Raw genomic sequence first — 72,089 nt, 5'->3', positions numbered from 1 at the left:
TTTTTGGAGTAAGGTGGGGAGGATATAATATAATAGTTTGTTTTATCCCTTCAATCTCCTTAAAAACTTGATCCTTGACCTTGAATGAATTATTTGGTCAACGGTTTTGTGATATGTTTGGGTAAAATTGAGCGACACAAAAAGCATTTATTACTCGCAATAATAATAGGATATCGCTGTATTGGAAATATTAAAAAAATAATACGATTACATCATCAATAATAATAAAATCAAAAGTTAATTTTTTTGTTTACCTTTCTATAATAATAAAACAAATTAGAATATTTTACAAACATTGGAATGACATGTCATTTAGTGTAAAAAAAAAATCGGAGATGGCGCCAAATTAGCGATGGATAACAGTGTAATAATTTATTATGCATTCGAGGAGAGGAGCAATATCGGCTTGGCACCGAAACAATGCGGAAGAGAGGGACGGAAAACACTTTCTCCCGGAGACGGATCTCGCCAAGTTCTTTGGCCCGAACAAAATGGCTTCATCGGTAGAGTTCCTTTTTTAAAAAAATGTACAGTTCCGAATCTTACTTAATAATAAACAACTCAATGCAATATCATAATAATAATATGTCTTTCGCTTCAACATTGAAGTGTTTTTATGTTTAATTCTTATATAAAGTTATGCAATTTAATTTAAAATCATTCGTATCAGTTACCGTCTATATATAATGTCAAACTTCACATGATTATTTATTCAATTTTTATTAAACTTAAAAATAACAAAATACTGAATATTTAAAGATATAAATTCACCAGTGAATGTGCATAATAGAATTTTAATAAAAAAAATAATTGAATGAAAGTATTTCGTCGCCACAATACTACAACTAGATAACTTTTTACTGTTTTTTGAGATAGCTATTGAATAATGATTTTACATTTCCTTTTCTAGAAAATGATACAACTAGGTAAGTCAGAAGTTAATGGGAACTGTATTAACTTTGTGTTTGAAAATATTAGATAACTTAAAAACCATAAATCCATTAAATAAATACAATAATAAATCTACAATATTTTTTAATACAGTTGAACATTATTCAATTGTCCCCAATTAGACAAACACAATATTCCGTGTTTATTTTAAATAATTATTATAGCCTAGATTTATGTTATCAAGTAAAGTTTAAATTTCACTTTCCAAACAATGACTAAATCAGAGTTATCTAGTTGTAGTGTTGAGGTGACGATTCATTGATTGTAACGTTATAATATTGCATTCTTCGCATAGATGTTTTATTGTCACACGTTTCTATTATATAATTAAAATCGCTATGAGAAAATAAATTTACCGTTAAGCTACTTTTAATAATGATGAAATTATACAAATAAAACTACTTGGAATTCATTAATACAAATTAAAAATGAATATTATTCCAAAGGAATTTCAAAGCATATACAGTGATTCATTTTATGGCAATTTATTAAGCATAAAAAATGTATTACCAGAACTATTTTTAAATAGGCCTATATAAAAAAAAAACACTAGACAAATACTTTCTCTCCAGCATTTGCCGGCCACGTATCTGTAAAGTTTTTGATGTATACTACAGCGTAACGAACGGGAAGCACACTGAAAATCGTCTTGACCGGGATATAGTTATATGTAAATCAAAATCGGGTGAAATGTTGCAACTGTCTTCCATTCGCACAAGCGAGGACATTCCAGGACAGTGACATTACGCAGCTAGCCGAAACGAATGAAAAGGTAGATTTTGCACACAGTTCAAATATCGCATTTGCACATTAAGTTACATGTGTATTGTGAAAACCAACAAAATCACATCGACATATTCGACGTGTTGCAGTCGAAACGAGTTTAGGTGTGCGACCCCGCATTAGTTGTGGTGGACGTCTAAGTCTATACATAATTTATACAAACCAATGAGTACACAAATAATATGAATTGGGTTGACTTCTGGGTGAAGCTGTAATAAGGTTTAAATCTCGAGTGGGGAGAAATGTGGAATACACTTAAACATGTGTTGAAGAATAATATATTATTTTAATAGTTACGTGCATTACATTTTATCACGTAAACGAAACGCGCATTTAATATTGGTAATATTTCAGGACAGTTTTATGGTCTGACCATCATAGAGTAATAAACCGAATCCAGCTTCAGAGCCTTGATTGTTGGCGACTCGTTTTGATATTTCTAGTAATTAAATTAAAAACCATTCCTACTCGTATTACAGACATCCGTATGTCTAGAAACAAACGAGTCACGTGAGGTGTCTACAGTTTTAGATGTAGACTGTGTCAGAAGCAAACTTATCTGTGTATCTAAAATTAATTATTATTATGTTTACGAGAAAATATCAGCTACGCGAGAAAAATAAGCCAATGATATTAACCTAATGCAAGGTTTCCTAAACTGTGTTCCGCGGAACGTAAATGTTCCTCGAAAACCTAGAATGAATGCTGCAACGGCTACAACAAATTCAAAGATGTTTGGTTTCATATTGACAGGCGAGTGAAAACTAGTAGATAAAGACGATTCTCGCGTTCGGAATCCATTCTCCATTATAGTTAGGGATGTAGGCTTAGTGCAAGTGATTATGAAAATCTAATTGAATTAATCAGTGACTCTAATTACAAATATCAGCCATTAAATTTCTGGATGAATTTGTCAGTAGCCCAGTATGTCAATGTCAAATAAGATTATTATTGTTTTACTTCCGTTTACTATGGGTATATATTTTCATGCGTAAATAAATTCAATTTTCTAATAGTGTGTCAAGTCTGTGTGTTTAATAGTGTGTGATGTCAAGAAGATTTATGCAATTCAAGACACATAATCATTGAAGTCATTAAAAAATTCATTCACTTCTATTTTTATGTTCTTTAAAAAAAAAGTACTAAATAAATAATTATTGTGTATGTGTAATTATCTCGTATATAATACTCCTCGACATTTGTCGAGGTACGCTACAAAGTAAACAAGGTGTTCCGTGAAAATGACAGGATTTGTTGGAAGTGTTCCATCGCAGAAAAAGTTTTGGAAACCCTTACCTAATACACATTTTTGTTATGAATATGTTTTGTGACAACATATTTTCAATACATAAATTATGGAAAAATAAATTTTCTCTACACATTTACAATGGAATAATTTTTTTTGTAAGTTTTTCGCGACCAAAGAATTATTTTACTTAACAAATTATGGCTGTATGTATACTGTAGTATTGAGTATATAATGTACAGTGATTATTTATTTTGATCTCTCACACAACAATGTGTGTATCTAGTATAAAATAATTATGTGATTGTTAATTGCACTAATCAATAATTTTCTTACGAAAATTCGTACTTTTCACAAAATTTATTGTTTTATCGTACATATTCACTACTGAACATCTACTAAAATTTACAGGCGAAATATATATGTAAAATTACAAAGTACTATGTGGTATATATGGGAAAATATATTAATAGACATTTTATGAACAACGGTTGTCAGTCATTTGTATAATGTATAAATAATTATTAGACCCTTGCTATATATCAAACAAATATTGAAAAATAAAGTGTAAAAATATAAAAAAAAGGCTTCAGAGGTTGTAAAGGTTTTGTAATGAGTGTGTGTCGTGTGATATATCTACATTGGTCATTTTCTTTGATATTGTCAATGGATACTATATTGTATCCATCATCATCATCATCAGGGGCGCCACAACCCGGTGTGGGTCTTGGCCTCCTCCAACAGCTCCCTTCATCTGTCTCTATCCAGCGTGGCCGCTTTCCAATTCGGTACCCCTAGAACACGGCAGTCACTGGCAGCTCCATCCAATCAGCGAATCTTTGGCGTGCCTCTTCATCTATTGTCTATTGTCGGACATCACTCTCTTTGCCGGTTCATTGTCATTCATACGGTGCACATGACCTAGCCATTGCAGTCTCCCTATCTTAATTGATTGAACTGCGCTGCAATCTTCGTACAGCCTGTAGAGCTCAGCATCTTCTCCTCCAATTGGTGCCGTCCCTGATCGGTCTATATATACGGTGGAAAATTTTTCTTTCAAAAATGTTCAAGGTTCGTTCATTTCGCAGAGTTAATGTCCAGGTTTCCGATGCGTATGTGAGCAATGGCTTTACAAGACGTGTCTTGTAGAGAGTGCTTTTAGTTCGACGAGATAGTATGCGGGACTTAAAATGTTTTAACAGGCCAAAGTAGCATTTATTCGCAGACATGATTCTCTTGTTGATGTCTTCTGTATCTATCCAGCTTTGTATATTTTGAAGAAATCGACTTTGAAAGATACAAGACGATATAAATTCGAAGGCAAAATAAACATTATTGTTATTATGTATTTCGTCTGCCCTATTTAGAGCTATGTACAATATTTTTATTGCACAAAGCCATTTATTATGCAGACGGGTGTTTAATTTCAATAAATACATCAACATAATATAAAATGTGCAGTAATCAATTGAATTATATTCCTTATTTCTGCCCTGTACACGTAGGTAATGAAATCGTAACATCGGTCACCCACCGCCCCACGCATTACGGAATAGCGAATCGTTACATTGGCATAACGATTTTTTAAACGTCTGTTGTGATGATTCGTTTCAATGTTGTATGTCATACGACATATATATATGAGTCACCACCTTTTCTACTGCGAGGCATTGTTATCGAATATTTTGCCAAGAGAAATTTTAGTGAAAATTAAAGAATAATAGTAATCTACATAATTATATTATTACGATTATTAGTGATGATATCAAATTTGATGCAAATTTTTCGCCACGAAATTTACATAATTTTAATAGCAACTTTTTTTATTGATACAATTTCTTAACGAAAAATGTTACACAGGAACACCGTGAAAATATATATTTTGAAGTATAAAGTAATGAACGGGGAGAAGATTTAATGAGTATAAAGGCTAGATTTATAACTAAATTATTACTTATGGATAGCTTTGTTATCGTCATGTACAGATTTATACGTGAGAAATGAGTTATACCTACGTGTAACTACATTGTTTATAAGTTAGAAACATAGGTAAAAGTGTCTTTTAGGAAAACTGCACAGAGAACACTAACGTTGAAGGCGATTTACTCAATGTGGTCACCTTTGCACTTGCATCCTTTTAAACCTCAGCTCCTCAATGTATGCTTTAAGAAATTATTTGTATGTATTAATTATTGAATTCAAAATATTTCATTTTATGTTATTAGTATGTTATAGGATTTTTCCAATCTCATTAAAAATATATATATGTACATAACGTTCCAGGACGTGTTGGAAAAATAAAATTTATTTACTCACTGTAATAGGTATTGAAGCAAATTAACATTACAAAGTAAAAAATCTGAGTTGATCACTTTGTTTACCTACTATACGTCTAATATTATAGATTGGAGTGGCTCCTTTACAGTTTTGAATATTTTTAGAAATTACATCCAATTTGATGAGTGATATCTGTGAATTTTTATTATTTTATATTTTCCTGAATAATGCGGTAACTGTAAAGTAACCATAACAACAAAAGAGTAAAAAATATCCTGGAATTAAAATTTATGCGGTTGTTAGTAACATATTCGGGTTAAATATGTAACTAATAAAAAATATGGCAGGTATGAAGCAAATTTAAAATAGTTATATCATTATCAATACGAATAAGTACATTATTTTCAATTAAAAATCATATCACGTTTGTTTTGGACAAGTTTCTAAGCTCCTATGTATACATGTTTCTTGAAATCCGCGTATTTTACATAAATTATAAATATTTTTCAAATTGGATCCCTATTGTCGAGAATCATGACCATCTTAAAATGCGATCAAGCTTTACCCTCACAGACCACTTGTATGGTCGATTGGGGTAAAAAAAATCAGAAAAACATGACCACTGGCAGCAGACTGTTATATACATACAATTCTCTATTTGGAAATATATATAGTTTAGTTTTCCTGGTTTATATCGACGACGTTTTGCGACTTCTATTATAGCCTGACTCTTACTAGGCTTAATTATTGCAATGTGGGCGGTAGTATAAATCACCACATTCAACTTCCACTAAAAGCTAATGAAATAGAAATTTTACTAAGTAATATAACTATTTTGTATAATTCGGTAAATACGAATACTGCAAAATATCACAGTTACAGAAGGTATATTTTATGAAACTTTGTTAATATTAATTGTTATATAATGTTACACATTTAAATTACAATTATTTATGATGACTTCACTTAGATAGGTACTATGCATATAAAATAATACTCATAGATATTTCATTAGACAGACCTTCTTTGTATTTATTTCAGTAATAAGTACACTAATGCTATTAATTATCGGCTCGGAGAATAATATATGCAATTTTATAATAGTGATAATAAGCCATTGTGATTATACTTAGAAAAAAATGTTCGGTGCACAAGTCAAGACTCATGGCTACAATTTGAAACAGTGACGTTTCTGGTAGGTAATTCAGTACAATCGAATATCGTTTCATTAATAATTTATTGATGAAAAGAATTACATGCTTACAGATATTTAGAGGATTATATTGTTATGATAGTTTGTAGCGAGAAAAACAGATTTAATGACTCATCGCCCTGGCATCTACTCTACGGTTCTACGTATTTAGTGGTGATCATCTAGAATCTAGATCATGTAAAATTGTCATGTAGTTTTCTCTAATCAATATTTTGTGCCTATTTCTTTTTCTTCTTCTATCTCAATCTATCCGTGAAAGTACAGTGGATGATCAACAGCAAATCTTCGTAAAAAGATTGAAAAGATTTATCTACTTAAGAAGTCCGTATATTCAATATTCGAGTGGAAATTGCTAATTTGCTGTTATTTTTCTGTTTTCTGATTGCAGTGGTGACCGAGATGGGACAAAAAATAGATTATTGTAACAAAACAATATTTTAATATATTTATGCCCGTGTTGCATGAATTTACAAAATCGCGCAGTAGCTCCTTCTTATAATTAATTGTTCAGTATGAAATTGAGGAAATTTCTTAATATTGTGTATTTTTCTTAATCACTAAAATCCACTAAATTCTTCCAAAACTCCACAAAATTCTTCCATTCCAAAACAAACTTCGAGAATTTCGTCAAAATTCGGAGTTGGCTGCGACTTAGACAAATATTAATATTTTGTTGTATTTAAGTAGTTTTGTAAATGTCCATAACTAGGCATACGGTGGTATCTAATTTTGTACCTGCTTGTTCTGCCAGTGAGCCATTTCCATCGGGAGGGGATGGTAATTAGATAGTATGGTGACTTGCTATTACTTGCGGGCCACTCCATTTTAATTCTCTAAAGTCTAAACCATAGAATAATTATTATAATTAGTACTTTAAAATATAAACCGTTTTCTTCAGAAATATTTGTTTATTAGACATTTAAATAAGAAAAATTATATTCTTAATACATATTACACAACTATTGCTCTTGAATTTCAAGGGTCCAAGTATTTTAAATTTTGTGATTTCAGGGTTTAGAAATCGAACAATATTTCAAAATTGCAAATTCTTATAACCCATACATAATGATACATATCTATAGCGTTATTACTATTATATTAATTAATACTACTATATATGTATTTGATTTTTAGTTGGTGTGGGTAATGATACATTTAATTTTTTTTTATAAATACTCTTAAGAAATATAATATTTGATGACTTAAATCTAAATTAGGAATATTAGTATTATTTAATAACATTATGGCGACTGACCAATAAAGGCTTATAAATATAATACTTATTTTAAAATCCGAAATCAAATACTATGATCAGGCACTTCACTGACATCTTCAATAATTTAGGTTAAGGTCCTTCGCGAGTTGTCATATGTAATTTTGAAATCGCTTGGGGAAACACCACGGTCATCTTTCGGAGAATGAAATAAGTTTGAAAAAATCCAAAGGACTATGTCATATATTTATATACACCTACCTTTTTTAAAACCGTATCGTTACATACATATTTGGGTGGAACGTACTTGGATTTAATTGTTATTCAACTGCGCTTTCAAAAAAGGTCAAACGGAAAAATGATAAATGCTTTTATATCATCATCAGTTGTGATGGTGGAAAATCTCCCCTAATCTTCTTACACTCATATTGGTACCCAAAACTCCTCTGGCACGTAGTTCCGTTTAATTTGATGAGTTCGTCAATCCATTAAGTTCAAGGTGACCTTATCGTCGTTTAGTGGTCATTGGGTGTCACCGTTAGACTGCATTTGTTCCCGGAGCGTACCGGAGCGCCGTTCCGGTTCATAAAATTCCCAAAATTATCGCTCCGTCTTGTGGAAAAATTAACTTGCCCGTCTTAGGTAGTAATATAACAAAGAATCTAAGCTCTTATTTTTATAAAATACAAATAAAATTAAATAACCGTGTATGTACATGTTCATAATATGAATATATAAAAATATTTTCGTAAAATTATCGTGTTCTTCGGTTTGTACAATTTTCCAGTTCGAGCGCTGATTTTTTCACTGACTGAGCGACATTTCCGGGTTATTGCCATTTCTACTACTCGGCGATATCTATCACTTCGCGTACTCTCATATTCTTCAGTGGTCATTCCGCGTTATGCCCAACATACACCTTTTCATATCACGCGGGGCTACTCTTTATTTTTGTGTTTTAGGGTAAATATTTCATACTTTTGTATAAATCTTATGCGAATATATCTATATCTAAATACATTTGATATTATCGACTGGTGATGTACCTATTTTGAATTTAAATAAGTAATTGGGTTACAGGATAATACACAACCATTAAGTATAATGAGAGTAAAAGAGAAGAAAGACAATAAATACTTTATTATGTCAGGCAAAGCATACTCATACAAAAACATATAAGTAATGTTGGTACAAATATTTACGAATATTATTTGAAATGTACCATAAGATATATTTTTTAGTTTTACTTTCATATATTTAATCCTACATGGACATATAACATACATAGACCAAAATACAATTGAAGATCTTGGCATAAAAACATCAAATGTCCACTTTTTTCCATTTTCATTTTATTGCATTTCTATATTCCCTATGTATGGTTACATACAACTGTGCAAAGATATATTTTTAAAAAAAATCATAAGTCCCTCAAATCCGCTCTCAAAAATATGCCACTTTTCTAAAAACAGCAATAGTCCAAGGAATTTTGTTTGAAAACAACAAAGGTCCAGTAGTTCCACACTTTTATCACCAGGCGGCGTTAGGCGTTAGTATACATTCCATACTTGTTAGTGCCTGACCTGTCAAAATTATCTTTCATTCGTTCAGTCATTGGCATTGCCATTTTATGAAGTTCCTTAACGATTGTTTGTATATTTTATCATGGAATGTAATAGGATACAGACATCCAAAACGCCTCGTAAGAGAAAAGTTAATAAAACCAAGCAAACATTAATAAAAACCGCCAAAATAAAGGGAAGTGATCATGTCAATCATGTTGGGAAACGACTCTCAAAAAAAGTTATCGGTGAAGATTGCAGGTAGGAATAATTATGTATTCATAACATATATTCAATTAAAAACTTATACATTATTAATACGTACTAAAATATTTACTATGCTGAATAGTTTGTGTGATTAAATTTAGTTCACAATGGCTGTGATTACTTTGAAGTTATGACTTCTTTCGAATGCAAAGCATTGTATTTACTATGTTGTTTTATGTAAATGTATGTATGATTGTAATAAAGTATATTATGTAGGATTGTATTTAATTGATTATTATGTTTCCAGGTGTAAGAGGTTTCATTGTTTTACAAAAATAAATGAAGATTTACGGAAAGAAATATTTGAGAATTTTTATGAAATGGATTCTAAAAATCAACAAGATGGCTATATATCTGGATGTATAGAAGTAGTACCGATCAAGAGAAGACGTCCCAGAAAAAATACTCCGATAATAATAAATGATGTCAATGATCATGGTATATTCAAGCATTCAGCATCATATAAATATAAAGTGAGTATTCATTGAATTAATAAAAAATGTACATTCAAATTAGGCATTACACCTATTATACCTAATGATAATGTGTTTGAAAAATTAATTATTTTTTCTCTTTATTTACTTTAGATACGATCTACATCTGATGGTATTAACGAAGAAGTCTGTATGAAGGCATTTGTGGCAATACATGGTATTACGCATTCCCGGCTGCGACGTATTCAAGACAACATCACATTTTCGGGTTCGGCTCCTATGGACAAACGAGGAAAGCATCCAAATCGCCCAAGAGCAGTGCCTGAATCAGTGATTCAGTTGATTCACATTCATATACAATCATTTAAGGCACGTCAAAGTCATTATTCTTTCGCGAAAAATAAGAATGTTAGGTATCTTCCGGAAAATTTGACTATTATGATAATGCACGAGATGTTTTTAAGTAAATACAGGCTTCAACTAAACTATGACACATACTACAGAGTATTTACAACTAGATATAATTTGTCATTTGGAGCTCCTCGAAGCGATACGTGTTCATACTGTGATTCAGTTACAACCAAACTGAAATTACCCGATCTCTCTGAAGATGAAAAACGTAAGATTGAGATAGATTATCAACTTCACCTGGCTAAAGCACAACAGTTTACTACAACGAAGCGAAGATTAAAAGAACTCGCAAGTGGTTAAAGTGATACCACAGTCATATCGTTTGATTTTATGCAAAATTTGCCTTTACCGAATATGGTAACAAATGCGGTATTTTATTCCAGACAGCTATGGTATTACATTTTTGGGATACATGACTTGGCCAGAAATGATGTATATATGTACACGTATCATGAAGGATTCGCCAAACGAGGTCAAAATGATGTAACATCTTTGTTACTACATTACATAAACCACCATCTGCCAGCAGGCACGAAAACATTGTATATTTTGAGTGACGGATGTGCTGGACAAAACAAAAATTTTGTTATGATTTGGTTTTGGTATATGGTGGTACATGTATTAAAAAAAATTGAACGAGTCATCCATATATTTCCTATCAGAGGGCACACATTTTTACCAAATGACGCTGACTTTCATTTGTTCAGCAGTGCAAGGAAAACAATCCTTGCAGACGTGCCAGAGGATTGGGATAAAGTTGTATTGGATGCCAGAAAAACTCCTGGGCCCTTTATTCTGGAGAAACCGGAGCAAAAAGATTTTTTAAATATTAAAGATACGTTAAAGCCTTACTTTAAGTCATCCTTCGGCAGAGATTTTCATCTTAGGCAAGTTAGAATGTACAAAATAGACAAGGATTGTAAGGGAGAAGTGCTTTGCAAACATCTCAGTTTCTCTGGACTGTGGGATAGATTCAATATAGTGAAAAGACATCAAATGCCAGTCACGATTGCGTTTAAGCCAGCATATGATGGCTTAATTCCATTGAAAGGCGCAAAGAAAAAAGATATTTTAAAATTAACTAAGTATTTACAAAATCCAATAAATGCATCATTTTATGAAAATTTGCCGTGTGACAATGATACAAATGATAACGTTGAAGAAGACAGTGAAGGTGTGAGTGATCAAGACTAATCAGTAGTAATATGCACATGATTGATTTATTTTAAATATTTAATTGAAGATTTTTTTAAAACATGTAAGTACGTAGCTTAATAATTGGTTATGATGTGTCAAAACCTTCTTAAATGTAGTATTATGATTAAAAAATAACAGAAATATATATTTTTTGTTTTATTTAATAAAATTATAATTTTATTCATACTATTTGCTTTTCCATGTTTTCAATTTTGTTATAAAAACGACAAAGGTCCAAAAATTGTGTAAAAACAGCAAATGTCACATTCATTTCTTTTTAAATATCTATTTAACAAACATCAATTTGATATTTTATTTACATACATGCAGTGCATATAAGGCTCCTCCATGAATCTTCATTGTCAAATTATTAAAAATGTGTTTGACAACCAAGATATTATGTTTTTACCCTCTCCTGAAAAAAATGACCTTTGTGACATTTGCTGTTTTTATGCCAAGATCTTCAATTACAGTGTTGCTAAACTCTTAATTAGTGAGTCACGTCACGTTCCCTGATCATTATTGTTGCTATTATTAAAATTTTAATTCCACGATATCTATTCATATTTTTTAAAATGGTAAAAGTATACAAACGTTACAATTTAAATTAAATAAATATGAACTTTAAATAATTTAAAATTTTATACTCCTGTGAATTATTCGTTAAATAAGTTTTTAAAATAATTTAATGGTTACTTTCTCAATTAACACATTGCGGGTCTCTGCACCGTTATACATAGTAAGATCCATATTTTTTTTTAAATTTAAGAAGGCAATACAATTCCTATATTTTTAAATGTCATCTTTTGTATGCTGCAGATGTCATAATGAAAAAAAATATATTACGTATTCAAAATATACTGCCAGTGTTTCGTATTTGCGTATTTTTTGGTTATCGGATATAAGTAAGCGATGTTCTAAATTATTTATTTAATTTCTGGCACAAAATGGCAGACGTCAGATCATTCAGGTCATCAGGGATGCCAACGTTACTAATCTAATGCGCGAACGATTTGCCTACATTTTCCCGCCTTTCGATAAACAACTGATATATGGCTTAATAGCTAATAACGATTTGTGACATCCAATACATCGGGCTCATAGGATTTATCTCTATAGAAGAAGGTTTTCTTCTATGTCTTTGAAATATATTAATTTTTACAGAGTTAACGAGCTTTTATTGAATGTATCCACCGGAAACGGAAGACTGCTGTCACAGTTCATTTTTGAAACGTAACAGGACTAAACCATTAGTGAAGCGACTGTGTTTTCACTTTCTTTGCAACATCCATAGACAACAATCGTCCGTATATTGATTAATAGCACATTGAATAATTATTGTGCATACAAGTATTATAAGATTGAGGTCTATTTGTGATTATGTGGGGGGCGCAACATACAGGGTTTCATCAGCCCTCCCGTATGATGTCAGTTGAGATGCTTTCACCCTGGTGCATGCTGGACTCTACAGTTTGAGTGTTATTAAGCTGCATGTAAACTAGATTAACCCAAATGAGACGGGAATACTTAGATGTTCACATTAACTGTGAATATGACGCTGAGGAAACTACGGACCATGTGATGATCCGCTTGTTGAGTTCATCAACGACATGTGGAAATCCAATGATACAGCCCAGGGAACACAACATTACTAGGAACCGGTTTACCCTATTGGGTGTGGTATAACAGGGTATAGATCTTGGGTGTGGAAAAATATGGGGTAAACTGAAACGAGTGTTAAAGAATATATTGTTATTTTCAATTGTTACGTATGTCTTATAATATGCATTAAAGTTTGTCACGTAAAATGAGCATTCAATTTTTGAGGACAGTCAGCTCGCTTTGTGTACCGTGGTTTTGTAGTCTACAATAATTAAGCGGACCCTGTGTTAAAACTGCTACCACTTCACGTAGGGTAAGCCAGTTTCAATTATTTTTGTGTTCCCTGACGCAGCTATATCTCTCGCTCATGTATATAGTGCAGAATTCACCACAGGGCTAAAGGGGTTGTAGCCTAGAGCCCTCAAATTGGTGGAGCACCGAGCCATAGAAAAATATGAAAAATTCCATGAAGTATAAGGGGTTTTTTGTCCAATTTCAGGAGTTAATTCAAGAAGACGTCAAAAAATACGAAATTTTGTGAATTTATAGAAAACGAAAATATATTGGCCCAGGGCCCCGTGAAGCATACATCTGGCCATGTTTCCAGAAAATTAAGATAGAATGGAAGGTATAATTGCCAAATATTTAAGAATCTTTTCTTTACCTACATAAAAGATGATGTATATATGTAATTATAATATTATTATGCAAGTATTTTAATACTGTAACAATTGCTCACAAATTATTTGTTTACAATTACTTCTCTGCAGGACAATGGAAATGCGCAACAAGCGTGCGTCAAGAATTTGTCTTCGTAGATTTGAGAAGCATTTTCTGCCGAGTATTCGATTGCATAACCAAGCGACAGTAATTGAATGCTAATAGCTTGTATAGTAATGTGCATACATTTACATTTTACAATGTGAAGAAACAATATTGCTGACAAATAAACGAAAGTGATGTTGGGAGAATTTTCAATTTGAGACTATTGTTTCTGGTGAACGTGAATGTTTATAGCGTAAAATAAGCATTAGTTATCTATTTGAATATTATTATAGTGTAAATCAGTGGTATTCAAAGAGTGTTCCATGAATATGCTATAGGGGTGCAGCAGGTTCTTTGTTAAACTAATAATTTGAGATATTCTTAATACACTGTGTTGTAACAATGATAAATTCGTATAATTCGGTGACTGTTTTCTAAAAAAAAAACCAAAATATAAACTGTAACCGTTAGTCCATTATTTTATGAAATAATCGTTTATTTTAGCGCTACCTTGCCGACTTTTTATTCTGATAGAAACGCTTTCGATTGGCAGCTCAAGAAAGACGAAAAAAAAGGTTTCAAATCCTGTTCTGAACGGACAATAATTATCAATTTGTAGCCAAGAAAAGCCAAAAAAAAACTTCCTAATGTCATTCCGAGCCGAATATTTTTAATTGGCTATTTAGAATATACATTATTATTTTGGAAAGTCGCAAAAAACATTATAAATACTAAACCGACTAAACAAACAAAAAGGATTGATAACCACTGGATTTTTTTTATATTGATGTAGAATTCGACCAACTATAGCTATAAAATAAAGTATTTCTATTTCGAATAATTCACAAAATTCGAGAATGTAACATTCTATACAGGTACATATTGAACATACATAGTTTGAAAACATCTCATGATTCTCATGTATATTCTACTACACTAGAAATAATCTTTTTTTAAACGAAATACGACGCACGACGGGACTTGACCCTATATGTATATTCAATATATAAAAAAATGTTCCATTCTCAAATCATTCGTTGAGTAAAAGAAAATAATAGTTATTATCAAGCAAAAGTACAAAAAAATTGGAGTGATCCGGATGTCAGTTAGTAATAAAGGCATTTAATTGATACATACCTTGATTTAATATAGAAAAACCGATAGCCAACATTATTAACAAAATTTAAGTAGATATATCATATAAGAACTACTAGTTAAATTCGTCGTGATTAAGAGCATACTTCAGTGAAACGGCAAATAATTTTCAACTATAGGTGCGACGAAATTTCGGACTGTCTGGCATTTGGAGAGCGAAAGTCGAGCTGTGAACACGTCAATTTGTTTTGTGATGGCGTCGGGGGAATTAATTCTTAAATCGTGTAAAGACGACTAAAAAACGTTTACCCATTTACTTGTCAAAAAAACGTCTGTAAAAGAAAACATGTCAATGAATATATTATTATTATTAGCAATAGAACAATAAACATAACATTAAATGGACGCATGATGACTTTTTATGACAAATTATGTTTTTTTCTGCACGCGTCATTTGCACAATCTTCGCGTCGCGTAGTCACGATCGTTTTAGACCTTGCCCCAGCTAAAGTATAGCCTTAAGTAGGATGCCTGTAGCTTAATTATATACATGAGATGTTTTCAAATTATGTATTTTCAACTACAGCTATATTAAAATTACATCATGGGATAGCTACTAGATTGCTATGTACTATACGTGTAGTATAATATTTAGCTATACTACAGTAGCGAAGACTAATTTTAGACAGAGGTATGTAAACGATTAGTAAATAAAATGTATGTAAGTATACCAATATACTTAGACAGTGCGTCACTATGTTATGTCAGTAGACACTAAAACCGGATAACTTACGAACATTTTTGAGCTTATTCGGGTTAACTGATTTTCATTATTTTTTTATTTATTTAGTTACTATTATTAGGCCAATAATATTAAATTATAGATCTCGTTTTTATAATTTAAAAGTTGTATGTAATTTCAATAGGTACTGATAGAAGAAGTAATCGGTATGCATTTTAAAATGGTAGGTATAATTTTATTTTAATTATGTACAAACAAGGAATACTAATAATAAACTAAAGCACAACGATTTTTTTTCTCATTTTGATATAGGTAGCTGGTAGGTATATTTATAACAGTTCTATCTTACTGTAAAAGCTAAAGCCTGGTGTAGAAACAAGATAAGGCTATTTAAGTGCCTATTCAAAAATATTTTATCTGGTTACAGAAAACCAAGAGTGGTGACACCGTACTAACGTTGAGCTTTTTAAGCAATTTATGTCCAATATTTTGAGGTATGAATACTCAGATGGACTGGTTAATTTATTAGATTCGATGCATCTAAAGCTATCCATAAGGTTTACGCCATCTTCGTTGGGTGAAGTGCGGCTCCCAAAATATCTTGATAAAAATATAGGTATTTTCTTTCCCCATTATACTTGTATTTTCGCGAGTTTTCCTTTCTAAATGTTGTAAGTGACAAGATGTGCGTACTAAATTTGAATTTATGTATTTAATACTAGGTGAGAACGTAACAATATGTGGCTCTTTATATATATGAAAATCCAGAATGTTGACCTCATGTATGCCCATCCCTGGTTTATGCATTCGACCCCTGTGACGTCTTCGGGAGAGATGGGCGGACTAATACAGAGAGGTTGAGTGTGATTGCCTGATTAGAAAGAGCTTGGTATGGAGATTCCTGGAAGATGGTTGTACAATCGGTCATGGATCTGAACTATAGTACACGCTTAAGTAGATTGGTAACGTAAGTATTTATATACTATAGGTATTAATAGTATTTTCTCTATTCAGAGCTAGTGTGTCTTATGTATGATTTTTGTACTAAAAGTATCATAATTTATTTCATAGTCAATTTATCTTTTGAGTCGGTACCTATATTCATAAAATAAATTCAATTGCTAAAATCAAAACAGCTGAAAGTCCATATACATCAAGCGGTTGATAAATTTAAAATTGCACGTCATGAATGTTTTTTTTTAAATAAAATACTCGATGAGTGACATCTCTTGCCCACAATGATAAACTAAATACGTAAAATAGAGCCTTATATTAATAAAAAAGAAAATCGACATCTGTTGAAGAAAACCAAATACTATTATTTTTCATTGCAAGTTATTTTACAATATTGTTGAATAGTTGAAAAACTTTCATAATTGCTCGAGAGATTGTAGTCAAATTCGATTCAAAAAATAATTTGATAGTACTGAAAGTTATCCGGATATTAATACTTATAAGATTTTTAAATTAAAATAAAACGAAATAGTAGGAACCTTTTTCAGATTATGTAATAATTATTATCCGGACCGGTTTCGTCCGCTTCAAGCGGGTAGGTAGTTCTGTTGACGACGTCCAGTCTTCATGATTATTGAATATTGTATAAGTACCAAGAATTAAAAGTAATGAAAACGTATGATTTTTTTCTCATCAAAATTCTCTTTATAAAAAAGTTCTCGACTTCCATTCTGGACGCGATCCCTTAAATAGGAGTCGGCAAACTACGGCTCACGAGCCAAATCCGGCTAACCGCCTGTTTTTAATCTGACCCACAGGATTACAGTGAAAAAACAGTGTTCATATGTGAAATATATTCTATCGTAAAGTTATATCGCCGAAAATTTACATTGTTTGAACATTTTCCATGCTGTACAAAATTTCAAATATTAGCGAAATTCCCATTCCCAAAAAAAAAAAATGCGGCGAATACATTTTCTGAACTTAAACTACATTAATTTTACAACAGCGTTTTTTGGATCTTGATGCAAGTGAAAAGATATTTCCATATTTGAAATCCATCTGGATAGACAATTGAGGAGCTTCAGAGAGAGCTTCAGTTGGAAGTGATTGATCTGCAAAATGATAATGTGCTAAAAATGATGTTTAAATAAACGAATCTAACCCAATTCTATAAATATCTTTCGGAAGATAAATTCGGTCAATTAGAATCATATGCACGGGGATTTATATCTATATTTGGGAGTACTTAACAATGTGAAACTACGGGTCATGTAGCGCGACTACAAGATGAGAGATGGACAAAAATAATTACTTCATGGAACGGCCCAAAAGGGAAACGCTATAGAGGAAGACCCCATGCGAGATGGCAAGACGACATCATAAAGACAGCGGGCCCAAATTGGGTACAAATAGCCAAAAATAGACTCTTTGGAGGAGGTCTTCACCCGAAGAGTGGTTCTTACAAACCAAACAAACTAATTACATATCACTGTTTAATTTATAAACATTATCTAATAGTATTTATTATATACAAAATAAAAAATCGTAATATATATATATATATGTATTATACAAATATATAAAAAAAAATAATAATAATTAACATTATATAAACTAGAAAATAAGTAGATAATACAGTCAGTTAATTGACTATATCTAATAAATATATATTTATCTTTTGTTTTTATTATATATTATATTTACTTTTGTTTGTAAGAAATAAAAAGGCTTTTTTATTTTTATTTATTTATTATAATAATGAGAAAGAACATTTTTGAAAGTGAAGTATGTTAAATCGCAATATACTAGATCATTATTAACAGATGACCATTTATTAGCAAACAACTTTAACCATAGATAGAACTTACTTCGAGCTCCAGTATGATGAAATATTATCTCAGAAAAAACAATTACATTCATCGCATTAGTACAAAATTTAACCAGTTCTATACCTAATACGTTTATTAATACATGGAAATATATTTTTTTGAAAGCGTCAGCATGTGTATAAAATATTATGTAAAAATATCACTTCCTAATAAAAAAAAATTGAATTTGTTTTTTTGTTGCTCTATGAGTAGAATTTTCATTGTTGTCAATTATCCAGGTATGGTCGTGGATATTTTCATATGTTTTCGACTTCTTCTCTTCCTATTCGGCCATATCCGTTCGTTAGCTGGAGCATATGGACATCGCGCGACGCCTCCAAGAATCTCTAGCCAGGCTTCTTGCGTCGTTCCACTTTATACCAGCATCCCGTAGCTCTGCCATGTACACTTCATATACCTACAGTATTTAACGGCCTTCCAGGACACCGGAGTCGACTATTAAACTAAAATCTATTTATAAATTTCAATAATTAATTGTGTAATTACTTTATTAAACTTTTAGATTGCTGAAAATTACTGTTATCAATTCCATTGACATCCTCAGGCTGAAATCAATAATAATAATTTTGTTTATATATTTGGGAAGACACGTATGGCAATCCCAATCGCAATACATTAAAAAATATTTAAGAAATACATACAAATGATTGATGGTATAAAATAAGGCAACCGCACGATATACAGCATCAAGTAAATCGAAACAATATGTCCTGCGTCGGACTTTTTACGGCGTTTGGAGACTACATAAAGAGATCATGAAAGTTAATACTAATTTGTAGTATTGTTGTAGTACTCGAAATGGCCCGGTGCGCACCGGAACATAGTTCCAGTTAGTAGAATTCTTGATACTATCGTTTTACAGAAATTTTATAAATTAAATTCTGGTTCGTCAATCATTACTAAGTAAATGTTAAATTCATTTGTATTACATTTTTATTCTTAAAGTTTTACGCATGGCAAGTACTTATATACTTATCTAACAGAAAACTCGAACACATTTTAATATTTTAGAAAAAAAATATCGAGCACTCAGGTTGTTAAAATTTCCCATTCGAGCACTGAATACAACCAAGTGGCAGCAAAGAGCTTGGGACCGAGTAGAGTGGAAAGAGCTGGGGGAGACCTTCATCCAGCAGTGGATCGACCCCGGCTGATGATGAAATAAAACCAAGAAATATACATGATAACTTGTATAATTTAAACAAATAATGCAGAACAATATTTATGATCATATTACAATGTATTTGTTTTGTTATGTTTTAAGTTAACGTATAACAGCTATAAACTATTATGCAGAAGAAAAATATATTTTTATATTTCATAAAAATGGTATTTAGTATTACAATTTATATTCACATTATAATGATTTATAATCATGAAAAGTAATAGTGATCCGGTAATAAATAAAATAACAATGATCATCATATTATTATTTGGATATAATAAATATTATTATAATCATTGTTTAATAGTCATTATAACATAACAAAAACATTTATATTTATATTACGAGTAGGCTGTTAATGATGTTACATAAAACATTTTTTAAATTGTGTATAATAATGAAATACATACTATAGGTAAAATATATTATATCTTTTTTTTAATTATTTACATTTTCGGTGTGTAGATTTAGATGATCATAAACCCGTCACAAGAAGCAATCGCGGTACTTTACCAGATAATAAATTAAATAAATAACCTCAACATACAACTTGAATATGAAATGGTTTCTGATATTTTATGATTTTTGCGGCGGTGGACGAATCAATGTCAAACGAGTCGGTTAAATAAATTCGATCGATTGGGAGTGATTAAAACAAGTTTTATAAACTGGTCCAATTTTTTTTTAAGATAATTTTGAATCACGCTGCGACAAATGTATTGTCTGTGAAATATTGCACACGTATTTTTTAAGTGGTATTTGAAATACTTAAATAATTTATGAGTTAAATTTGATTATATTTGTTTTGCGTGTGAATGAAAAAATATTGTAAGAATAAAACAGAACAATCTTAATAGGGCAGGGTTCATAAAATCCACAAAAGTATCGCTTCGTTTCATGGAAATATTAATTTGACTGTCTGAGCTAGATAGTATGTCATAAATAATAAAAAAATAACAAACTAATTTTTATAAAATACAGATATTAAAATAGTATAATATATAGTTAATATTTTCGTAAAATTATCGAGTGCTCCGGTTTGTAACATTTTCCATTTCGAGCGCTGTTAACTATTGCGTCAAAATCCTTAATATTTGCCTGCGGTACAACTACAAACAAAAAATCACATAACCATTTTCTTAATAATTAACAGAAAATAGATCAATAGTCAAGGGAGCGAAATGCAATTGATGCCTTCGAAATGTGATGCTGGCACAGGATGCTTCGTATTTATCAGAGCACAGGTGAACCATTCCAGAGACGAATTATTCTGATCATTTCTCCGAGATAAATGACATTATTACAAAGACTGGTAATTCAGCTAATTGTATATTATTGATGGTTTATGAGTGGACGCTAGAGGGACTCATTATTATATTGAAAATTACTTTACTGATAAAAGATAGTCTTAATAATTTAAAATAAACTATTTGGTAGAAGTATGTACTATTTAATTACTACGGCCTCCCACCAAGGTTTATCACAAAAGAAAATTATGTAGACATATCTGTTGAATTAATTTAAAAAAAATTGTTCCGTAGGCTGTTTTTTTTAAACAGAAATTATAACACAGACCATTTAATTCCATTCAATTACATGGACATGAAACTTCTACAAAAAAATCAATTTTATTATCACGTTCTTACGGAGCATCAATTATTACACAAATTACTACGAAAATTAAATTGTTCCAAAACGTTTAGCTTTTATATAAAAAAATACACCACATTATTAGTAACATGACCAATTTTTGACCTTACTGCTTGGAAACATTAGCACATCAATACATAACAATGCTATTAAAGTTATTTATGACAAAATTGCATGTTTAGTTTACAGTAAGTAATGTCATTTTGTATGCAAAAGACGATTTATACATTTTACTGCATAGAATTGGCGAAAAAAATCATTGGAATTCCCGTTTGAGCTCGGTTCAAGGATACATTTTTGTCTCAGATAAATTTATGAATGCCTATAGCTTATGTATTCTACACACGGACAACATAGTTATCTCATACACGGATACAATATATTATAATAATGATATATTTCCATAAGATGTAGTCACTTACATTTTACTGGTACTAATCGGAAAGTATTTATGTCGCAAATAAAGAGGTTTTAAGAGGAGTAAAACAGTCAACAAATAGACGGTTGATCGTAATATGCATAATATAATAACTATCAAGACATATATTATGGTGTCGGTGCATTAATACGACTGGAAAAGAGCAGTAATGCAATTAACAGTCAAATTTCAGTAAAATAATATCATATTATTATCGTGAATCATATTTATTCTTGTGATATCAAAGTATTTATATGTTTTTTGTATACAATGATGATTTTGTATAACAGGAGGCCCTAAATTCCAATATGTCGGTCAGAAAGTCAATTTTTTATAATTATCATCTGATTTTATCGGTTTGCAGCTCAGACACGTATTTCATAGTGCTGAATGCTAATTTGAAGTTAAATATGACATTTTATAATTTGTAGACCATACAATTCTAAGATGGCCGCCGAAAAATCATCTTTGTTAGCTTGATGCCTTTTGTAGTAATTTTATAGCTGTTTTGAGCAAACATGAATCTTGGAATGTATCTATTTACCGCCAAAAAGTTCATACTCCATACAAAAGTATACAAATCGTTGCATATTCCGAGTTATGCCGTTGGACTAATAATATTTTTAATGTTGTCCAGATTAATAATATAAGATACTTATTATCTCCTTTTCATGTATTTTCGTACATCATGAATCTCTAAATGGGGGTTGACAATCAGCACGTAAGAGAGAATGTTGTGTTTCGAGAAACGTCTAGTGACGAAATTAGGAAATATGCATTTTTATAAAAAAAAATATTTGAATTATAGCATAACTCAAAGCATACCTATCCGAAATCAAACAAGTTCAGTATTGAAGCGATACTAAAGATATAATACATATTATATTATATTATATAAAATGAATTAAATATAAATATGATTGTAATTTGGGACAGCTTTTTATAAATGATTTGTAGAAGAGGTAAAATAGAGAATATGCGACGTAATTAAATATAACAAAACCCTTAAATCGAGATATGCCGTAAACATAGCTCGTAGACAGGGTGACAGTTGGATGAATGTGATAGTCCAGTGGTACCTACACGAAGGCATAAGACGACCGCCCCAAGGTATTTATACTTCTTTGATAAAATACTAAGATTAGATGGAATTACATAGCAGCGAAGAACAAGGAATCGAAAAGAGTAGATGGAGCTTGAAAAGGCTTTCATACAGCAGTAGATTGAATTGCGTTGATGATTATAAAAAAATAAAACAGGATTATTTGATATATTTTAGCAATACAATGAGAAGACAGAGAAATGCTTACATTCATTTCTCACATAGTGATAAAACCGTTAAGCTTGCTAAAAAGATGTAACATACCTATTTTATGTATAATTAACGATATTTATTTCATCGAGGGATAAAATTTTTGTAGGAATACCGGTGAATGAAATTTTATTCAAAAACCGTTTTTGACCGCCAATTTTTCAAGATGGTGGCGTTTGCCCAAGGATGGCAAAATATCGTAACAGATTCGTAATCAGCAGAAAAAACAAGGACAAAATCAATCAAAAATTCTTTATCCCTCGACATTTCCAGATCACTCCTCTTGGCGACCACACCTATCCAATTTGTCTGCCTGTTTTTTGCGTGGGCAGGGCTCAAGTGCTTCCAGGATTTTCTGCTTAGAGCATGTGTAGAGGTCTGGATCTTTCTCATATGAAGCATGACTAGATCATCCGAGTTTTTATAACCTCACCACGTGTGTTATGTAGAGTTTATATATGTGAATACACAAGCATTATATTACCTATAGCAAAGTTTGTCATTTGCTAATATCATTGTTACCTTACCGCTACGGATTCATCAACATAACATTTATAGGCGTATAAAATAGGATACTAAGCATCTATGTATATTTATGCTCTCACAATGAAATATAGCACATTCGTTTCGCCAAGTGATATGATATACAAATTTCACTGTAGTGTGGTACATACTTATTCAGTGGAAGTTTTCTACACAATCTTAAAATCAAAGATTCAAAAGACAACTTCAATGTTGCTCATACAAAATGGCAATTTATTGCCTAGGCAAAAAATGAAAGGGGGCCTCTATATTTGTCAGCGCCCCAGGCCAAAATCGCAACTGGTTATGCGGTACCTTTGGTTTTATTTCACCAAGTCAAGTAGGTATTCGAAAAAAAACTCTAAAATTACAATAAATTCTAGAAAAAATCTTGATTTAATCAAGAATGTGGTTTTATAATCACCACTCAAAAATATGTTTTATTATTTTTTAATGCTTGCTCACGTATTCATTTAAACTTGAAGTATTGTTATAGCTAAAAATGATATTTAAAAAGTATTTAATATTGTTCATCTGAGCAAAAATCACAAATAAAAGAATCTTTTATTTTATTCTTACTGATAATATAAATATTTCAGACAAATAAATCTATTTAATTTATGACTGTTACATCACCTTAGCATTGGTACTACATATATATGGTTGAATATTAAAAAAAATAGTTCAACTTTTTCATCTAGGTACCATTCCAAAATCTGAGTAAAAATACATAAAAAAAATATATGATATCATCTTTGAGAAAAAAATATAATATTTTTATGTATATTATTTAATATCTGATCAATAACAATATTTTATACTTACTAAAAATAATGTCAGATTGTTAAATAAATAATAAAACAGATTGTAAAATATAAAATAACACCAATTAAATATTACGCTAATAATATAATATATTTAGATTTAGAAGTGTGATAAAAATAAAAACGTGTAACGCGATTTAATATCGCAGACTAATACTGTGTTTCTTCTTCTTTTTCCCTTGTCGCTCGCCAGTCTTCTTGCATCATCCCGGGTCATAAAAGCATCCCCTAGGTTTGCCGTATACACTCCGTAGATGGCATTTCGCATTCTAATACACGGGAATCCCGTTGGCTTGAAGAACGGGCATCCGCAGCACTCTCAGCATGATGAGAGACTGTTTGATCCTCTCTCTTATCTCGTCTTTACTCATAAAGTTATACCAGCCCATACCCAGTACCTATCCGCGGCAAGCATACATATTCTCGAAACTCAGTAAATGGTTAGGGTACAAGGTGCCAGTAAAGAAGCACCATCAAAATACAAGCGTTGAATAGGCAGCATTTTGTAATTTGTATGATTATTAATTTTATCACCATCTTTTCTCCACCGTTGATCCTTTCAATAATTCACCTGTTTCGTTTAAACGCGCCATCTCCAAAATTTTGTGTAATGGACATTGATCGAATTTTTAAATGTTATGTTTTTTCCCCTTCTTATTATTCTCCTTTTCTGTTCTATCTTAGATTACCCATATTATATATAAATTTAAATATTTCTTAACACACATATAATATCGATTTAAATATAATATTATATACTTATATATTTAAAAAAATGTTACTTTTTGTCAATAATTCATTATTCTTCCTCATTTTTCTTCTGTAATTTCTTTATATTTATGTTCTTTTTACTTTCTGTCTGGTTAGGCTTAACTATATTATAATTGATATATGGAAACTTTGCTGGTTGTAATAACTTTTCACTGTTCTGTTTTTAAACATAGTTTTGTAATCAAAATATAACTGTTTGTTTCCTTAATAATAATAATAAAAAAATAGTGGAAATTACAATTTCACTATATCAATTTAAAGCTTTATAGTTAATATAACTAAAATATTTGATTACAGATTGCAGTTGATTTTTTTCAATTATAGAATACAACTCTATATTTAAAATGTATTATGTGTATATTATCAATTAATTTATAAACTCAGTTTAAATTGATAGTTACACCTCAAAATCGATTATTTAATATAACAAAGTAGGTACCATACTTTCTTAATGATTTCTTTTAATGGTTAATACAATAATCTATAGTAATATCGTATTTAATATTTATGATTTATTTATTTAATAATAAGTATAGATAACATCCCATTATCGATGACTTAAAAATATATCAATTAATAATGACCATTTGGTTAATCTCCATAATCAACCAACTCTTCAACAATTTACGTTTAAGTAAGTACATCTATCATCAAATTAGTATTATAGACTTTTAAAACGTCATAGCAGCCATTTTTTCTGATTCCCAACAAAATAAACATTTGTGTTCAGTATTGTTTGGCAAATCATCATAATGTAAAGCTACAATTTTATCGTACATCGTATACAAATTGTTAAATTTTATTACAACAATATTGAATCTATTCAGGTACAGATTTGCATTTGAAGGCATATAATATACAGTTAACACAAGAACTTAAACTGAATGACCATTTGGTGCATCGAATTTTAGCTGATTGGGCCAACTCGAAACAGACACATTAATTCATGAAATAATCATCTTCAGCGATGAAACTGATTTTTGATTATGTAAATGACTTCGTAAATTTAAATAAGCCCAATAATTGTCGCATTTGGAATATTGAAAACCTACATGCAAAACTTGAAACACCTTTACATCCACAATTAATATTAACAGTTTGGTGTGGTTTATCATCTGGAGGTGTAATAAAATTGGAACGTATTTTTTTTGAAAACGAAATGGCAATACAGTTGCTGTCAATAAGAGAAAGCTACATAAACAAGATTACTGATTTTTTCTGACATGAACCAAATGATTTTGATCTGGACGATATGTGGTTCCAAGATGGTACAACATGCCATACAGCTCGTGACACAATCAACTTGTTGAAAGTAAAATTAAAAATAATTGAAAGCCCTATATAAATAACTTTGAAAAACCTTATTAAAAACACATCCTACGCCTAAAGAATCGTACGCCAAATTTAGACCGAGTGGGATTCGAGTTCACATCTTTCACTGCCTAGGTGAGTGCTCTTTTTAAAACTACCAGTACGTATGAAAAGCAATTCTGAATCATATGTTAGGTATCCGAAATTCTTCAAATTCTACCAATGGAAGGGTAACCAGCTTTGTAATTAATCCAGTTATAATACTATTACGATTATAGACGGCGTTCGGTTTATTATTGAAGTCCTTTTACTTGCGAATATTTCTACATTTGTTGTTTATTAAATTTAATTCTGAATCTGACGCGATATATAAATTTTAGATTGTTATTAATTTAGAGTTACTGGTATACTTTTAAATTTGTCATTATACCATATAAATCGTAAAATGAAAACATAATATAAATCTATTATGAAGATAGAAAATCCTTAAATTAAAAGTCTTGTTAATAATTATCTTACAAAGATATGTTCATAACGTAATTAAATAAATCGATACAAATTATTTTTAATATGTAGATACAATGATTTTATTATTGATAATAATATGTAATTTCCCATACTGCTATCGATTTAAAGTGTTCGTATTGTCATTTTACCTCGAGTCAATATATTATTGTATTTATAATGTGGTTATGTAAGTAAGCAGTAATTTAAATCCAAGCGTAGTTAAATAGTCGCAGAATTACGCGAGTATAAATAAAATTTAGATATTTCCGGAAAACGCCGCTGACAAACGTCACTATGATCGCTTTGTAGGCTCCATGCTATTTTTTATCAACGCGAAAATAATCAAGTCACATAGTTTGGTGTCTGCCGGTCAGAGATCTCCAAGGGCAGAAGAAGTGGTGAGAATATGACGCGACACACGGCACGATCGCGTCCCTTTCCATCTCGCTGAGCCGTCCGTTAGTGACAAGGTCAGTTACTTTTGAATATTCTCCCTGAAAAACAAGAAAAAAAAACCTAACATACAATACGAGTCCACCTAATCTAGAACTAATATAAATTAGCATAAAGAATTATACTAGAATTTGGCAAAACGCGTGAGCGTAATGTCCGATTGGTATAAATAGGAATACAATGTATGGTAGAGTATCAGTCAACCGAATTCGGTTATCTAGTGAACTTGTGTCAAAAGTCGATAAATCAACACAGACCACGATGTTCAAGTTGGTGGTGTTGTCCGCTCTCCTGGCCCTGGCTGTCGCCAAGCCTTCCCATCTTCACGCTCCTCTGGTGCACTCAGCATACATCGCTGGCCCGGCTGCCGTCTCTCACCAGTCCCGCGTCGATGTGCACTCATCACCCGTCGTAGCCAGCTACGCCGCTGCTCCCCTCGTCTCAACATACGCAGCCGGTCCCCTAGTTAACACCTACGCTGCCGGTCCACTACTCGCCCAGCAAGTCATCAGCGCTGTCCCAGCTGCTGTCTCTCACCAATCCCGTGTTGATGTGCACTCTTCTCCAGCTGTTGTCGCCGCCTACTCTGCTCCAGTGGTCTCAAGCTACGCCGCCGCTCCCGTAGTATCCAGCTACTCCACCGGGCCTCTGGTATCAAGCTACGCTTCCGCTCCTTTGGTATCCACCTATGGTGCCACATATGGTGCTACATATGGTGCCTCTCCTTTGGTGTCAAGCTATGCTTCCGCCCCTTTGGTGTCCAGCTACGCTTCCCCCGTCGTATCTTCCAAGCTCGCCCTAGCTCCCCACACCCCCGCAGTAGTCCTCCGTACTGATGGAAGGCCTTTGGAGACCATCGATGTTGTTGCCGCCAGAGATGCTCACTACAACGCTAAGATCGTCGATGCCCACAATTACTACCACTATTAAATAATCTAACGACCCTTCAAGTCACCCCTCAAATACCTTCTGACGTGAAAACTGTGATTTATTAAACCATGTTTTAATTACGAGGAGTTATCTGTGATTCATATCATATTGATATTAAAACATTTTTTTGTAATATGAAGGTACCTACAGGACTGAAGAGAAAATTTAACGACATGAATCAGGATACTGCGACTGACACATTTTCAAGTTTTGAATGACTGACTAATGTAATTCTTTTGGAAATCAGTTTTTTTCATACTTTGAACCAGTATGAAATAGGCTAATCAAAATTACAAAATATAAAAACTTAAAAATATATATAATGTTTTATCACTTTATTTCCCCCTATATATCCGTGTATTAATCGCACATAAACTGTATATTTTTACTGAAGCCTTTATGAATCCATCATGGCTAATAATTAGGTATTAATGAAAAATATATATAATGAATTCATAGCCATAATTTGAATATACATACAATTGATAAATCTATCTATATTATTGAGGTTTCTAGTATATGTTTTTAACAGTTTCAATATTTCTAAAAATATAAGGCACCTCGCCTTTGCTGATAGAAAATAAGTTCAGACTATACAGTAAATGATAACAAAATACAAGATAAATGAGACATTATATTATAATTACTTAGAAACGATAATTGAAAATTACAAAATAAAAAGAACATTTTATATACAACGTTTTTAAAATTTCTGTTGAATCATATAAACTTGACTTGACTAGCTTAAACGATCAAAAAAAATGTATTTGATAGAAATAATACTGAAATGTCATTTTGACACTCATATTGATTTCCATAGTAACGCACGTATATATTAATAATTTAGTTGTTAGGACCCTAGCAATCAATAATAATGGATTGGATTACGGATTTATTCAGAAATAACTTTTCATAAAAAACAGAATTAACTGAAAATGAATTTAATTCTACGTAAAAATGGCTAAAAGTATTAAAAAAATGCATTTTCATCGTGTTCTGATATATTCTTAAAGTTTAAAATGTCTAGCTAGTTGGGAAGTTAGTTAAAAATCGATTGCAAGATTTGTACCGGACAAATAAGAATACGACGTAATGAAAACGTTGTAAAAATATAATTGCATAATTATTTGTAATCCTTTATTTTGATTTTTATTCCTGATAGTCGTAGTGAAATTGCAAATTTTTATTATAATCTTATGTAGGTAGGTAGGTACCATTTTTTGCATTAATAAACTATTAATTAATTAATCGGATTATATTCAATTTATTATAGGTGTAGATACATAATGAATGAAAAATACTTTAGCTTTTATAGTTCTCATTCATGAGAAAAAAATATACGTCAATAGAGTAGGTACTTAAGTAGTTAAAATTTGGTTCATTTGAATTCTCTAATATCATAATATTATATTGGTAGTCTATATTGGTGTATTTGTTTATAGTCTTTATGCATTTTGATTATAAGGCGCCACATTTGTGGGGTCGAAGTACCGGTTTATATTGTTATAGTACCAACTGCCTACCTATTTTCTGATCAGCAAGCAAGAGATCGATAATTTAAGCCAAAAAAAAAACCGCGATCTTTTGTGTTTAATATTGGTATAGAGAGTATAATACATGTTATTGAGAATATTTTTCATCAGGCACTTCTGCTCCTGTCAAAAGGATGTTCTCAATTGTGAACAATGTCAGAGCTAAAGATAGAGGTTGAATGAAAAATCAATAATTAAAGGTCTGTTGGTGTCTAAAATTGATGTACCTAGTGTATTTATTTTTTTGAAAAAAAAATTATAACGGTAACAAATATTAATGGTCAAAATCGAACGGTTAATGTCTGATTCAGAATATTAATAGTGGTTTATAATTTCAATTTTGCATTGTTTTTTCATTCAATAACAAATTATTATTTATAAATTTTAAATTTTATCTTGTCTTGCTTTAAAAAGAATGAAATATGATAGACTTAACCATTTAAGTTAAAATTCCTCGTAAAAGGTTACTTTAAATGAAATACGAAATAAAATTCTGGCTAGTTCTTTTTGGTATAAGATTATTAAGAAAAAGAATTATTCCATGACGACGCTACAACTGTTTTTTGGTAAGTAGTCAGTAAAAAAATATAAAACAATACTTCTTCAATTTTCTGTCCTGTAAAATTGCAAATTGTAAGTAACACTTTTATGTTTTACCTGCGACACAGATCAACACTAAGAATGGCGGAGTTTTCTTTTACACGACACACCGGTTTGAAAAATATGTGCCCGAACAAAGATTTTGTTTATTTAAACATCAGTATGCAACCATGTAGTAGAGTTAGTTAGATAAACTATGGGTCGATTGTTTGGGAGATAACTAATTGAAGTACGATCATATAGTGGAATAAACCCTTATACTAAATCAACATTTTAATTTAACACTGAATTTATAATAAGAAGACCATAATATGGGCCTCCACAGAGTAAAGGTTGAATTAATAGATTTTTGTTTTTACGAGAAATAGATTTTAGCCACTTGCTCAACATATTAGATCCAAACACACATTGAAAAATAACATTCGAATTTTATCTTATCACTATCTTAGGCCTACGCGTAACCGCTCGGCGACCGCTGTGGACGTTAAACATTCGCACCGTGAGTGTAAAACCAAGGTAAGTGCAAAAGATATATTAGGGTTTGAAGTCTTCGTTTTGTTAGGACAAATAGAGTTTCTAAAAAAAACATAATATTTAGTTTATATCTAGATTATATTGCATGTTCTTTCAGTTACTTCACTTTTACATTATCAAGTTCACGACTTTTGCAGATGCCTTGGTTTTACACTCACGGTGCGATATAATTCTTTTAAAATTAGATTCGTCAGCGGTATAATTTAAAAAATCCAGTTATCATAAACCATTTATGTGCCTACCTGTTATCGCTTAATTTCCTTAAACAATGTTGTATGGCTATATAATATCATGATAATAGTAATCAATAGATAATATTGCGTGATTGCTCATAATAAGTTGTCCTAGTATAATCATATAAATATGCACAATATATGACGCATTTAATTGAAAGAACCTTGAAGTGTTGCTCGAAAAAAAAATTTAAAACGATCGGTCATAATTAAAAAAAAACGATATTCAGTGATTCTTAAACGTATCGACAAAAATTTATTATGTATATATTTTTTTATATTACCTATCGTGTTAAGACTTATAATCGCAATGATTACTTTAAATGTAATAAATTATTCCATAAATGGATAAATTTTCCTATTAGATAGAATAGCAGACAAGGATTAAATTTACTATTAATTAATAGCTTGAATTCAGAAAGTTTTGATATACAAGGAAACATTTAGTTTAGAGCCGAACCACTAACCGAATGAAGTGGTTAAAAAATCAACCAAAATTCACATAAGTATATATGATATGGATACAATAGCTTCAAACATTTTTCACGTTTTTATTAGCTCGTATTCTTGTTTGTCCAGTACACATTTTTTCTTGTTTGTCCAAGATTTGTATTGGACGATTGAACATTTTTAACTAACTTCCCGACTAGCTAGACATTTGAAACTTTTAGAATATATCAGAACACGACGATAATGCATTCCTTTAATACTTTTAGTCATTTTTAAGCAGAATTGAATTCATTTTCAGTTAATTCTGTTTTTTATAGAAAGTTATTGTTGTTTGTTGCTAAGGGGGGTCCTAGCAACTAAATTATTAATATATACGTGCGTTTCTATGGAAATCAATATGAAATGTCAAAATGACATTTCAGTATTCTATATTTATTCAGTATTTCTATCAAATAAAATAAAAAGTTTTTATTAATAGAAATAATTGTCAAGTTTATATGATTCAACAGAAAATTTAAAAACGTGGTATATAACGAGTTCTTTTCATACTGTAATTATTTAAATTTCAAACTATAATCAAGTTTGGAACCGTTTGATTGGAGATAATTATCTCATTAAAACTGTGATATTTTTATACATTTCGCTAAAAGCAAGAAAAGGGCACATATTGATTTTACGGTTTATATTAAAACTAAGTAAACGTAGCTTAGATTATCTACCAGAATAGAAATAATATTATGTTTTGAACGGAATTTAAGAAGCAAATTGATATTTAAATGTTGAAATTTAATTTAATTAAAGTATAAAATAACCCACTAAAAATGTTTCGGAAGCATTGATAATGATATTCACCAAATGGTCAATAAACTTGTTTCCTATCATGATTTATCTGTAGTGGCAAGTCATTGTTCATGAACAAAAAAAACCGTCCCCACAACGATACAGAAAGGTCAGTTACTTTTTCAATTATCCCCGTAAGGGTAGAAAAAATATACACATGCGGCCTAAGAATAGAGATTATATTACTTTGCACGTATTTCAAAGACATTCAAGTAACTTTCAGTCGGTATAAATAGAGAAGGATTTTGCAGTCAGAATATCAGTCAACCGAATTCGGTTATCTAGTGAACTTGTGTAAAAAGTCGATAAATCAACACAGACCACGATGTTCAAGTTGGTGGTGTTGTCCGCTCTCCTCGCCCTGGCTGTTGCCAAGCCTTCTCATCTCCACGCTCCTCTGGTGCACTCAGCATACATCGCTGCTCCAGCTGCCGTCTCTCACCAGTCTCGCGTCGATGTGCACTCATCACCCATCGTAGCCAGTTATGCTGCTGCTCCCGTTATCTCTACTTATGCTGCCGCTCCCGTGATCAGCGCTCTCCCATCTGCTGTATCTCACCAATCCCGCGTTGATGTGCACTCTTCTCCATCTGTCGTCGCCGCTTATTCCGCTCCAGTGGTCTCAAGCTACGCTGCCGCTCCAGTAGTATCCAGCTACTCTACCGGCCCTCTGGTATCAAGCTACGCTTCCGCACCCTTGGTGTCCAGCTACGCTCACGCTCCTCTGGTGTCCAGCTATGCCGGCCCAGTCGTAGGTTCCCAGCTCGCCCTCGCACCCGAAACCCCCGCCGTCGTTCTCAGAACCGACGGCAGACCCCTGGAGACCATCGATGTTGTTTCTGCCAGAGATGCCCACTACACCGCAAGGGCTGTCGATGCTCACAACTACCACTACTAAATATTATCTCTGAACCAGAATCTCTATTATTAATATGACTTGTCTGTGATTTATTATTTATCAAAAAGCATTCGCTTCTAATTTCAAATATAATTAATGGAATGACACCAAAAACAGAACCAGGAAACTCAACTAAACACAATTTCAAGTTTTTAATGACTGTGACAGTTTTTTTCTTACCTTGAACAAGTATGAAATAGGCTTAAAAATTGCAAAATAAAATTTACAAAAAATACCCCTTTCTTTTAATTATAAAAATATGGTTATTTTTATCATTCCTCCTATTTATAAAACGATTATAAGCTTTTTAAATTAAAATTATTAATTTAAAATTTAGTTATAGTTCTGAATGTTTCGTAATATATGCAATAAAAATTTTCGTTATACGAATAGATAGTGTTTAGACGCACAGTAAGTTACGAACAGTAAGACGTAAGTCCATCAATATTATGACCTGGAAAGTTTTAATTTCAATTTATTGAAAGCGGTCTTTCTGAATGTAATAAATAATAGCTCTCATATAAAAATAGCTTAAGTATTGATTTGTTATTCATATAAAATTAAAGGTTTTATTGAAGTCTAAAATTTATTCAGTTACAATTTATTTATTATAACAGTAGCATCATGTATATATTTTTTTGAGAATTATGGCGATTATTTAATTTAAAAAATATAAAATATATTAAATACAAATTAATAGGTTTTCAAAAAAAAAACTTTTTAAAAATGTTTTTTATGTCATTTAATTTAGGCGGAAATCATTAACTTTAGAATCTAATAAAATTCTAGTTCGTTCCCAAATTTAAAGAAAAAGTAAACAATAATAATAATACACTGTCGTATATCGTTTTTTCCTAATATCAAGGTCGCCATTGGCGCCATAGAATAAAAAATATGGTAGTCATATGTCCATAATATACACGTATTATTACAACATACAAAAAAGTTTTATTAAAGAATATTATGACGTACTGTAACATTCTAATTTTTGCCAAACTGTATTAATTAAACAAGGTTCTGATAGACAGATTTCAAGGGTTTTATAAGCGGGATTTGTTTTGAGATGAAATGATTATTAACTCAAAAGCGGATATAATGGTACGAGCTCATTAGTTGTTTGGCTCCATATGTATATCTAATATAATTTCACTGAAAATTAACTCTAGATCAGGGTTGGCGAACCTTTTTACGTACGCGTGCCAAAATTTCCCAATAATATTTTTCGATTGTCTGACGTGCCAAGCAGTTTTTATGGCGAAAAAAAAGTTTTCTAAAAAAGCAGTTTTTAAAAATTCCATTAAAAAAGTTTAAACATTACAATTGAGTTCTTGGTATTCTATCTTTCACTGTATTTCTAGCCGAATGCATATCTTTTATTATTTGATTTTTTCCCTTGTTTACAAATTAGTCAAAGATATCGTGGAAGCATTTAAACTACTCTTTTTTCATATTATATTCTCCATCACTGAATGGTTTTCCATTTTTAGAGATTATGTTTGAGGCATAACTAACAAGCAGTTATTATATTTGAATGACTGCCGATAATTGATTTCATAAGGTTTGTTGATTGAATATTTTTATTTTTAATTCCCCGATCCTAAAGACCTACCTATGCAATTGTATTTACATTAAACGTAATGATTATTCTTGAAAAGGATTTGCCTGAAATCTTTTATACAATGCGATTTGTACATTTATGCATGAATTTCGTCGTTTCCGTTTGCGCATCGATTCGTAAACATAATATGAAAAACCGAAGGAAATACGCATGGCTATGCCGTAATTATGTAAAATCATCTTGCGTGCCGTAGGTTCGCCATCCCTGCTCTAGATGTTGAGCAATTATGGCCGAGTTTGGAATAGGTATTTTTCTTCAATATACACATCAGAATAATAAATCACTATAAGAGAAACCAAATTTAATAATGTTATAGGTACATTGCAAATTATCAATTCGATAAGTTAAAAAATAAAAATATTAATTACTCATTAATCATAAAAGAAAATAAGACTTAATTATAAAACAACATCAATATAAAGTACCCACGTTCATCCTCACATAAGTAGAATATATCGATATAAGAAGTAATTTGGCTAAACACGGCTTTTGCCACCTCAATTGGCATTACCAATGGCAGGTTAGTTAGCAGGACAGATATATGATGCTGTTGATTTCTTAGATAATTATCAGGGACATACATAATATAAACACTAGTTCTTATTTACACCACGCACCAGATGGATGGAAAATAGGTAGCCAAATAAAGATGTGTTATAGTTTTTAAACTACGGTTTGCAAACATCTCCAAGAGTCAAGTAAGATAAAATCATTGACAATATCCATACAACCACAAGTAAAAGGGTCGGACAATTTTCTGTCGAACCTTCTTCACCATACTTATTATGTCCGTACTTCAACAATACATAGCTCAAATAATCGACCCATATTGACACAAATTGGTTTCATTTCCCCCTTATTTTTTTGTGTAATAATTAGTTCTATAATTGCGTTTTTGTCGAATAAAATCGTAAAATATTTACTACGTGGCATATTTAATATTTGACCATGATTTGAGGTTATATCTACAAACAATTATGCTAAAATAATAGCATGTGCAAGAGTATATAAGTAACTCTTTGATATTGATAATAACATATACTTAAATATAAATAATAACCATATAATACAATGTACCTAAATGATAATAAAATATGAGTACTCGTATATGAAACATTAAAATTTAATTACAAAGTAAGGTTAGGTACATTCTATTTAAATATTAGTCACCTTTTGCTACCACAATTGCTAATTTTTATAAACAGTAGCATGAAAAGTATAAAATACTACTTAAGTAATTACTTTTCGTATAATAATAAAGATATCGATAAGCTGCTGCAAACAAAGAATCCCTTACTAAGCCAAAGTTAGATTACATTCAACGGAATTCATTTTAATATTCTTTTGCAAATAAAAAAAACAATCAAATTAAGTTTTCCAAATTATTTCAAATAATCTCTTTTTCAGAATACACTTAATTATAATTAAAAAAATAATACAATAGGTAGCCATAATTTTAAAGACAAAGACATTATTACATTTAATTTTGCGATTCGCGCGAAAAGAATTTTAGAATTCTGCTAAAAGTGTTAATGTAATCTTATTTAAAATAATATGTTTTGAGAAACACTTATTTCCAAATTCACTGAAGTCACAATTACATTATATTAAAAATATATATTGTTTTTTGTAAAAGATAAAGGAACGGCTCTCGACGATATGTCTGAGAAGAATTCTGCAGTTTTTTGGACATATTGTCAGGCGCGGACCGGACAACCTGGAGAGACTGGTAGTTTTGGGTAGCCTCTAGGGAAAGCGAAGCAGAAGAAGACCATCTGCGCGATGGAGCGACCAAGTAAAAGAGCTGACTGGGGACACCATCCATTTTGCCCTGAGAGAAGCGGAAGATCGAGAAGGATGGAAAGTCTTGGTCGCTCAAAGGATGGCGAAATTTAAATGTGGTCACGATCCTCAGCCATGAGTGCACGACCAAGAAGAAGAAATAAATATATATTTATCATCATCATCATTGGAAAAATGAAAATCATAAATAAAAAATACTTAATTACTAATAACAAGCAATAGCACGAAAGAAGAAGAGACAGGAGTTTTTATTTAAATATAAAAAAAACATTATAAATTTAACTTGTCGAAAACTTCCACAAACACTATAAAGTTTTATAAAAAATCTACCTTTTGTCATATAGAGTAATCGCACGGTACCAAAGAGATTAGACTGTGTCCGAGTCCAATCTCTTTGCACGGTACACAGCATCATGAAACATCACATTCGTCCTGCAAGATCTAGCTAGGACGATTCGGCGCCGGTATACCTGGGCGCCACGCAATCGAATGAAAGTCCAAAATAAATAGACGTTCGTGAATTATAGGTAAGTACTTTTAAATATATATATTATTTAATACTTGATGAGAATTTAAATATGCATACGTAAATAATGATTTAATTTTTCATATGTTTAAGTTCAAACGAGAAGAGAGTTCTTTTATTTTTATACAATGCCTTAGGCATGATAATTCTCAATGCGAATTAAAAACATTAATATGTTAAGAGCAAAATGAATTAAAACTACTTAGTAGTAGATATAAACTTATTGAAATTCTTCGTCTACTTTCTGTACAAAATCATAACGAAGGTCTATTTATATTTATATCATTTTACAGTGCGGCGCCCAATTGGCCTGGTGCCCAGTTGTCCCATTCCCATTCTGGGACGGGGTATCATGAAGACAGCAGAGTAATGAGCGTGACGGGAACATGAAAATTGATATTTGCCAGTATAAATGGGTACATGTGACCCCACCAAGAAGTAAATAGAAATTACTTTAAAAGAGCAATCATTCTTCGCGTGGACAAGGATTGCATTGGTAGTATACCCAGAAGAATGATGCAAGAATACTGGCGAGCAACAGAAATTCGTAGAGCCACCGCGTGGTGTCCATATCAATGACATTATTAATGGATGACGCACTCAATACAGTAGCTAGCAAGTAAATTCGCGCATTCACATGTATAGGTAGACGTCACGCGAATTCCATTATGCGATATCACGCATCGGGAATTTACAGCAATATGACCTTTATTGTAATGGCTTTAGAGCAGTGTTTCTAATGTCAATATTCATTTGAGCGAACCCGTTCGAACCGAACCTTTCGGCAGACCCAACAAAAAGCATCGGGAATTTATAGCAATATCACCTTTATTGTAATGGCGTTAGAACAGATTATGCCATTCGGCAGACCCGACAATAAAGTGAGTGTCATTTTCTTTTCCAGATGATTAGTCCATATTAATGTCATTGGTCCATATGCAATAACGAAGCGGCGGACATGATCACGAGAAAAGAATATATTAAATAATACTTCGGCAAATCTAAACTGTAGTTTACGATTAGGAGTTTTCCACTCCGTTAAAATGAAATTTTATGTCTTTTTTGACATTTACAGCGTAAAATTAGAATATCCCATTAACAAACACAATATCAACACACATTATCACTATAATACAGAAACTAGCAAAAACAAAAACTTAGTCGAGAAATATTTTACTCTAGGTATAATATTGTATATACGCCGACTATGGCCGCGGCAGCCTATAATATCGTGGGTCCCGAGTTACAATACTATTTCTCGTAAAAACAAAAATCTGTTAATGCAACATCCACTCTGTGGATGTCCATAATATGATCTTCTTAGTTTCGTACATGGTAAAAAATATTAATGGCAACCTAATAAATTAGTATTGGTATTATCTTGGCTTAAAATTACAAAAGGGTTCAAGTCCCATTCGGTATTCTAATAGGTATATTCTTCTGATATCTAAATTATTTATATTTTATTGTAACATTTTTATTTTACAATAAAAATTGTAAAATTCATTATTGAATACAGGGAAGCTATATTTTATTAGACGTATGTAGTAGATATAATAGACTTAAATACATATTAGTGTTACGATGTCAAATTAAAAAAAAAGTATAAAATTATGTATTAAACATTATAAAATGACCTATGATATAATACAATCCTTGTTTGGTCTTATTTATTTCCCTACACAATGTGACATTTCAAATATAAAAATAAATCTAATTTCTCTAAGAAATCAAAAATATCAAATTTAGCATTATTTACAACGATTATTTTTGTATGTAAATGGCAAAAGTTGGTATGTATCGTATTACCAAAGTGAAATATGACATTAGCTGTACTGATCAAATTTAGATCTGCGTAACAGTGTGAAAAAAAATATCATAATACCTACTTATGTAATTTTAGAGATATATTTTTTTATATATTATGTTAACTTACTATGATTAAAAAAATTCGTACGGTGATTATGAATACAATCTAGTATTACATATATACAGTACAAAAAAATAATACAATAATGTAGATCATAGAAGATTAAATCCGAGATGCATAGAATGTCGAGTTATATTAAGTCGTAATGTAAAATACAATGAGAACGCTAAATTATTGACGTCACAGTCCATCATTATAATTATTGTTGCCATTTTTGTTACAATAGTAAAAATATACAAATGACATGGTTATTATATAGTTTAAATAATTTATTGGTTGCATTAAACTAATCAGTTAAGTAGTCAACTGAAATAATTAACGCATTGCGGATCTAGTATACCTAATAAGACAGGTGTATACTCAATCCGTATATATTTTGTTTATTAATATGGCAATAAAATTCGTACTTTTTCAAAATGGCTTTTCTGTTTACGTTTTTAGACGTCACAGTGAAAATGATATATGACGATATATAATATAAATAATATGAATATAAGACGTTTTTAATATTGCTGGGGTGGAATCGAATTCATTTGTCACAATTTAATTTCTGGTTAAAAATGACAAAAGTTACCGGGTGAATATAAACGTCACTTGTCTAATGTGCTAATGGTTTGTATACATTTTTTGCCATTCGCTAAATAGCCAATACATGGATAAATAGCTAATAGCAAATCGTGACTCACCATGCATAAGGTTCTATGTTGGTAATGCAACGAGTTAAATTATTATTATAACATATTCTTTAAGTGCCATCGATTTTAAAAAGGTTGGCAATCTGAATTTCCCACACAGGATTCGTTTCAGATACCCGTTAAACTTGCGTAGAAGCCTGAAACCAGATAGCTCGTCCAGTAGATCCGCAATTAAATGTGAGTCCCTCACGTGTGATGCTTGACAGCATTCAGGTATCCTCCTACTCACTTTTAGTATGAAAGAATCCTTCTTCTACAATTCAGAAAGGATTCCTCGAACAAAGCATACACCTAGCGGGAGTTTTGTGTACTTGGTCTAAAATTTTCTTATATTCCCTTAAGGGGGGACATGCTCAGCGTAGGTCAACATTGAGCTTTTTTTCTATTTTCAAAGCATGATCCTGGACATACCTTAAACGTTGTAGATAATATATTTATATAATTTTGAAGCTTTATTATCCTTTATATTTATTTTAAACATTTGATGACTGCATAAAGTATTTTTATTACATAAAATAGTATTCTTTTAAACCTTTCGCTCTAATGTTTTAGAATATAGTCATATTTCAGTACATAAATGTGCAGTGGTGTTAAGATTTTTTACATTAATAATTTTAAAACGCATTTATAAAACCATCAGTATAATAATTTATATCGACATTATTTACGATAAAAAATTATATTGATAATCACTGTAATCCCAAATTTGACAAGAATTAGGCATTTTATTATTCAAAAAATGGGCAAGATTAACACATTTGAAGATAATTCTAAAGATACTCATTATAAGCTATGTCTTTGCCCATTCAAATATGATAAAAATCCTACGAATAATGATTGCTTTATAATAATTATTGACCTAAGAATAAGGTAGTCTTTTTTTGAAATACGCCATTTATTTTGGCATTCCCCAGTAGTTAAGCTACAACATACGGCCGTAGCCATAAATTGACAAACTATAATTGAAGTAGGGAGTAAAATTATGTTAACGCGCGTGTTTGAACATGTTCCTAACCGAATTTTTTTTTCCGCCCTTAATGTGTCCACGTTCAGCCATATCTGGATTAAGCATTGCTTTAAAGTACGTAATATAACTATTACACATGTCGAATTTAATAACTATAATAGCATATAGTGACAATAAAAATCTTTCATAATCTGTTTCTTGTCACTGTTTGGAAAATTATTATAATTTTTGTTGAATAGTTCGATAGTTTTGTATCTCTTGTAATATCTAATGACAAAAAGGTTATCGATTTAAGTCGCAGTAATTTATTTTATTTTAGCAAACGCGTGGGTCATGTAGATAAATTGACGTAACACGGAACTAAAAGCCGTTTTAACTTCGGACAGGTACGTAACTGGATTGTTATGATGAAAGATATCACGCAATCAATAGCAAATATTTCAATATTTTCAATTAAAATTACATATTCTTTATCTAGCAGATATCTGCCTACTCACATGAAAATAATTTGTAAAAATATTTATTCTAATCTAAATGGTGAATACTTTTTATAATATTTGATAAAAGCGTTAAATTAATATAATGCTATGCACAGTATACACAAATAAAAAATAAACAGATATTGCCTAGTTCATAAAAGGTTTAGTTAGAGCATTATTTAATACGAATAATACATGAATTATGTATTACAAATGAAATATTGTATAGTTTTTTTTAAATGTATAGCCTTAGTAATAGATAATCTTAATAGTTGAATTATTAGTGGATATATTGTACTATTTTTTCAATCTCCCATGGTCCAGATTCATATTATTTGTTTACATAAAAATATGAATTCCACTGAACAATACTTTTAACGGCGACTCATTGAACAAAAACGATATGTGCCGATGTCCAGAAAAATGTACCTAAGTTTGTATAATTATATTATGCTTTTATGGCTAGTATAATAAAACATAAATTTTGTATACTTTTAAAAATCATACTGTGATATTAATCATAATCGTAATAACTGTCAGTGAATCTTGGATTCCTCATACAACTTACTATACGTCATGTCCATGCCCAAGTGATCACTTATCAAATCGGCACTCCAAGTCATCTAGCCATAGGATTTTTAGAAATTAATTCCTTTGTTGAGTCATACATCCAGTTAGCGTAGTATATTATCAATATTGCGGGTAAATCTTTGTACAAGTCGTCGTTTTCAACATTTTATCCATTCTTTCAATTTTTGCCGACTCCGATGGGCTCATAGACACGGCGGAGGAGTTTTCTTTCGAAAATATTTTGCTTAGTTGTTCAGGTTTCCGAGGCATAATCACAATAAACTTTACAAGTGTCTTATGGAGCATGTTTTTGGTTCACCAAGACAGTAGGCGGAACTTAAAATAGAATTTATGTAAATGCTTAAATATCATTTATGATATATAAAACCAGTTTGTTTACATTAAAAAGTATATCAAGAGCTTAAATTACTATCATTATATTATCAGCAATGTCAATGCTGTTGACATTTACCTTTCGCTGGCTTAGTGAATCATCACTAGACACATGTGTGCTGAAAGCAACCAACCCACAATTTTATCCAAAATATTTACTGCCACAACACCCAATTTATCATTTTTGTAAATTAAAAACAATGTTCAACCAACAAACAGTTTTATATTTAAATATAACACTTTAGGATAAGACAACCACCATTTTTGACTCCATCCTACGCTTTACTAATTTTATGTAAAGTATTACCATTACAATATAAAATTTACACATTCTTATCAAACTATACAATTGTATTGTCATGCGTAATAAAACATTGAAACATAACTTAAATTAATTCATTGTCAGTTTATATCAGTTTATTTGTCATGTGGGTTGGTTGGTTTATGCATAACTTTTGCTTGATATTACCAGTTTGTCATAACGCAAAATTTAAAACAAATGTCTATTACGACCACTATAATTATATCGATCCACCTTGCATCGCTACCAGTTTTAGTAAGATCATTGATTGCGTATAATAAACTATAATTATTTATTTAGTCATAGACAGCCTTGAACCACGCCTTGTTAATAGTAATTGATAGAAATAAACACATCTAGTATATCTCGATATGATAAAACGGCACACGTCAGTATTTTAAATACAGTTAAATGATTGATGATATTATGAGTTAATTAAAATGTAATAAATAATATTATACTCGGACAAAGAAAAATGCTTGTATGAATAGGTCCTTAAATATTTTTTCTTTAAATAAGTATTTAACATAATATACAAATAAATATATGGACACGTGTATTAACAATACAGTTCAAATTTAACAACAGATCTTACGGAAAAAGTATAAATATTGCTTTAATAAAAAAAAAACAGTATTTGTCAAGTATTTTATCGGGAAAAATTGTAATTATTGAATTTTAAGCTATTCTATGTAATACATTCGAAGCCTTTGTATTTATTTTATATATTATCACTAAAAAAAATTTATCATGTATATGGTGTATAATTAATTTTACTTAAGAATTAATTATATTCTGTGAAGCTTAATAGAATATTAGATAAGTGGCAGTCGATATTTAACTATGTTGAGCGATTCGTTATAATTATTGGTTTTAACCTTGCTTAACTAAGATTTATTTTAGAGTATTGGTCAAAATATATACATTGAAAAGAAAAAGTTATCCAGATGTGGGATTAGAACCCGAAAATCACGGCTTCAGAGCTGATATTTTGACACTCTTCTACTGGAGTGATATTGAATGATTCTTAATGTAAAATATTTAAAAAAAATATATAAATATGTTGTTTAGCCACACAATTAATAAAATATATTACCCGATGTTAAAAAATAATTCTTTCCAGACTTTATTAAAGTATCTGCATAGTCATAGAAATACGAAGAAGTTTGATAATATATTATTTGTGTACATATAGCCTAACGTATATGAACGATATATTATATTACATTTTAGGATTAAAAAGTAAAAGGGGTTATAGAATTCAGTGGCGAAGGGTGGAGGTAGGCTTTTAAGATCCGCCATAAATAGTGCACATTAAACTTTTTCATACATACATATTTGTTTTCATTGAAATAAGACTACAATTTATAGATAGTGTTGGTTAGATTTTAAAATTCAATTAAACCCTGAGAAACCAAGCCATAATAGATAATAGTCAAAAATTACATGTCTTTCTATAAAATATCTAAAATTATGCAATTAAATCATACATAACTTTGAGTATTTTATAGATAGAATAATATTTTTTATTTATTATAGTTTGGTTTACGCAGGACTTAATGAATTAAAAAAATGAACCAACAATATGTGTAATATGTATTTTTAATCCAACGAAAACAAATACATATGAATGAAAAAGTGTGCACAATTTTGTCGTATCGCCCAAATTAGACCAAATCTATTATGGTTTCGTTTAGGCAGGGTTTAATTGATTTTTAAAAACTAACTAACACCATCTGTAAATTGTAGTGTTACTTCAATAAAAACAAATACATATGACTATCAAAGTTTAGTGTGCACTATTTATAGCGAATCTTAACAGCCTACCTCCACCCTTCGCCACTAATAGATAGATTAAAAATCATGTATTATTTAAAATTATTTATTTTGTAATTTTGATTAGCCTATTTCATACTTGTTCAAGGTATGGAAAAAACTCATTTCCAAAAGAATTACATTAATCAGTCATTCAAAACTTGAAAGTGTGTCAGTCGCGGTGTCCTGGTCATCTATTCGTTTTGATTTTGGATAATTGCAGTCGTTAATATGAAAATGAACCACAGTTGACTTGTCATAAAAAAAGCTTTTCTGTTGGTTACATTGACACGATTGCAAATTTAAAAGAATTTATTTAGTGGAGGTAGTAGTTGTGGGCATCGACAGCTTTAGCGGTGTAATGGGCATTTCTGGCGGAAACAACATCGATGGTTTCCAAAGGCCTTCCATCAGAACGGAGGACGACGGCGGGGGTGTGTGGAGCAAGGGCGAGTTCGGAAGCTACGACTGGGGCAGCATAGCTGGACACCAGAGGGGCGGAAGCGTAGCTTGAAACCACAGGAGAGGAAGCGTAGCTTGATACCAGAGGGCCGGTGGAGTAGCTGGATACTACGGGAGCGGCGGCGTAGCTTGAGACCACTGGAGCGGAGTAAGCAGCGACAACAGCAGGAGAAGAGTGCACATCAACGCGGGATTGGTGAGAGACAGCGGCTGGGACAGCGCTGATGACTTGCTGAGCGAGTACTGGACCGGCAGCGTAGGTGTCGACGAGGGGAGCGGCAGCGTATGTTGAGACGAGGGGAGCAGCGGCGTAGCTGGCTACGACGGGTGATGAGTGCACATCGACGCGGGACTGGTGGGAGACGGCAGACGGCGCAGCAATGTATGCTGACTGCACCAGAGGAGCATGGAGATAAGAAGGCTTGGCAACAGCCAGGGCCAGGAGAGCGGACAACACCACCAACTTGAACATCGTGGTCTGTGTTGATTTATCGACTTTTGACACAAGTTCACTAGATAACCGAATTCGGTTGACTGATACTCTACCATAGATCAGTAGGCTATTTATACTAAACGGAAGTTGTATACACTTGTTTATAATGTGTATTATTTACATTGATCTCTATGGCAATTTAGATAAGGTAGACTAGGTATTATGATTTCTTCCTTGACGGCATTTTTTTTTAAAAGTTAACTGACCTTTGTTTATTGCTTATACTGTGGGCGAAGTTTTGACACAATGGTCATTATTAATATAATATTTGACATCAATGACAAGTCCTTTTAATTTAATTAAAAATATTATACTGACAATATTTTTGTTTATTTCCATGATGTTATATTTAAAGAATACTATATGAAAAGGCACGTTAAGGTACTGTTTAATTTTTCTAATGTCAATACAAAATTATTGGAATATTAATACTTTATATTATTAATTGGTTTATGTCATAGCAACCTTACGATTTTTAAGAATCTATAATGATGCACGGATAAGTGGAAGAATTTTATATTATCCATGTTATTAGTATGTTCAGAAAAAAATACGAGGCCTGGGGCAATCAGAATTTTTGAGCCTCCCATTTTGTTTATGATGTTTAATATTATTTATCTAATTATAAAATAATAGAAATTTATTTCGAAATAATCTAACTGAAGTAACTGGAAATTTATTTTAATACATTTTGTCCATCCATTTCTTTGATTTTGACTCATTGTTGATCGTAAAAAGTTTTCAATTATTTTCAGTATGTACAATGATTTTACCTTTTTGCTACTGCATGGTTGAAAAATCGAAGTGTAATAATGTGTTGACTACATTATATCATAAATTGTTAGATCCTAAGAGGATCAATAGGCCTCCATAGAGTAAAGGTTTTATTGTTTTTTTTTACAATACTCTGGGTCCAAACACACATCGAAACACAACATGAGGAATTTCCAGACCCGCGATTTAAATCTGAGACCAATAACAATATAAACCGACATATTACCGCTCGGTAAATAAAGCTAAAAATTGAGGCCTCTAAAATTGTTAGGCCAAGAGCAGCAGTCTTTTCTGTTTCAATCCCTCTCATATATTCTGCATATCATTATTGAGCTGTTAAAACATCTCATGTGACAAAATTTAAAATTTCAGTATATACGAAAAACTGCTTTATAAGCAAAAAACGAAGGTATTTTATTGTGAGTAATTTGATTTATCTAAATTAGAGATTATGTGGGGGTCGTCATTAACAGATGTTTATGAATTAATTACGGTCTTATAAAATGAGACAAATTAAATTATATGTTTCTGCGATTAATTATGTTTTAATTTTGGTGGTAAATAGAATGTGTAAATTTCACTAACAATAGGTGTACTATAAAAAAAAAAAAAAAAAACATCTTTTTTTTAACGTTTTTAACGACAATGAAATTTCATAATGCAAATATACAATTAAAATAACAAACAAAAAGCGCAAATCCAATTATATATTTACAGCAGTCATTATCAGATGCATCCGTTTGACATTTTGAAAATAGCGTCAGATGCATCCCTAAATGCCTCCGTAACCTTTAAAAGTAACAACCTTGCATCTTATGATAACACTGCAGTCTTTTATCATTGAGGTGGATTATTTTTCTCATTGTACTCACACAGCGGACTGCATGTAATAACTCATCAACTGAACGCGAAACACTTCAATCGAGTCCTGGAAAATTTGTTTCTAAATGTCAGACTTATCAGAGCCTTCATACAATATTATTATTAGTAATCAAAAAATATAATGTATGTCTTTTACAAAAGTTTTATTTTTTATTACGTACTATAATGTTTTAATGTACGAGTACTAATAATTATTTATTGTAATGCACATATTGCAATTTGGATTTGGAATTAAATTAAGATCTATATATATTGAACGTACATTGAGCATATTATGTTAATTATAATTGTTTTTTTTTTCACATTTAATGTTTCTAAATATCAGCATCTATTGGTTTTGTCATTTAAAAAATTTACAACTGACCTAACCTATAATAATTACAAGATAAAAATAACTTTTTATGTACCACGTTTTTAAATTTTCTGTTGAAACATATAAACTTGACAATTCTATGTAATAATTAGGGCCCGGATTTATATGCTAGTGCATGTTTTGTTAAGGTGTATGCACAGCTATGAGAGTTGCACAGAAATCTGTTTTGAAAGACACAGAATCCAAAAATAAAATTTTATTGTGCATATAAATGCATATTTGAGACGTTAGAGCATATTTGAGACATAAGTGCATATTTCATAAATAAATGCATATTTTAGAGCTTTTGAATGTATAATTTTAGTTTTTTTTAATTATTTTATCGAAATATAACTAAGTTAGGAAGGAAGATAGTTTAGCTGCACTTGCATTTTTAATGCCATCTCCGAGCTGTGGATTTATCAGTGGAAAAAGTGAAGTCAACTCGGGTACTATTATTTAAAGTTTGCCCAAGTGGACGTTGAGAGGTAGTTTTCCGCATATAAACAAAATACTGACAGATACTTTTACAGATACTTAAAAATTTAATGCCAGAGCATAATATTGAAAAAAATAATGTATTTTTTTTTCGGGCAAAAAACAGAAAATAGTATTTAGGAATAGTAGTGTGTCGTTTTTGTTTTTTAAGTTGTGTTTGGTTTACATTGCATTTATTATTCAATTATTTGTAGGTACTTGTGAAAAAACTATTTTGAAAATTGTAATTGATTAACTTTATATTCTTTGTTTTTGTTTTTTGTTCTGATATCGTATTATATTGAAAAAATATTAACTAGTTATTCGATTTTTTGTCGGTAATATTGGGTGAAGTGGGTATTTATAATTATTTCCCACAAAAAATGACAATTTTTAACTGCATATTTCTTCGGTTTTAGTGCATATTTTATTGATTTTAAGTGCATACGTGCATGCATATAACCATGTTTTTTGTTGCATACAAATCCGGCCCCTAGTAATAATAAATACTTTTTTTTGTACTTGATAGAAATACTGAATAAATATAGAATACTGAAATATCATTTTGACATTTCATATTGATTTTCACAGTGACGCACGTATATATTAATAATTTAGTTGCTAGGACTGGACACACAAGAAAAAATAGTACTGGACAAACAAGAATACGAGCTAATAAAACTTGGCAAAACGGTATAGATTGGCATAGTCGGTAGGTACTAAAGATTAATGAATACTATAATACTGTGGTCTTTTCAAAATAATCAGCGTATGCTTGTACCAAATAATAGATACATTTCAAAAATAATAATGTATTTATGTAATTACTATTGCACTCGATAAAGAATTAACAGTATGAGCAGATGAGTTATTTTAATTGATATAAATTCTTGGAATTTTAATTTATAATTTTAAATGATTTTCGCGTGAAAGTACAATAAGCTCATATTCTTGTTTGTCCGGTGGTTGTTTGTCCAGTAAAGATCTACCATCGTAAGTTGGCAGCCGGTCGAATTTGAAACTAAAATTGTCTATCGAGGATAAATTTGTTACAAATGCCATTTAATTTTACAACATGTTTCTCGAATTATGGATTGCATAATATTTGTACAGAAATCTACTACCAATAAAAAATTATAAATTACCATTTTTTTGTTAGTTATGGTAATATTTTCAATGTCATACTAGCGCCCTCGCTGAAATGCCAATTTATGATGGTAGATCTATACAAATCTTGCAATCGTTTTTAAACTAACTTTCCAACTAGATAGACATTTGAAACTTTTAGAATATATCAGAACACGATGCCAATGCGTTTTTTAAATATTTTTAGCCATCTTTAAGCAGAATTGAATTCATTTTCAGTTAATTCTGTTTTGTATGGAAAGTTATTTCAGAAAAATCCGTAATCCAATCCACTATTATTGGTTGCTAAGGGGGTGGTCCTAGCAACTAAATTATTAATATATACGTGCGTTACTATGGAAATCAAAATGAAATGTCAAAATGACATTTCAGTTTTCTATATTTGTTTGTTTGTTTTTTATTTACTTCATATCAAGTACAAGTTTGAGCATATTGAGCATAATGATTCAACAGAAAATTTAAAAATGTTGTATATAAAAAGTTCTTTTTAGTTTTAATTTAGCACAAATTTTATGTTTAACGGTATATTATACTATTAATAGAAAACACATAATCCTTTAATAAAATATATATTGCTAGCATAGAATGTCTGATACATACTACAAAATTAATGTAAACTGAACCTTAACAGAATTTTCAGTGCATTACAAAGAATTTCTACATGGGATCTTATAAGTTTGATGCAAAGAATCTAAAGAATATAATGCCAAAACTACCCTATAACCTATTTATATACAATATACTTAAATATATTTTAATGGATGAATAACATACGAGAGGTAAGAGAGTAATAAATATTATAATAAATTTGATAATACTTTTTAAACTACAATAATTTAACAAAATGCCTGAAATCTAATTTATTGTGTATTAAAATTGTTTAAAGAGTATTCATTAATTAATAAAACTAACGATTACGTGTTCAAACTCCATTATAATACTTCAGTAATTTTTCAGTTATTGACGTTAATAGCTGTTTATGGCTACAGACCTGCAGAACAATCTATCAACAACTAAAGTTAAATATTAAAGAAGCAAATGGTAATTGTTGATTACTTTAAGTTTAATAGTATTGACTGTCAATTCTTGGTGAACACTCATAATATTAATTTAATTAAAACACAATGTGATAAAGTATTCCCACTTATTTTAGATAATTTAATCAAGACCAGGATTGGTTTCATCCACACACCTTTTTAAACTGACATAGATTTATATTTTTACATTAATACTGTCATTAAATAACTGTACAATATATTCAAATTGTGTCAGTTGACAATGTTCTGATTGACAGTGATGAAAGACTAGTCTGGTTTTTATTTAAATATGTGAGTTAAGTGTCAAATAATTTTAATTAAGTTAATAATAATATATGGTTTTTTTAAATTCTATCGAAGATTTTTAGGTATGGCAATAATTTCTATTGATGTAGTTAATTATTAGAAAATATATTATCTTTCACATCGGTTCAATTGTCTGGTTCAGCAGATTTTTTGACTGTGTCTAACAAAGCAAAAAAATACGATTGTCTGTTCCTTGGGTTTCGAAAAATTCTTCTTTGAAGACGGTAGCTGAGATATGTCGTCGCTTGACTGATAAAACAGGTGAGTGCCGTTCAACTGAGTAGGTACCTGAGATAGCGAATAAGAATAGTGATCTAAAGAGGTAATGTAGTCGCTGTTTTAGGTACTCTTTAGGTATCTAGAGAACTGGAGAGGTATTTTATATACCTAGTATATCTAGGAAACCTAGTATATCAATAGTTTTATAATTATTATTTTACTGGTTTATCATTATTATTGTTTCTCTATATAATTCTCAATGTACAATAATAATATGCAACAATGTTTGTTTGCAAAATACCTTTTTTAAATATTATTCCTAATTTAAATATTATTTTGAAAATTTGTGTTTTAAATATAATATACTCGTATGTGCAATGTATATATAATTGATTTTATAAAGACGCCGCTGTCATGCAAATCAGTGAAACATTGTAGCATAATTAAAAAAAAACTGACGTGTGACATTAAGTCAGATTTTATTTTTCTGTGAGAAGTAGTATTGAGATAGGCGGTGGTCCGATGTACAGAGAGCCAGCGCAGATATAATTATTGGATTCCGTGCATACAAAGTTCAAGATCTCGCAGCGGAGCGTAGGTACTGACCGAGGCGGCTGGTCTTGCGGACTTCGCAGTCTGCTGGCAACTCCTCCATTCAAGGTCACACTACCTTATATAATTGAACTGGTATTGAAATAGATCAGCGTGGAAGTATGCGGTGCGAGGCCATATTCGATGTATAGTATGTTTGTCTTTTTACGTAGCTTATTATCTTCTACAAAACGAAAACGTTTATTAAATGAAAAATACACAAGATTTACAAACATCATTTGGAAAATCCCAGAAAGATATTTATTAAAAAAAAATGGGTACAGAGCGATTCGAATCTGAATTCATCGAATTTCAGCCAATGCGATTTACCCAATAAGTAATCCACCATACTAATCACGCCAAAAAGTGCTAATAACAAAATATAATAAATGGTTGCCAATATTAACGTGCCCTGGGGCGCGGGAGAGGGGCGATCTCGTCGCTATTAGATTTATACTTAAGCTTTTGTATCATTAATAATGATATCGACTAATACATGGAGCAGTAGAATTTAATATAATTTATAATACCTCGGACGCATAATTATTAGTACATTTCTGGATGATAAGTATGGTATAGAATGATTGTTAAAGCACATTTACCGAAATCCGATTGATTCAATTCATACTAAAAGTGGAGTAAAAAACTCTTAAAACTATACCATTTTTGGGAAATTGTAAAGTACAAAAGATGATATCCGTAGGGAGCTTAATTTATTTTACAACGTTTTTATTAGCTCGTAATCTTATTTTTCCGGTGGTTGTTTATCCAATACAAATCTTGCAATCAATTTTTAACTAACTTTTTGACTAGCTAGACATTTGAAACTTTTAGAATATATCAGAACACAATACCAATGCATTCTTTTAATACTTTTAGCCATCTTTAAGTAGAATTGAATTCATTTTCAGTTAATTATGTTGTGTATGAAAAGTTATTTTGGAAGAAATCCGTAATCTAATCCACTTTTATTGGTTGCTAAGTGGATGATCCTAGCAACTAAATTATTAATATATACATGCGTTACTATGGAAATCAAAATGACATTTCAGTATTCTATATATCTGTTTGTTTGTTTGTTTTTTATTTACTTCATAACAAGTACAAGTTTGAGCATATTGAGCATAATAATTCAACAGAAAATTTAAAAACGTTGTATGTAAAAAGTTCTTTTTATCTTGTAATTATTTCTGCTTATAACCGAGATCGCAAAACAATTGAAAATGTAATAGCCAGATGGGAAGAAATTTTAAATAATAATAAAACATATTATATTGCAATTAACCTAAATCATTTTAAACATTCTTAAAACACCGCATTATATATCAGATGCTCCAATATGCTATTATGGTAGATCAATGTTATTCGTTAAATAATGCTTTTATAAATGCTTTAAGAATTCACAGTTTAGGGGTAAGGTAAGTAAGTAAGGAGTAGGAGAATATTTACACAATCTTCAATAAATATCAATTTAAAATGTACTTCAATGGCGTATATAATACTGAAACAATATATTAAATATATTCCGAAGAGATTTATAATACGTGGAGGTTGAAAAAATGTTCCTCGATCAAGTATCGACGATCGAGAAAACAGGTATTGGCGTAGGATGGCAAAATGCTAAAGGAGTTTGTATCTCCTATCTCGACTCTCACTGAAATGTAAAGATACTGGGTAGTTGAAACGTGTATCAAAAGCAATATTCTACGCTTTTATGCGTCCAAACGGTCAAGTAAAATGTACTATATTTGAGTCATGAAGTCATCAAGTCGCAAAATCCTTTCTGGAAATTTTGTAAATCCACTTTGTACATTTAAAAAAGCCCCTTTTATATAAATTAATAGCATGAAATTTTCTTGAAAATTAGAGTATTTGTCGTCGTAGTTTTTTCAGTAAATATGATAAAAAAATTCTGGCGTTCTTAAGTAGAAAAATTGTCTAAAGATATATATATATATATATATATATATATATAAGAATACTTATCAGGACTGTTTTAATAAAAGACATTGAAAATATTATAAAAATGCGAATTATTATTTTATCTATAGTTTTCTAAGTAAATGGAAAGTAAGTTAGAATGAATAATTTAAGTACCGAACCTTAAATTAAATTTTAATACCTAGTATAAGCTTTGAAATTTTCTGTTAAAATTCTAAAAAATTTGGTAAGATATCTAAAATAAATAAATAATAAAATGGAATAATGATTGTCGATTTTTAATAAGACTTAAGTAGAAATAAGATCCTTCTCCGAAAGTTTAATGCCTGTCTCAAATATGATGTAATAAATAGATTATAAGGTCTGCATCTTAATGTTAAAGTTACTTACTTAATGTGAATACTCAGCTTACTAGAGTCACCTAGCGGAAAAAATACGAAGCCTCCAATTTAGGACCTTTTTTTGATAATTTATATTTTAAAGTGCTTCAATTATCTAATATCTAACAGTATTTAAGTAAAACATTAGTCAAAGATAAACTGACAATAATTAATACTAAACGTAATAAAATGTTTAAACACGCACGTTAACATGATCTTACTCCCTAGTTAATTTACCGTTTGTCAATTTATGGCTACGGCCGTATGTTGTAGCTAAGCCACTGGGAAATGCCAATAGAAATGGCGTATTTCAAAATAATACTACCTTATTCTTAGGTCAATAATTATTATAAAACAAACATACTAAGGATGTTTATCACATTTGAATGGTCAGAGACATAGCTTATAGTCAGTATCTTTAGAATTATCTTCAAAAATGTGTTAATCGTGTCCATTTTTGAATAATAAAATGCCTAATTATTAAATTTGGGATCAAAAAGATTATAAAATATTTTTTTTTATCGTAAATATGTCACTATATAATGTTACATTAATTTTACTAATGGTTTTGTAAATGCGTTTAAAAATTAGTAAATCTAAAAAATCTTAACACCACTTCACATGGACATACTGAAATATGACTATATTCTAAAACATTAGAGCGAGAGGTTTAAAAGAATACTATTTTATGTAATAAATATACTTTATGCAGTCATCAAAATACTTATATAAATATAAAGGGTAATAAGGCTTCAAAATTATATAAACAGATTATCTACAACGTTTAAAGAATGTCCAGGTTTATTCTCTGAAAATTCCATAACAGCTCCATTTTGACCTACGCTGAGCATGTGGGTCGTTAAAGTATCTCATTTTATTATTATGAATATTATTTTATGGTCATGTTTATTATCAAGTTTTCAATGTTGGCCGTTGTTTTAGACTACACACTTTTCAAAAGGATGTATATACGTATTATAGTATTGTGTAGAAAATAAAATCTTTACTTTCCAATAATTTAACTACCCACGCGAATATTTTCTTTGCCAATGTTAAAGCTTTCATTAAAAATTGAATGATAATACGTATTTATAATATTGATATTTGAACATGATTGCATTTTTCGAAAACATAAAATTGGTATCTCGTAATAAGATGTTTACCAATAAGATGTAAACAATATTAAATTTGCATGTTTAATCTCCCACTCATTCAAGATATTTTTGTATTGTTTTCAATATAAAAAGACAGCTACCGTATATATCAAATAAATATTTGAATATTTGAACCAGAAAACGATAATAAATGCCTCCTTAAAACGAATAATAATAAGTATATGATTTGATTTCTGCCCACGAAACTGGTTCATTCTATCGTACATACTTATTGTGCCTCCGCAAGTGACTTTTGCTTGAGGTTCTTTTAAACAAGCCATTGACTTGAACGATTAATTAAAGAAATCTACTTGCATTTGATAAAAAAAAACTATTTCCATTATAATATAGCGGCTTCCACAGAGTGAATGTATAAATATACTTTATTAATACATTATATTACATACATATAATAGTGTGGTGAGCAATTTCCTCTCTAATTTTTCTATTATGTAAGTGGATCATAAACTCGTCTGGGCAGTAAACGTTGTAAGTAGGGATCCCGAGCTATTTTCGATACCTATGAATCCCGGGATTGATAAACATAATCCCGAAACTTTCGGGATTGATTTTTTTTATCAATTTTTATGGAAAATAAAATAAAAACGAAAATATGACAGAAAAATAGTTTTAATAACAAATAACTACATTAGAAATAAACTGAGTATGAATGAAGTTTGATTTATACCCATGTGCAAGTTGCCGATTCATTTTATTTTTTCACGTGAATTAATAGAAATGAGAAAGATTGGAAAATAACAAAGTAATTCCACGATGATCTCATACGTTTTACGGCAGTTTCATATTTGGCTAACTAATTAAATTTATGAAGCGGAAAGGCCATAAGTACACCATGATTTGCTTTACTATTTTAAATCTCGCTAACCCATTCATTAAGTCTTTACTATCAGAAACAGCAATCTCATATTAAATTCACATTATTATTTATATTACAATATTATTTACTCCGTTAAACTTATGTATTTCCAAGATTGAACGTATACAATATTAACAATAAATGTCTTAAATAGTATAAATTATACTAGATTTATTTTTGACCGATTTTATCAATGTTATTTGAAAATATAAAAAAATTATATGAACAATGGAAAAAATGCCAATCCCGGGACCAGTCCCGGGATTCCGGGATTGTCAAATTGTAATCCCGAAATCCCGGGATCAGAATTTTGGCTCGGGATTGGATTCCCTAGTTGTAAGTATAAAAAAATATGTTTGAAAATATTCACTATGTTTTGCGTAGATAAATGGTGTCGCATACTCAACAAAATGTCTGTGTGCGGCGATCGGCAACGTATGTGCAGACTATATTTCACCAGTGTGCGCATGCACAAGTGTAAAATTTATTCGTTTTTTACACGTGTGCTCTAAAATAAAATACACACGTGGTTTTACCTAAAAGCTGGATCAAATCAGTACATCAAAGATTGACACTAGAGTCTAGACAGTGGGGGTGGATTATCATACGACTTATTACCAATAATCAATATAGGAAGTCAGGGTTTGAATAGGGTGGATGACTTTGTTGGGGCAGCTTATGTATATGAAGCCGCGGTTTGTGCATTTAAACGTGTAAGAATGAGAAGATTTTGGTGCTACACTTCATTCTCCCGAGACGAAGCTGCACGGGACTGATGTAGAAACATGCATCTTGGTAAGTACTGAAAGATGTTAGAATAGAAAATAAAACAGAATCTTGACTTGCTATGTGGTCAGTAATCATTAATCACATTAAAATATTAATATGTTCTCTATAGTCTATATTCGTGTACTGAAATTCTGACGAAGCAGAAAGGAATCTAAAAAGGGATCGAAATTACTTCGTCCTCCATACGACGAAACAGAACGGATTTTTTTCAATTCACCGGTGATATTTTTGGTAAGAGTTAATTTAGAATTTGATATCAAACGTATTCGACCGGCAGAAAAATTGTGCCGGATAAGCTAAAATACAAATAAATATATTTCACGAGAATCTCGAGGTTCTTGAGAATTGCCCAATCTCGAATTCTCGTGAAATAAAATCTTGAATCATTTAATTCTCCATCAATTCTAAGACAAAAAGTAAAATTTAGGCGTGTGGTAAAGACCTAATAAAATTGAAATGAACCGATAACAATTTTATATATCGTTCAAGTTTATATTGTGAAAATATAAATTACTAAATTTTTCCTTAGCGCGTACTGTGGATGTGCTAGTACATCTTCTAGTACATTTTCCTTAAAAATTCTGTTAAAATACCTCATTATGAGACAGACGGTCAATATCAAAGTAGATTTCAGAAAAATAAAATAACACGATGTTATAAAACTTACCTGTATATTCGTTCGAATGAAATTGAAGTAACTAATACTGGAATACGTATTATAATTTTGGTGTTTATTGCTTATTCTCGTCCAAGTCACTATTACGTGTAACAGTGACAGAAACTCAGTCCTCACTTGATAACTAGTTTAGTTTTTATCTTTTTAAAAATAAGTGCAAGTGATATTTAAGAATGTATTTAAAATTTATAGACTTCAATGCATTCTTAATTTACCATATTCTTAAGATAAACTTATTTTTATCTTGTCCAGGTAAATCAATTGTCATACAATTTAAGGATATAATGTTCTACAAAATATACCTATCGTTTTTTTCTCAACTTAATTTGAATGTCTTTACTTTGCAAGGCTTTATTTAATTGATTAGGTTGGTTTCACTCTAAATATATAAAGAGAATATATTTTTTCAGGATTGTTCAAATGGATATGTACTATCAATAAATTAAACCGTTTTATACTTGCCATGGAGCATGCAATATAAAAAAAATATCTGTTTCAGTCGCTTACAATTTATTAAAAAAAAAGGTTACACCAAATTCGTTTTCATGTATTTATTTATGAATGTGAAGGTTTTAAATAATTTGTATCACTTAATCTAATTTTAATGCGTTTAAAAAAACATGCTACTAAGCATGCACTAATAAAATGTATATCAACAAAAAAATGGTTTCTCTCTAAGTACTTTCAAAGAGTAACCTTAGCTCAGTTGGGTATTCATCAATTAATTGTCTAATCAAAAAATATAAATACTTAAATTAGGTATTCAATTTTAATCAACTTTCCATAATACCAATAGATTATAAAATATATATATGAAACTGGGCATCTTAGTAAGGAAGATATTGAGTAGGTTCTTCGGAACCTTATATGAAGAAAATAATAACCACGAACTATTCATATTGTAAAATAATCCCGCATAGTCCTACTCGTAAAAGTGAGGTGACTTCGTAAAGCAGGCTATGTTTCAAAAATAAAAAATAGACACCAAACCACCAAAGAGGCTCCTTCAACAAAACCCATATGGAATATGAGGGTCCCTACATCTGATCAATGATTGGACTGTATAGAATGAGATACAAAATATCTGAGGTTAAGGCAATGGAGGGAGCTTGCAGCAGACAGAAGAGGAGTGGGTACGTTTCATGTAGGCATCCCTTATCCACATTCTATAGTATCGATGGTGATGACTATTATTACCACCAATTAAGTATAGTTTATTTTTTTTCTCTGTCAATTATTCCTTTAGGTATATAACACGAAATGAAAATACAATACATGAAGAAAATATTAAACACAATAATTGAGCACAGATCAAAATCAAATCGGTTTTGTTTATTATTATACGATGTCATGTTAAAAATTTTATTATTCTAATTTTACAATATATGTATAATAGGTTTGCGTCTTTACTGATTAGAATTACAGGTGTACTCATATGAGTCCGCGGCATCTATGAACTAAACGGAAAGTCAGTCACTATACAAAATGTTTATTTCGCTATTTTTTATGATGTATTTCTAACTATTTACTAGTACAACGACTTTGATGTACATATTATAGAGTATGTCTGGTATTATGTGGATAACTAGACTTTTTATTCTGCTTAACGATGAATACAGGATAGTGACGTTTAGCAACATCATTAAAATGTGAAAATAGCTCCTACCCAGTGTATTAGAAAAACTTGATCTCATCCCGGTTTTAGAATAGAAGTAAACATCCTACTATAAAAGCAAAGGATAGTCTTGTTCAGATCATTTGTCTTTAGTATAGCTTTGAGAGTCCTTGTTCAAATTAAACAGTTCATTATGATTAAATTGGTGAGTCTAAAGTGATCCCTGTTAATTTTAATTAGTTTAGCGAAAGACATTAAACATTGCTAAAAATAATCGTACCTCCTAAGTTATTCTAATGTTTTATACTTCTAGATAACAGTATTATTGATTTCCATGTTAAATATTATGTATTTATTTATTTGTATAATAACACAGTGCACAGAAATGTATGAAATTATAGTTTAATTAACAAAAATAATAATATACATAGTGATTATGTAATATAACCATTAAAAAATATAATGTCTTCAGTGCTGTCGTTACGTAATATATGTGAAAATTACTGAATTTTGATAGCTAAGACTAAATTAACTTAAAAGCCTGCCTACAAAGATATTAAATTATCATTAATCTGTAATATAATGTCAACTGTGAAAAATAAAACTGCCACAAACCCATTTATATACAAAAACAAAACACTCATGATACATGATATATTTGGCACTTAAACCGACGAAAGGTGATACAATTAATTACATAAATTACATTTTATATTGTATGAAGTGATACATTTAAAATGCAAATTTGACTGACCATAATCGATCAAGTCATGAAAAGTGGTTGACTTTTAAATAATAAACACGAAATCAATAAAAATATTTATTTTGTAAATCTTGAAGGTTTTAATCACTTGGTGTAGATTTAATATTATATCCAAATTTAAGTAAATTAAAAAAGTAAATTACTATTTTTGCAGATAGGCAGAGCATATGGGAAAATTGGATTATTTTAACAGACTTTTGTTGTGGATTCTTGGTTTGAATACACGCAAACGTTGAAAAAACAACATATTGCATTTTCTGAAGCAAGAATTCAACCCATATCCACTAAATTCATGAAACACATGCCACTATTAACTATCTATACAGTGGGTTTTTTTCCTCGTGCTTCATTATTTAATGAACTATATAAATAATCTAGAAATGAATGTTCTTAATTTTCTATTTAATTAAAGTTTTTTTTGATTACCTACTTACAATTATTACACTTAAACGATACTTGTTTCGACCCAATTTTATGGATTTCAAATTTTGCGCCTTAGTTGACAATAGTAGAAAATATTACTCAAAAAATATTTTCTAAAATTGAATTTAAAAGTTGTATTATATCCACACCAATAATATGTATTTAATACAAATAATTACAAGATAAAAAGAACTTTTTATTTACAACGTCTTTAAATTTTCTGTTGAATCATATAAACCCTGACTTGACTAGCTTAAACGATCAAAAAAATTTGTACTTGATAGAAATAATACTGAAATGTCATTTTGACATGTCATATTGATTTCCATAGTAAAACACGTATATATTAATTATTTAGTTGCTCTCCTCTAGCACCTCTAGCAACCAATAATGGTGTCGAAATAACTTTTCATACAAAATAGAATTAGCTGAAAATAAATTCAATTCCACTTAAAGATGGCTAAAAGTGTTAAAAGAATGCATTGGAATCGTGTTCTGATATATTCTAAAAGTTTCAAATGTCTAGCTAGTCCGTGAGTTAATTAAAAATCGATTGCAAGATTTGTACTGGACAAAAAACCACCGGATAAACAAGAATACGAGCTAATAAAAACGTTATATATAGAAAAATACGCGGTGAAAACCTAAATCCTAAGGAGTATCTGATACCTAAAGAAACTTTAAATAAAAATTATGTAATATTTATCATGTTACAGATAATATTGCTGGGAATAGTAAGCCTAAGTATGAGTGCACCTTCACTCCTTCTGCGAGGGGACCTGGCCTCCCCTCTTGCCTTGCAATCTCCCGCCGACACGATTCCTACAGTTCACGTACCGGCGATACATGCATTTTCTACTCATGTATTTACACTACAGGCTCCGCTGCCTTATCATAGCAATAATATCGTGAGTGCATTTGATTTGTCTTATTAGATTAATATACAGTTGCCTTTAATTAATGTTGCCTTATTTAGTTTCCGATATAAGGAAATAATACAAAAGACATAGTCGATTATAATGAGCATTGATTTATGAATGAGTTTGTCTGTAATTAATTTTTGAACACGTTGGTATGTTTAAGATTTTTTTTTAAAATTTCGGTCCGCTCATTATAAACTGTTTTATTTTTATGAATACTAATAATACATAATATACTGTCGAATTTAATAACTGCATTTTTATTTAGCCTCTGATATAAGAAAACAATCCAAAAGAAGCAGTAAATATAATGATAGTTTTAAAAGGAATTTAAAAAATCTCATGTCGCATAGTTATTATAATATGTAAGTATAATAAATAAATATGGATCGATAGCATAATGGATATACTGACAATGAAAGATATAAGTTGTAGTGCCATATACGATGAGGATGTTTTAAAAAAAATATTTTCAATAAAAATATTGTTACATTCTTAATACTTTGGACGCGGAAGACGCACACGGTGCGTAATGACCAGGCGGCCGATCGATGTAATTAACGTGCATTTTAAAGGGGGCAATTAAAATCTCATTATCTATTCAGCAGCGAAAGCGAAAATCTCACGTATATTAATTCAATAATGAATAAAAATAGTTTAATAATAAAAGAGTATATTTGTGTACTTATAAATAATTTGAAAATCTAAAAATGAATAAAATGTTAAACCGAGTGGGATTCGAACACACATCTTTTACTGCCCTGTGAATACTTTTATCATCTACTAAGCCATTAATCTATTTATATATATGTGGTTATTAATTCTAATAACTACGTTATCCGAGCGAGTAAATGTCGCAAATGAAAGAAGAGCACTTGTGAATAATAAAAAAACCACCAATCTTAATTTTGTGTATTGAATAAAAAAAAAATGATTATTAATGTTTGTATTTAAATTTAAAGCATATTAGTTCTTTAAGATTGGTTTTGGCTTTCGTTAAATAGCTATTTTATTCATTTACTTATTTATTTAACCATACTTTTGAAACACTATGTTGAAAATTTATTGGTATATGTAGTATTTGAAACACGCTGTGCGCATCTATTCTATACGCAAAACTGCTTTCAGCCGCTATCTAGGATAGGACATTATCCTAGTATTAGCACGTACTGTAACAATTACAATAAGTTAGTTGTAATTGTTACAGCACCTCTCTTGGCTGTGATATAAACAGTTTTGACAGTTCAGACGGCTAAATTTTGTAATTGTTACAATACGTGTTAATATTTCGTTACTTTCCTACCCTAGTTAGCTGCCGTAAAGGTTGCAAGCAGTTTTATGTATATAATAGATGCGCTAATGTTATGTATAGAGTAGATAATACGTTTCTTTATTTTTTATATATACAGGTTTCCATCAAGAATATTTACAGAGAAAAAAAATGATTAAACTATGCCTTCAGTAAAATTATTATTAACTGCTACGGATAAAGGTTATGTAGTGCAATTCGTAGTAGAGTATTACATACATTATTATAGATATTGCTAAGTCGAAAGGGTAGATATTACAAAAGAGAAATTTGAAATAAGAATGGCATGTTTTTTCATATTATAGTGTTAACTGCATACCCTATCAAAAAATATTTGTAACTTCTTTAAAGAATAACTCTTGATAACGCACTTTTGAAATGGAAAAGTTGACAGTATAATCCAGTGATGAGCTGTATGCAGTTATTTTAATAGTTTTTTTATGACACTGTGTTAAAGAATGCAGAAGATTTTATTGTTTTGTAACAAATATGCGTATATAATAGAAACGCTCAAATAGTTTTTGTATATAATTTGGCTCTCGTAAAAAGAAAACTTACTCAGCATTATTTTAAATAATGTAACCCAATAAATAACTTATGTTCGCTAAAATATTAGTTACGCCGTTTAGCTTGTCAAACTTGTTATTAAAGAAAAATACTTAAGTATACATTAAAATTCTAAAGTTATGTCAATATTTTAAACAGTCATATGTATACTCGTTACATAATTCAAGACTATCGGACAGTATAGTAATGGAAGAAAAACTCATTTACAACGAAGGTCATACTGTCTTTTTTCAAAAAAAAATATAGGATAGATTTTCTTTTTGACTGTTCTTTGTCGTCAGTTGTAATATTCTTAGAATATAAAATGTATTTTGACTTTATTATTTCAGGTGGCGTATTCATAGAATTTCACAGGATACAAAACAGTGAACTAATTTTATTCATTTGATTTCCGATTATATTTGTTTAGTACTCAATGGTTTGATGAGAACTTTTCTTTATGTATTGTATAATGTAAATTATTTTTCTGTGAATTGTGAAATTTAAAGATGTTTGATATCTACATCAATAATATTATTGTGAAACAAGTACCTGTATTTTCTTATTTGTCCTTAATTAAATAAAAATACTTTTTACATATTACTTGGAAAGATCCTTTAAGCATTGAAATGTCTGTTAAGATGTCTTTTCTTGTGGAAAATCTTTGGATATTAAACCAAAATCTAGTTAGTTGTTTGAAATAATATTACTCCCCTCTCATATTTGAAAATAAATACGAAAAGTAATTTATCTTAAAATGAAAAAGAAGATCAACATTTAATAACACGAATATCACTGTTTTTATGCCAAAACATTGATGCTTTCTTCGGGGTCCAATTAATTTTTGTAATGTATGTTTAAGTCCATAAGAGTAAAACAGTCTTGATGTCAAAGGTAGGTTGTTGCAAAAAGAAGAAACATTTCTACATTTTCTTCATAAGTGATTAAAGATTTGCAGTTGTTGATATCCAAAAAAAAAATGAGAGATCTGTCTTGTTCTGAAATTTCAAGCAAGCAATAGATTTGAATGATCCACGATTTTGTAATGTTATAAAATATAACTTATTTACATATTTTTAGAGTTTTAATAATTATCCTCGAAATTACTTTGTTTACTAATTTTGGGGTAAATCACCTCTGTTTCTGGACACTATGTACACATATCGAATATTATGTAGATACTTAGTAAAGTTCATTATAATATTTTAACAATTATAATTATTATACAAGAATCTATTGGTGTTCTAATACGCATTTGTACATAATATTATTATAATATATATCTAAACTATTTATTTGAGCGGTATTCTGCAGGAATCTATCTTCGTCTTACATATTATGTGAAGTATCTACGTAATCATCATCATATTAAATGGCCCAAACACATAGGATGGGTCCTAGCCTCCTCCAAAGAATTCTTCCATTTTCACCGATCTTGCGTTAGTGTTCTCCACGTGTCTGCGCCAGCCTCTCTAGCATTTTTGTTGACATCGCTCAACCACCAGAATCTCGGCTTGTCAGTAGACATCCAAACCGTCTGGGCTGGTATTTAGGATTTCCCTCGGCAATTGGGTAGGTACTGTCCATTCTTGCTGCATAGCCTACCCATCAAAGCATACCAAGTTTAACGAACGGGAAGATACATTTCTTTTTGGAAGAGGTTATAGAGTTACAGGTTATGCCGAATACGCAATTCTTCTTCTTTCACTATAAAATGCTCATTTATCATACGTACTATTTGCGCAGGACGTGCAAATACACATAAAGTTACACGTATTTTTATAGAATATTAATGTATTAAGTACTTTTGCTATCCAGAAAAGGTCAAATCATAATTATTTCTTACATAAGATCAGTAAAAATATTAAAATACTACCAAAATCTAATTATCATTTAAATCGAGAGTTTGCAAAAATGTGCAGAATATTTAAAGCATTATATCCATATTGCCTAATAAAAGCCAATTGAGAGAAATGGACCAATTGAATAGAATGTAAAACTGTAGCAAAAGTTATGATCACCGACACAAAGAAAATACTTACGAGTATCTCTATCGTTGACCGCCCTACTAACTGACTGGTTTAATAAAATGATGTAATTTCCTTCTATTATTTCGTTTGGCATTTTGTGTACAAAGCATTTCAAATTGTCAAAATTATGTATTTTAGTAATAGGCAGACAACAAAATGGTAAGCAAATGTAATAGCGATAAAACAATAATTTAATTGAACCATTGTTAATATTATATCCATTGTTTACTTTCACAATAATTATTGTAATCTTATCTGAAATAACTTAAACATTTCTTGTCATCTCCTACATAGTTTGTTCTATTATAGGCACATATTATCTAATTATGTAGAGAGTTCGTCTCTGACACCATTGATCCAAGTTTGAATACGATATTTTTAAATATGTGTTTGTTCCAAAGCAAGAAACCAATGGGTTGGACTAATGGTTCATAATAATTGCTCACAAAAAACTTTTAATATAACCTGCACTATATGGCAGCCTATATACGCTGTTTAGCTAAGGAGCAAAAATGTATTATTAAACAGGACTAGAAGTATGCACACTTATATAATATTCCTTATCCTATGTATAGCAATTGTAAATATATAATTTTAAATAATATTAGGTACGTAATTTTGATGCGTAATTATATCTAAGTAATTAAAACCCCATATTGATGAAGTACATTGATTCTCCATCTTGAAAAAATAGGGCAAAGACATGGGTGTTAACTTCGGTCGAGCGGCACACCCTGTGACTCTTGCTAAATCAACCCTGCACATCTATTCTATACACAAGACTGCTATTGGCGACTATCGAGGGTAGTTTATCATATATATGTATTGAGGTGGTTAACTATTATAATAAGTTAACCGTCTGAACTGTCAAAAAGTGCAATGTTTTAAGAGCACCTCTCTTGACTGTGGTAACTTTTAGAGCGAGATTGATAGTTTTGAAAGTTCCGATGGCAAACTTATTGTAACAATTATACTACCTATTGTCATCATATTATCATCGATAGCTGGAGATATCAGCCTTGTGCATGGAATAGATGCGCTGAAGCAGGAAGATCGTAGGCGATGATGAAAGAATGCATGGTGTTACAATGATGTTAAAATAGGTTATGATGAAATATTTACCATTACCCATTGAGATATAGATTTATTCCAATTTAACTAAATACAAATGTATTGTATGTGTATATTATAATAATAGCGGTCTACGCTTAACTTTATTAGAAGAATAAGACTACATGTAAGAACATGTCTGCCATAGACCAAAAATAGTGTTGGAGGAGTAAATTTTTCGAATTCATTGAGGGCATTTTTACTGTCCATAAGTATCAACGATGTAAATGCATATTTTTCTTTTAATTTAAAAATAAAAATATGTTGATGAATACATACTATATTAGTGATTTTTTCATTCAAAGAGTCAGTAAGCATGTAATTATATTGTATATTGATCTTTTGAAGGTAATGCATGATATTTTAAGTGTTACATTTATTTTATTGATCTTCATAAAAAAAACAATTAAAATATAACAAGTTGATGAAGTGGTTCTCCGGTTATGCAGCTGCGACATAATATTATCATATTATATCCATGAAAAACGATACCAACAAAAGCTCGAAGGTACTCGTACGTTGTGTACGAAGCAAGTACTTACTCTCATTGCACTAGGTTGAAAATGCAACCGGATTTTCTACAAGATAACCATGAGACTAGTATAAAAAGCCTCCTGATCTTCATTGCTGCATCAGTCTTATCCGGGACCTTTTGTAGTGACTTACTCAGTTAGACAAAATCAATACAGACCAAAATGTTCAAGCTGGTTAGTACAATATTATTATTAATTTTATAAATTATTTAATTAAGTAATTGTAACATACTATTTTAAAAACTGTGGATAAATAAACTGAATTTAAATATATACCTATATTCAATGCTAAAAAAAATCAAAATAAGTTATTCAAATACTTTTTAATGTATTGATAATAAATACAGAGTTCGGTAAAGAATACTGCGATACAAGTAGTTTAAGTTAATTAAAATTATCGCCCATTATACAAGTAAAACTTGCAATACGAATGAAGTTTGTCTGTGAATTTTTTAAAATAAAACATTTGATTAAATAATATTTTTGGATTGTTAAAAAAATCGTATTTATTTAGTTGTTAATTCTAAAATAAAATCATTATAAACATTACGATTTTGTATCTAAAATTTCTTTTTACCTCTAAATTAAATTTTACATTTTAATAGACAGTATTGGTCATTTGTGTGTACCCATGAACTACCCGATATAATTATTTACTTAGTTTGATTGTAAGCACAAGTTGCTATGTACTTGCATTATGCTCCGGTGTTGGAGCGTGACAGGGCGAGGTAAGGAAGTAAGTAAATGGACTTAACTATTATTTACCAAGTGTGAGCACGAGTCAGTGCTTTATATTATATTATTATCTATTACATCGCACGAGTGGAAGATTGTCACAATTTAAAATATGTAGTTTTTGAGTTACAAATACAATACAGTTATATATTTTTCTAGTAGGTAATTGCTAAGTGAAAAAAGCTCTTTTTGTTGAAAACAATACTATTTTTTTAAATAATGTATTTAAAGGTATTGTTACCATTACTTTACATATAAATACTATCTCACGTTTCCCGATTCTTTGAGTTTAACCAACAAATTTTAAAACGTTATATCTCAATATGTATTAGTATTTTAAAAAGTTTTGTACTCATCGTATGATATTTGTAGACAAATATGTTAATTATTAACGTTAATAATAATTTATTTGATACAATGAATGAATACATCATTATTGCCGTGACTGTGCACAATACTTTGGCATATCATAGTGTGCTATGAATTTCATCTAAATCGTGATATGAATATAAAATTTATATTCGCCAATATTCAAGATCACTTTTAGTTCACTAAATATTTTACAATTACAAGAAAATCTACAGTAGTGAAACGAATCATTGCATTGAAAGTGCAGGAGATAATTGTTATTCATTATTCCCACATTATCATAAATTATTGTACTGCCTATATCAATAACAGTTATAATGTGCAAGGTCACATTATTCAAGTTGAAATGGCTATACAAGAATACAGGAAGTTTTATGGGTACGGTTATTAAATTTACATATACTTAAATAGAGCAATAATATATTCTAAGACCATTTTGTGACTTTAAGTGCTTTATTTAAAAAATATTATTTTTTTCAAAATCTTAAGTCTTAATTTGTAAATAAGTTATTTATATTGTTAATTATTTTTTAAACGTTATATTAACTGTCATATTGTTTAACCAAATTTTATAAATTAAAATGCATGCATTATTATAAAAGAAGCTTCATTTATATTTACATCATGGATGATATTCCTGATGTTTTCATTACATTATATTAACAGATATAGTAAGTAATATTATTATTTTTTTGATTAAAATACTGTCATGTCTGTGTTTTACATAATTTAATAATGGTTTTATTTTTGTTTTTGTTTCATAGGTGGTATTGTCCGTTCTCGTAGCAGTGTGCGTGGCCAAGCCTAGTGGCTTGATAGCACCTTTAGCTTACCATGCCGGTCCGTCAGTGGCTGTAGTCCACGCTGCACCAACAGTCTACCACGCGCCTGCGCTGATCCACGCCCCAGCTGTCATCGCCTCAATACCCACCTCCTATTCCAGCCAGTCGAGCACCGTGGTCCATGGCTCCAAGGCAGCCCTCGTAGCTGCTCCTTGGGCATCACCGGTTGTCTCAGCTTATCATGGACATGGCTTGGTAGCTGCTCCCATTGCTGTACATGGATGGTGAAGACGACGAAGCTAAGATTATACTATGTTTAAATGGAGAAAAATGACTGACTGATTGTTTTGACGTGAATACGGCGAAGGGTGTTGAATTTTCGATTGAAAATAAAAAAAAATTAAATGAAAACCTTAGTTTTATTTCATCTACAGCTTTATATTTTGAATATAGAACATACACATCGTTATAAAATGAAAGGTATGTATGTATATAAATCAGTTAAGTCGACCAAGGCCGTTTAACTATCGTGCACATATACCTATACGTTTCAAAATGAAGACAATACACCTTTTGGACTTTCTACTTTTTTATTACGAGCTCATTATTAAACTCTTTAGAGCCATGCCTATCTACACGGATAAAAGTATTTAGTGGTATTCGGTACACAATATATAATATTTTCAGATTAAAAAAAATATATTAAAACTATTCTGAATGACATTATAAACTAAATACTACAGAGTTCTGAGAAAGCAGTCGTGTCAATTTGGACACACTAAAGCACACATTTATATTTGAAACCTACTTATGTGTTATTGATAAAATTAAACATAATAAATACCTATATAGACTGTTTAATTTTAAATATTATTTGACGTTTCGATAAATGATTTTTACTTTATGTTTTTAAAACTCAACACCACCATTTTTAATAAACTATTTCTTTTTATTAAACGAATAATTCACGAGATTTAAGAGTGTAATATAATACTCTTAATATATTCAATATAAAGAGTTTAACGTTATCAAATCTTGTGAATTATTCGTTGAATAAAAATAAATAGTTTATTAAATTATTAACAAGTGCAAGACTACACGCTTCATAATTTTGCTCTCAGGCTCCAGGGTGACAATATTGTAATATATTCTAAAAATATTTTTTTTTACTTATATTGTAATATATTTAATTATTAATGTATATAATTAATACAAGTGAATATCATTTGATCTAATTTTATGCGGGGTAATCAGGCAAAGAGGTGTATTAGTGTAGTAAAAAGTGCAAATTTATGAAGCGTATATTCTACGTTGTAGGTAACTAAATTTTGGAGTGATCCGGGTATTGGTACGTAATTATAGCACTAATTAATTGATACCTTGATTTAAAATACAAAAATAATAACGACAATATTTATGTAATTTGATAAAAATTTCATGTAGCAACTACTGGTTAATTTGGTCGTAATTAAATAGGATGCCCATAGCTTAATTAGTAAAGCACAGTAGCGCAAATTCAGTGGTTACAGGCTCAAATCCCGTCGGGCGATGTATTTAGATTTTTTGTAGTTGGTAAATCCATACAATTTTTACTGTAGATAATCTCGCTGAGATAATTTAAATCTTCTTAAAGCAATTATTATGATAGTAATCAGTAATCACTTACTTATACTATTTTATATAGCTCATTGTTATGATAACAACGAATCGGTGTTGTTTGGGCATAATTTGCTTTTTTGGTCATTTTATGTTCAGAGTAAAAATTGGGTCATTATAGTATTATCTTCCATTTGGTAATAATCCGATATCTATATTTCATTTGAAATGCACAAAACGTTATGGTCATAATAATGAATACGTGTATTAAATAAGGCTCTAAGTACCAAAAAGTAGTATTGCCTATAGTTACAAAATACCGAGTCATTGCAGTAAAATTTCATGAAGCAGACCTTTTCAAAAATATAGTTTTACAGTGTGAATCAATCACGGCAGCTTCTATAATTTTAGGTATTAAGAACTCGCAAGTGTCAACACACCATCGTCAGCTATTTTATATTGAATGCCGTTGACCACTGTAGTGCTACTTACACCATTATAAATAAAACACGCCAACGGACTTACAACGTCGACAGGTTTAATTATTTTGCTGTATTTTTTTGACTTGCTTGAGGCACTATAGTTGAAGTTATTGGCGTTAGTATGTAGAACATTTTTCTATAAAAATGTAAGTTTTTATGTTTTTGGTACTTAGCGCCTTAATTAATACACGTATTCAATGATGATATATTGTGAACAAACACGGCGGTTAGTTTAGTCAAAACATGGACAAAGACCTTGTCATAGTTATAATATTTTTAATTAGTGGAATAATTGACAATGAAATTATTGCCATATTCTTCTTCGGTTGTTTAATTAAAAATATTTTTTCAATGTTAGACAAAAAAATAAACCGAGATTTATGTGGGCAATTCAAAGCTTAAAATTGCTCTCCTGTAAATTCAATATTTTCCAGTTAATACTTTGGACGTGGAAGACGCACACGGCGCGTAATGACCAGGCGGCCGATCGATGTAATTAACGTGCATTTTAAAGGGAGCAATTAAAATCTCATTATCTCTTCAGCAGCGAAAGCGATAACAGATTATGCCCAAACATCACTGGAATACACTTCGTGTCTTAGGCTGGCCACTGATGTGTTAAATTAAAGAATGTGTTACTAAAATGCCCACCTATTTATGTTGTAGCGATACAATTAATTTTTTTTTTACAGATAATTATTTTTTTTAAATGTTGACTAGAGCGACGACTATTTATTTGAAATCGTTTTCGTGATACATTTTTTTATACATACTATATTATATTATAATATAACTTGACTAATAATGCAGGTATCATAATTCGATCTAGGCAGACATGGAATTGATTTATTTAATTGCATATGAGCTAACAGATTGCAATTAATAATTGCATTCATTATAATTTATACCTGTTAATAATTTGAGTTGCAAGCGATAAAAAAAAATATTTTATAATTTTTATACTATATATTGCGAAAGATATTCAAAATAAAATAACATAATATACTGGGTTTAATATAATGAATTTTATTTGATAAAAAATCTTGTTATTACACCATTAATAAAGTTACTAGAGAAAGTAAAAAAAAAGTGTTTGCGAATTAAAAAAAAGTAGCTCTAAACTCTTTGCCATCTCTCGGAAAAGTTTATAATATTTATTTTCGAACGAGTTAGGTTAGGTTCTGAATCCAACAATACATAAAAAATAACACGTGAATTTGACTAATATAAACCGATAACATGCGGGTTCAAATACTCACATTTTATCACTCGATCACAATGACATACATGGAAACTCATTTATTTAGTAGTAGTTATTTAGTTTTAAGTTATTGTAAGCTCAAAATCGACCAAGTATATGTCGCCTTAGTTAGGTCGTGTAAAGCTATTTCAAGCAAATCATTCTTATTTTATATAAATTATTGGTAATCGAGGTTCACAATATTGTATCTATATCTTATATAACATTTGAAATGGTATTTTTTATGAACCAAATATTGATTACGGCTTATAATCTGTGTATAATCTCAATATTTTTAAAGTTCACTATTCATTTTCACAAAAGCTTGATATATTAATTATGTCCTACTTAATAATATAATGATATGGAGGTAGTAAAATAAAAGTTCTCAATTTTCATATAAAATCTTATTTTATTTTATAAATTATA

The 72,089-nt window shown here is 30.4% G+C and overlaps 4 protein-coding genes and 1 long non-coding RNA gene across 5 annotated transcripts; 4 read left to right on the top strand and 1 right to left on the bottom strand.

Moving 5' to 3' along the window:
* The first annotated feature begins 27,792 nt into the window (after positions 1 to 27,792).
* LOC147063535 (uncharacterized) lies at positions 27,793 to 28,790 on the top strand. Its single transcript, XM_085959751.1, has one exon. It carries the CDS (start codon positions 27,799 to 27,801, stop codon positions 28,465 to 28,467), a length of 669 nt encoding a protein of 222 aa, XP_085815877.1. The 5' UTR covers positions 27,793 to 27,798; the 3' UTR covers positions 28,468 to 28,790.
* A 4,128-nt stretch (positions 28,791 to 32,918) lies between these two features.
* Positions 32,919 to 33,775, top strand: LOC147063534 (uncharacterized). Its single transcript, XM_085959750.1, has one exon. It carries the CDS (start codon positions 32,982 to 32,984, stop codon positions 33,552 to 33,554), a length of 573 nt encoding a protein of 190 aa, XP_085815876.1. The 5' UTR covers positions 32,919 to 32,981; the 3' UTR covers positions 33,555 to 33,775.
* A 10,616-nt stretch (positions 33,776 to 44,391) lies between these two features.
* Positions 44,392 to 45,646, bottom strand: LOC147063533 (uncharacterized). Its single transcript, XM_085959711.1, has one exon. The coding sequence runs from the start codon at positions 45,583 to 45,585 to the stop codon at positions 44,968 to 44,970; it is 618 nt and encodes a 205-aa protein (XP_085815837.1). The 5' UTR covers positions 45,586 to 45,646; the 3' UTR covers positions 44,392 to 44,967.
* Positions 45,647 to 58,974: 13,328 nt separating this feature from the next.
* On the top strand, positions 58,975 to 63,325 carry LOC147063532 (uncharacterized). Its single transcript, XR_015072112.1, has 3 exons — positions 58,975 to 59,027; positions 60,725 to 60,916; positions 63,134 to 63,325. It is a non-coding gene; the product is annotated as an uncharacterized LOC147063532 (long non-coding RNA).
* Positions 63,326 to 66,554: 3,229 nt separating this feature from the next.
* LOC147063531 (uncharacterized) lies at positions 66,555 to 68,753 on the top strand. The gene is made up of 2 exons (XM_085959714.1): positions 66,555 to 66,630; positions 68,325 to 68,753. The coding sequence occupies exons 1-2, from the start codon at positions 66,619 to 66,621 to the stop codon at positions 68,628 to 68,630; spliced, it is 318 nt and encodes a 105-aa protein (XP_085815840.1). The 5' UTR covers positions 66,555 to 66,618; the 3' UTR covers positions 68,631 to 68,753.
* The last annotated feature ends 3,336 nt before the right edge of the window (positions 68,754 to 72,089 follow it).

Source organism: Rhyacophila brunnea, unplaced genomic scaffold (assembly GCF_057557595.1).
Source record: "Rhyacophila brunnea isolate RB1 unplaced genomic scaffold, BYU_Rbru_1.0 scaffold_9, whole genome shotgun sequence".
Taxonomy (NCBI): Eukaryota; Metazoa; Arthropoda; class Insecta; order Trichoptera; family Rhyacophilidae; genus Rhyacophila; species Rhyacophila brunnea.
This window is presented reverse-complemented; position numbering and strand designations above follow the sequence as displayed.

Coding starts and splice junctions, on each gene's coding strand:
- LOC147063533 (XM_085959711.1), bottom strand. CDS start 45,585: ATGTTCAAGTTGGTGGTGTTGTCCGCTCTCCTGGCCCTGGCTGTTGCC.
- LOC147063535 (XM_085959751.1), top strand. CDS start 27,799: ATGTTCAAGTTGGTGGTGTTGTCCGCTCTCCTGGCCCTGGCTGTCGCC.
- LOC147063534 (XM_085959750.1), top strand. CDS start 32,982: ATGTTCAAGTTGGTGGTGTTGTCCGCTCTCCTCGCCCTGGCTGTTGCC.